This window comes from Setaria italica, chromosome VI (genome assembly GCF_000263155.2).
Source record: "Setaria italica strain Yugu1 chromosome VI, Setaria_italica_v2.0, whole genome shotgun sequence".
NCBI lineage: Eukaryota > Viridiplantae > Streptophyta > Magnoliopsida > Poales > Poaceae > Setaria > Setaria italica.
The window spans coordinates 33950291-34020086 of NC_028455.1; the positions used below are offsets into that span (position 1 = coordinate 33950291).

The window sequence follows — 69796 nt, forward strand, 5'->3', positions numbered from 1 at the left end:
TTTTTTCGTCAATTTGTCCTTGATATGTCTATTTGGCTGTCTGACCATTCTATGTAATCACTTTTAGCAACAAGTGGATTACGCTGATAGAATTGCAGTTTGTTCATCTCAATCATTTGGTTGGCAGGGATTTCGTATGGTCAATTTTGGGACCCGTGCTCAAGTGACCGTGCATGATCACTTAAAAAAATTATACTATTCCTAATAGACTCGTTATGTAACTTAGATGCTACAAATGCATGGTAACACATAATCTAAAAAAAATACATCATTGCATAGAAGCAAGCGCGTCTGATCTATCCTCAAACCATAATCAGGGTAATGACAAACGAATCGAATGAACATCAAAGGCATGTTGCCAGGAAAAAAAAAGAACAAACATAGCCGATAAGAGAAGTCCGAGCTAACTCTTTCGCTATTATTAGGAACAAAACATACCTAAAAAAAATACTCTACGCCTTACTACCACTTTAAAGTTTTTGACATTCATTTGGAGAAGAGTCAACAAACCCAAACGTACCTACATGTTTTCCTCTAGCCCAATCCTTAAGAAAATGAACATTACAATTGTGCTAAGGACTTGGTGTCCTCCATGACTACCTAGTTTGAGGGAGTGGCAACCCAATGATCCGGTTTTCCAGTGAGCCGGGCCAAAGGGAATAAGCAACCAATGATTGGCCCTTCTTCTTTTCCACCAATCGGGAGCACAATAAAAACTCGCTTTGCACAAAGCAGAATCAAAAATAAAAAAAGGATCGGATGTGGGCCCCACCTGCACTAGTGTGCCACTAGCGGTTTGTTTAGCGTCGCTGTCCGGCATTGCTGTGCACCTCCGGCCGGCGTACAGACATTTCGCATCACGCTAGCTAGCGAGCGAGTGCAAGAAAACTGCTAAAACGTCTTGGCATTTTATATTTGATTCTTCTGTACCCTTTTGTAGGGCAGGGGTGGTGTTGAGGTGGATCTGGTGTAAGCATGCCATCACCATTTTTTCTCTTCTTATTATTATCTGCCTCTCACTCTAGCTTGATTTTTTTATTTATTCTAAGGGGAGGCAAAAAAATTTAGCCTGTGCTAGTATTTTTTTTTTCAATTTTAAGCTCTATGTTTGGAATATATGAACATAAACCTGTTCATTTAATTTCCAGGTAGATATGGAATAGCAATTTTCCTCTAATGAATCTTAGATTGTTCGAGCTGGGTATTTATTATTTTCTAGATTATTTTATTGGGCCGTTGTCCCCCTCTATCCGGGCAACTTTGAAAGGTACATCTTAGATACACTTCTCCAACACTTGAGATAACTTCCTTTTCGTGAATTCTCTAAAAACTATTATTGTCGCTTCATATGTTTATATTTTATCTAAAATGAAAAGACAATTGTGCTTATTTATAGTGACGCTTGTCAACAGGGGATAATTCGTTGACAGTGGGCGAAGATTTTGTGGTTGTTCCACGAAAGGTTGGTTAAAGTAAGCCGTGAAAACCATACAACAGGAAAAAGAACTCCCTATATTAAAGAAGTCGCATGGAACAAGTTACCCCATGCGGAGAAAAAACCCATCTTGACCGCACCAATTGAAGATGTGTCCCTTTTACGGTGAAAATACACTTCGCGTAAGAAAGGAGCCATCTGTCACAAAATCCTTGCCAACTATTTCTATCAATCACTACCAGAGGACACCAGTTGGACTTGCATATTTATTACGGTGGATCCCACTTGTCAGTCTAATGTTACAACGATTACTATTTGTGCGGTGCCTAGGTGCGTGTGGGATTTGATTGTACGCGTAGCATTTCAGTTTATGCTTTGATATGGGTAACTAACATGTTAAAGCAATTGATGTCATGCATTGCCGTTCTAATCCAGAACGGCTACAAGTCTGAGCCGGCTTTGTTGGTGTTACTCCAAGATTAGCATTAACCTGTCACGTTAACGGCGACATTTGGACCAACGCGGCCATCTTGCTTGTTTGCATGCTTCCTTTTGCGTATGCATGCTGCGGCGTGACATATGGTTGACGTCAATGTTCATGTGTGCAGCCATTAGGCTTTTTATAGTTACACGATCGAGGTTGTCATCAAGAGCCTGTGATATGTAGCCACGAGTCTTTTGCACGTTTACTTTGTTTTGCTAATATGGGATGACGTGAGAAACAACATGAGCAAATTATGTTACTATTTCTATTGACCTTTTATTTTTGAAAAATAACATAGAGCTCTTTTGCGGTGCACAATATTAGCTAGGCTATACCAGTGTTTGAAAAAGACTATATAAAAAATATCCAATAATCAAGATTAATTGTATACTGCTGAAAACTTCACCTGTAGTATGGATAGTATACATGAGTAGTACATGTAGTATAAGGGTATCATGGTAAAAATAGCATCGCTATAACATTTTGATCATTTCATCTGAAATATCACTTTTTACAATGCAATAATTACTAAATTATTCATAATAATGAACGGTTAAATCTTCTATATACTATATACCATTAAGTAATGCTATTGTGCACGGTAAAATAGCTTATAACATATTAACATTGCAGCGGCCGGGCACAGCACATGGCAACACACGATTGAACCTCACTCTATCATCTAACTTTTTCTATGAGATGCCTGACACCTACATGGCACATAAATTAGAGGATAGATTATTGTGAACAGGTAATCAGTGACAAAACTTAGAGTTTGCTAGCCAAGGTGGCAAGGTTTCTTGACCGTCCCCTTCCCTATGTTCTGACATGCGCATGTTTGACGAAACCAGCAACTAAACACCACACTAAAATAGTAAAATGGCTATTCTACATGTAACCCCTTGAGAACAGCAACCAACCTGTGGGCCCTCGATAGCTATTTGCAGGCTATTTTACAACCCCAGCCAAACCGAAGCAGGCACACCATGCACTGTAGTAGTACCACGGCAGCAGGGCCCACACGCACACACACACACACGCCTGCTGATGTGGGCCCCACCCTCCCCCGGCCCCTAAAAGATTTCTGGTTGCAAAGGCAAGTGCTCAAAAGAGGGGAGGAAGAGGGGAGGGGGGGAAGGGAGGGGGCGTGCATGCAGCTCGATCCTCCTAAGCAAAGGCGCAAAAGGAGGAGCTGAATCATGAGCAAAGGGAGCAAGAAAAGAGACAGAGAGAGGGAGGAAGAAAAGCGAAGGGCAACCAAACCAACCGATCGATCGAGATGCCCTGCAAGCAAGTGTAACCCGACGATACGCACGCGCATCACTGACACTGGCTTGCACGGCTTCGATCGATTAGAGAAAATATAATGGAGGGGATCGATTGGTTGCATCATATTGATTGGTAAATTATTCAGAGATGCTATGCTGATGCTGCTGCTGCTTTACTTGCATTGCATGAACGCATGTGTCCATTGGTAGCATGCTGCAGGTGTTAAGAAATCCCCAAGGCATTGGCTAGTGGGGTGGTGATGGAGGGCAGTTGGTTCGTGGCTGAGGACAGCAGCAAGTACACTAAGCGGCTCGGCTACCGCCAAATCTGCCGGACAGATTGACGAAAACCATGCGTGCTAAGCAAGGTCGGATTCGGGGTAGAGTAGTGGTACGGTATCCGATTCGCTGCGCTTCGATTTGGTAACGTTCTTGGCATAGTTTTCTCAAGCAAGAACAAATGCGGCCAAGTCATCCGGTGGCTTAAATTCAGAGCTTGTTTGAGGGCCAGAAATGGTCTTTTTATCTAAAAAATTCAGAGCTTGTTTGGAGCTGGCTCTGCTTGGAACGCGGGGATTTTTTGTCTATGCCTACAAGAAATGAACTGTCTTGTCTGAAAATCCTGCGAATTAAAATGCATGCCAAATAGTGTGCAATTTCCTTCTCTTTGCAGGGTTAGGTTTGATCAGAAGCCACTCCTCTCTGCCTTAAATTCAAACGGACTCTGCTACGTGCCAGGCTTCAGTTGGGTCAGAACCCATGTAGTTTATTTCACGAAAACGATCGCTGCCATCGAATATATATTACTCCAGAGTCAAAACTGGGGATAAATGATTTATCACCCGCTGCAGAGAAATCGGAATTGGAAGGGGGAAAAGAAATTAAGAAACCAACGGGGCAGCTAGCTAGCGGCAATTTCACATCGCTGTAGCGGGAGCGAGCAAGTAACTTCGAGGAGAGATTCTGGAAGGAGTTCACGGCACCGGCTGAGGAGGGGGCGAGGCGACGATGCCGTCCGGCCGGGGCTTGTCAGGCCAGAGAAGGCATCGATGGCGTCAAGCTAGCTGAGCTGAGCCACAGGCTGAGACGCCGAGGCCGCAGGGCAGAGGTGGAGTAAGCTTGACGCAACAGGACACACCCTATAAAGCCCGGCGCCCCCTTTTCCCCTCTCCTCCCCCCCAAAGCCTCAGGCACCCACACACCCTCCCCTAGCTAGTAGCTCGATCTCCTTCTCTCTCTCTCTCCATGGACGCTCCGGCTCCGAGCAGCTGCACGCCTCCTGCTCATCACTCTGCTCGCGCCAAGTGATCAGAGAAGCTGCGAGCTCTTCAGCTGCAGCCTAGCTCTACCAGTTGACCCTGAACCACGGGAGAGCAGCAGCTGCTAGCGAGCAGTGCACGCGCAGGTGTGCTAGCTAGCTCGCTAGCTGCCCGTAGCTTGATTGATTGGCTAGAGGTGGTAGCGTTAGGTAGCTTTTAGTTCTGGGCATGGAGAGCGCTCCGGTGCTGGTGAGGCACGCCGGCGGCGTGGCGGCGCTGCGTCAGCTGCCGCCGGGGTTCCGGTTCCGCCCCACGGACGAGGAGCTGGTGGTGCAGTACCTCCGCCGCAAGGCCTTCGGCGTGCCGCTCCCCGCCGCCGTCATCCCCGTCGTCCCCGACCTCTACAGCCTCGACCCCTGGGACATCCCTGCCGGTACGAGCGGCACACACACGCCATAGCCACTTGGAGCTAGCGTCGTGTTTCCAACACCCATCAACAAACTAGTATGCTCTGATCAAGCATCAGCGCATCGTGTCACTGACAATTAAAGTTGCGATTTTTGTTTGCCTTTGTTGGCACCACCAGATGCAAGCGAGGGGGAGAAGTACTTCTTCGCGGTCAGGACGGCGGGCGCCGGCAGCGGATGCAGCAAGAGCGGCGGCGCTAGGGCGGCAACCGCGAGCGGGCGGTGGAAGCCGGCGGGGAAGGAGAAGCCGGTGGTCCTTCCCCGGCCGTGCGGCGGCGGGAGCCTCCTCGTCGGCGTCAAGAGGACGCTGACGTTCGTAACCCGGCGGAAGAAGAAGGCGTCGGCGCCGTCGGCCTCCCTCGGCAACGGCTGGGTCATGCACGAGTACCGCCTCGCCGCGCCGCTGCACAAGAACGTGAGCAACTCTTTCGCCTCCAGCTTGTTCATACTTTTTGCACACCTATCGATCCGCATGATGCTTTAATTTTCTTCCTCATGTTCTACAGTTCTAACTAGTAACCTGACTGCTGTATTCGCGTAACTGGCAAATAAATTGAGTGCATGAAAAATTGGCCACTAAAAGTTAGGTCATTAGTAACTGTGGACATGTATTAACACCGGAGCCTGGGAGATTAGGAGATGAACTCAGGAATCCAACACGTACACCTAGCATGTTTTAGCTAGATAGCGAGAGGCATGAACTAGGTAAGTTAGATATAGAGAGCAAGTAGATAGATGGTGGAGCGTGCACCCAGTGCAAAGTGGTTCCGGCGCATCCATCTTGGAGTTTTCCCCTACCTAATCAAACCGGCAGTGTCCGGCATGCATGATTATCTTATGCATAACCTAATCAGTAATCACAGCATGTCCATGTTCTCCATTAGCCCTAATCTAACTCTGACCAATAAACTAGCAAGCCTGTTAAGTTATGCTCTCCATATATGTAGTAGCATATGTCATTTACAAAATTCATGTTTGGAGGCAAATAAAATTGAAATTTTAAGCTTTGTTTTGGGTAGTGATGAGTAATCCTGAAACCCTACATGTGATGTGCTTTACAATTTCATACTACTACACCACCAGTGATCATCGACCAGTTGATGAGCTAGTAGGCCGGACAGGCGGCGGCAGATCCGCGTGATAATCAAGGACAGAGCAACTAGCATCGATCTGCATCTCTCGCGGAACTGTCGCCGCTTAATTGCCTGTCGTGATCAGCCATAACCCCGCTGCCGCCGCTGGTTTTAAGTTAATCCGATGGATCGCCTGCGGCGATATCGATCCGGTGGTTGCAGATTTATGCCGACACCGAGTGGTAGCTGTACTTACTCTGTACCAGATGCTCTCTCCTCTCTCATGCATCAAGACCTCAGATCGATCGGAGTTCCATTTTCTTCTCCGTAATCACCCTGTCCCCCCGGCCTCCATGACCATACTACCCGACCTACCAACCAACCAGCAGCGCCTGAACTACTGGCACTTAATTTTTTTTTCTCTCCTGACGCCTTGATTGGCCTGCAAATACTGAACAGCAGTCGATGAGCGTATTCAATCCGCCTGTATCTACCTGCCGATCAATTCTGACTTTCTGGATCTAGAAGGATAGAAGCCTAGAACAAGTGTTGCATGCGAGAGATTTGCTCCTGTACGGTACGGGTCATCCATCAGTGGCCAGATCTGCAGTCATGGACGTACAACGCAACTGCACGATCGATCGATCGATCAGTACTCGGCGGCAGTCATCGATCTTGCGTCTTGATGATGATAGAATGAAGAAGGATCCTGTCGACTGTTTTCGAGCAAATTGATTGATTGCCACAGTAGTACAGTAGGGCACTTGAATCTGTCTGATTGGCGAAGTGTGCTCGAACAGGAACAGTAGATAGTGTCACCACTCCAGCTGCTACAGCCTTCAGCTATGAGCAATTGCTCGATCAATAGGCAATAGTAGCAAGATGCTCGTGCTGAATTCCTGTTACTGTGATACTGTCGATGCTGACAGTTTTGCTTGGTGATGACGATGCAGGGCTGCAGACTGGGTCAGGCAGAAGGAGAGTGGGTCGTGTGCCGGGTCTTCCAGAGGAGCAACAGGCCGAGGCGGCGACCGGCGCCGGCCGGTGCCGGCCACGACGCCGCCGCGTCGCCGACGTCGTCATCGGCCAGCTGCGTCACGGACGGCTCGGACCAGGAGGAGGAGGTCAGCAGCTAGCTACCTCGCCGCCGGCTGGCCGGCCACAAGAACCGCAAGGTTTGCAGCTGCTGCTAGCTGCATGCTTCTCAATGAGAGGCTGGATTGATCGGAGCTGAGTTAGCCTATAGCCTTTAGGCGACCAGGAAACGAAAACGACCTGCCGTTACTTAATCTTCTACTTGCTTTCTCCAACGACATTTCTTGTCACTACTTTACTTAGTTCCTTTCCTTTTCTTTTTCCCTCCCTCGATCTGTGTAATGTAATGCAGTGTAATTTAGTGAGAGGAAGAAAGCAGTACCACCGGATCATTAACAAGCAAGATAATCAGGTTCAGGAAGCTTCTAGCTGAGGTTTCAGAACCCAAACGTGTATCGTATGCAACTATGCATGGAGCATATATACATGTTCGTAGTCGTAGCAGCTGCAGAAATGGCCTCTGCATGTGGTCAAATTGTAACTTGAAATTTGTCCTTAAGGTCTTTGTAATATTTCTTCAGGGAAGAGGAATCTGAAGCCGTAACAGCAATTGCTACGTTCGGCCGTTCTATTTAAGTCATATTTATTTGCATTTCTCAGGCACAACCCATTAACCGCATTGTGGCTTCAACACATGGTTGTACGACAGTTGTACGTGAAATGTGTGTCCCCTTTTTCATTGATGCAGCGTGTACTCTGGATTTGAAGGCATATTAATCAGATTCATGTATATAACCAACTTCGAAGATTAGCTAGGTTACTTGAAATAAATAGGTAAGTGCATGTCAACAGCAGATGAACAAAAGGACAGAGCTCATATGCTTGTAATTTGTATTGGCCGCGGTTAATGAACAGTAGACGTTCTCATTCTATTTGTCTCCTCATTGCCTTCGTCCCCAACCGACGGTCCTCCTCACCGGCCGCCTCCTCACCTACCTATCTACCGAGGGCCTCCTATAAGACCCTTGAGACCATCTCTCCCTAACAATGGCGACAGAGGCGGAGCGTCGCTAGGATTTTAAGCACCAGACTCAAGGAACCGTGGTAAACAAGCAAAAGAAGTAGAAAATTAACTAGATAATAGTGTGTTTGTCGTATGTTCACTTACTCAATTATCCCTAGAAGAACGGGGAAACTTTCTCAATTTTAGGCATTAGAACTCTGATGTGAGCGTAACCATTAGTAGGTATACAAGAAAAGTAACAAATAGGGAGCTTGCTCTATGTTCACTTACTCATAATGGATTTATCCTTGCGTTACAATATGAGATTTTAAATTTCATCATTTATAGTCATAGTTTAAAATAGCCGGCTATAGCCTCCGCTATCTCCTGCTATAGCGGATCGAGGAGGGGCAGCTATTTGTTTCTATATGCATGCTATTTGCGGCTATAGCTTTGTGTGCTGGCTATTAGCTAGCTGTTTAAGGACACCGAACACTAAATGTCTTAGTCCGGAGATTTAAAACATTTTCCATCAAGGAATGGAATACTTGCATATGAAGATATACAAGAATGATTGCTGATGTGTATACGATGAACTAGGGCTATTAAAACAGCTCATGCATGATGTTGATTCAAACTATAAATTAATTAAAGACCGATTAATTTTGTAATCTTCTAAAAAACACGATGAAAAAAAACGCAAAAAGACCAATCCCGCGTGTCAAATGTGGTTACTAGTGCACTAGCGTAGATCGCGCACCCAGCCAGCCAAAGCTGCTCATTTGCCCTGCAATAATCTGGCATAATCTAATGAATCCCATCGATTTCAGTAGTATTATCCAGACATCTTGATAGCATTTTCGCAAATTATAGCTGCTCAGACATCATCTCATCTTTTTTCTTTGAGAGCAGACAAAACTACTTGGTTGGTTACTGTGCTAACATGTTCAGATCCTAAAGGGACAGACCAGGCGATGGAATAAGCTAGCGCAGCTAGCAGAGAAGAAAGAGAGGAAGCGGATAAGGGAGGCGAGCGAGTGGTTGGAGGAGGGAGATTAGATTAGACGGAGGCTCTCCAATGTGCCAAAAATGCGGGTGCCTTGAGGTGGGGCCCGCGACGGCCACGGCCTTTAAATTTTACCCCCGGGCGTATCTGTGCTAGATCTCGCTTTGAATTCCAAACGCCGTCCGTCACATCGCCGGCAGCGACGTTCGGCGTACTGCTGGCCCGGCCGGGAGATCGAGCAAAGCAAATTAGGAACAGCGTGCCCGGCTTCCGCCATTAACCCTAACTGTGAGAGTGACCAGCAGTCCAGCACGCACTAGCTAATCAAGTAATCATTCCGTAATCTGATTCTTTATGCTGATGGTAGTTTAATCTGTCAAAGGTTTCTGCAAGTGTTCGTCATCGCGTTGCTCGTGTCTGATCGAGATGGTGCCATGATGGTGGCACGGCGTGATGGCCGTCGTTTTCTGAACCCTGATCTGACTGACTGTTCTTTTGATGCGTTCCCCAGGCCCCAGCGAACAGACACCGCTCGAGTCTCTGCACTGCACGCAAGGTTGCCACTGGCCAGCCAGCCGCTTGCTCCCAAGTTCCCCGGATCCTAAAAATTGCATCTTTTTTATTTGGCCGGTCGCCGCCGCGCCGGCCGGCTCGTGGCTACCCGTTCCGCTCTCAGGCAGGCAGGCGAGCGCGACAGCTCCATCGCGCACGGCGGGCGGCGCGGCGCGGGGGCGCTTGCTTGGGCTCCCTGAACTCGTCGTACAGGGACAGTTCCTCCCAGAGCGCTAGCTACTGACATAATTGACGATGACACACCGATCGACCTCGGTCGACGAACGCGCACGCAACAGATAATAACCCTAGCGCTGCGTGGTTTTCCGGCAGACGTCTCGGTCGGACGGCGACCGGCGATCTTGCCTCGCGATCCGCTGCACGAAAACCAGCTCGGCGACGACCACCGAGTGGTCACCCGTTCCGCCGCGCGCTCCAGGGCTGCCCGGCCTTTGCGCCCGCGGTGGGGTCGATGCTTGGACGGAGGCCGGCCGGATGCGCCGAGGAAGCAGGCTGTTCGGAGTCGAATTCCGCCGACGGCGACACGGGTGGATGATGGCAACCAGTCCAAGGGGAGGGAGAGGGAAAGCTAAGACGAAGAAGAGGGACGGAGCTGGAAGCAAGCCGCCCGGGGGAGCAGCTAGGCTCGAGCACTGTGGGCAATGGATGGATGGATCGGCGCTGTCACTGACCTGACCAGGCGCGCGTGACGGCGACGCCGGCGATGGATCCATCATCCACCTGCAGCTGGTACAGTACTTGTGGGCACTCCAGAATTGCAGATCCATCCATCGCTATAGCCATAGCCTGCCCTGGAGGCTGGACGTACGCCGTCTTCTCTAGCGCTTGAATACATCCGGTCCAGGGTGTCCATCCACCAAGGGCGCGTTTGGCAGACCGCGTGGAGGTTGGCCCATGCTCAGCTGGTACAACTAGCTGTGTTTGCTAGTCTGGTTGGCCTCCCGGACTAGGTCCGTGCAAAAACGACCCGCCAGCTTGCATCGCGTGGAACGCAAAAGCCGGACGTTTCACGCGGTGCAAACCCACACAAGCGCGTTTTCATGCACGCAGAGGGAAGCGCGGGAGATGAACGCGGCCTGACGCCATTATTTGGGCTGGCTAGGGTTACCATCGCCGGTATATAGCGGTGGTCTCCCGGGCACGTCGCCCTCCTCCCCGCAGACGCGCCGCCTCCACCGACTCCTCCACTCCTCTCTCCTGTCTCCCTTTCGCACTCGACTCCTTCACTCCTCTCCTCTCCTCTCATTCTGGTGACTTTAGGGCGGAGGCGACATCGCGACTGGTGGCGGGACGCCTGATCCGGAGGTGTCCGTGGTCGCCTGCACCGGCGGCCACGGGTACTTCTTCACCGGCGAGCGCGGGTACTTCTTCACCGGCGAGCGACGGGTCTCTGTTAGCAATGAACATTGGATCCATGCTTCGTCTTCATCACTGAATAGATCTGCTACCTCTTCGTCCCCGGCAACTTGAGCAACATTTTCGTCCCTGGCGTGACCTGCTTCTTCCTCTCCACCGAGCAGATCTGCGTCGTCTACTTATTGTTCCAAGCGTCCCTCAGCTCATCCACCGGCACGCGCTACTTCCTCATCTTCCCCACGATGGTCGTTTTCATCTTCGCGGAGGTATGTCCCGGATCCACTATCCTCTTGCAGTTAGGATGGAGGTTCATCTTGTTGTTCGATCTTTTATGATTTGTTGGGTGGAATCCCTCGGGTTAGGGTTCCCGCAGAGTGGATCTGATATTACGGTTTCTTTATGCGGTTAGTGGGGTATCCTCGTCGGATCTGCATGTCTATTTGATGCACTGTCCTAGCTTCTATGTCTTAGCTTGTTGTTTATAGTCGATTCATGAGGTTACTTATCGTTCATGTGTAGTTACTGCGTGGATGTGGACATGTTGCCATGAACCTATCTCTAATTTCGGTCTGTGTTGCTGACGAGGAGCCTGCCTGGGGCTAATATGGTTGATCTGTGATGTAGTAGCTACTACTGCCTTCTAGCTCAGGGAAAATAGTTGAGCATGTCTCCATCCCTAACCAGTCCTTTCTTTTGCACAGATCTTTATATACGTTGGTCTGACCTATTAGGGTGTAGCCTAACTTGCACTTGCCCTTTTGTGTTAATTTTTGGATTCACATGGGGTGGCTAATTACTAATTAAGTTCTATGGCAGCATGGCAAGGCTAAGAACATTGGAACTAACTATTTGTAAGGAATTGAATGGTAAGTAAGTATTGTAATATGATGATCTAGTACTGCTATATAACTGTGATGCTTGTGATGTGATGCTATGTATGCATGTTTACGTCAGATGCCTATTAGCTTTACTTTAGCAATTTGCCATCTTGACATTTTCCCGATCCGCTTTACTTTGCCATGATCTTAGTCTGTTCTTTACCATGTTAACATGTTACTACTGTTGTTTAACTTGATATTTACCTTGGTGAGAGTTCCTGCTGTTACTTACCTACTTGGTTGCCATGTTAAGTTGTGATCATGTTCCTTCTGTTATTGAATTATGTGTTGAACTTGATACCATTTTCCCGTTATTCTTCACCTATTTCACTTGTTACCTTGTTGCTGCTGTTGTTTCCCTCTTTCTTTGGCCTATGATGATTACTACTGGGTTGGGCAACGATGAAGTGGCATTTCTATTATGGTTCTTGTACGTGTTGTTTTTTGTTTGGTGTCTTTCAACTTTATTGCTTTTGTTCTACTCTTTCTTTCTACTCTTATGCTGCCACTTTGGAGTCCACCTGTCTATATGGCAGTTTGTGGATTTGACTTATGATCTAAGACCCGTCATATTTATTTCTATGCCTGTGATGCACTTGTACTGAGGCAATCTCATGTTGGCTGATGTTCTGTTATGTTTGTTTATCTGGAGATGATAACCTTAGTTATTTGTGCTTTGACCCAACACATTCTTGATCTGACTTTGTGGTTTTTGGTGTTATGGGTGTGAGGCCTTAATAACCTCAGTTGACCTAATTTCGTGTCAAAATTCTAGTTTTGTGGTTCTAATTTCGCTACTTCAAGTCATTTGTGCAAGTGTATATTATTCCTTGTTGGTTCACATGCAATTGTCATGCAACATACCTCTTAATGATGTTGCCGTACTTGTTAATTACTTTCTCAAACTGATGTTATTAGCTTTCTATGTAAATTTTTGTTATATTTGAACTGATAAACTTCCTAATTAGGTCTTTCCAATAAGAGTTTATGCATTCATCCTTTGTTCTCTACATTTCTGGGCGCCTGTGTCTGGGTGGTAAACGGTGAGGGCACTTGTCCGCTGTGCACGCCACCAAACGCTATCTTTAGATGGCAGTTTGGGGTAGTTATGAAGGGCGCACAGCCAGCCCATCATAACAAACACAATCCCAACCCAGTCAGCACCATAGGGTGCAGATTTACCAATCAACATTTCTGCACCCTATAAGCCTGGCCCGTCTGCCTCGGGCCTAGCTCACGGGTCCGACTGAGCCTAACGCGCCCAATGGTCCACCGTCCATGGCCGACGATCACTGATTGATCGATCGTCGTCCCAGCAGCGCGTACGACTCAGATGTCATATCCCTCTTGTTCTCCCGTCGGTCGAGCCGGAACAGTGATCCTTCCTTCGATTGGGCATGCTCAAGCATGTGTGATTGATATAATGCTGTACTTAGCAGCTGGCTGCTACAGTGCTAATGTGCTATAGTGCGAGCAATAAGCGTGTGTAATGTGTTCGTGCACGTGGACGCTTTACTGGTGCTCGATTAGCTCTGCTCCCAGAGCGCGATGAATAGGCGATGCATGACTGTCAGCAATCAGCATGCGCAACTGTTGCTTTCATTCAGAGATGCCTGCCTGCCTGACTGACTGACTTACGATGTTGTGTCGGCTGCAGCCTCGGACTTTCTGCCTCGCTCCCTGCCATGCGCCAATGGTCGATCGATCGCATCTGAATCCGTTACTGACGGTGCTACACTGGAGTACTTTCTTCCTTGAAACAAAAAAAAAAGTCCTAAAGAAAAATACGGTGCTAGCTAGCTAGATTATTGCTGATGGAGATGGATCGATGCTGCTGCTCAATTGCTATTCGCATGCAGGAGACGGCGTCCGATCGATCCGCCCGGATAGAGCTTGCGTAGAAAACGAACACGCACAAGCAAGAACAGTGACACAGTCCGGATCGAACCTATCCATCCAACTCGTAGCAGGAATTGAAGGTATTTCAGTCTCCCACTCCAGCGATATATCCACGCTCTGCTGATCTCCGTCCTTGCATAGTTGCATGGGTTGCTTTCTGATCGATAGCAAGATCGAAGAGGCGATTGACGCCGCTAGCTAGGTGCTGGACTGCTGGTTGGTCAGTCGACGTCGACCTGCAGTTACCCGGCCAGCTGCTGGGTTGCCGGGAGTTCCGGTAACTCGTTGGGCCACACCGGGGCAGGGCGGCGGACAGGCTTGCGAATGCCAAACTCTTATCGCGTACTTGACCTGCCTGCCTTCCTGATTATACTCAGACGTCCATCGATCGGTACGTTACTTCAGTCCACGCCACGATTACTTATACATATACATATATATATATATATATATATATACTGTATGCAATTAATTAATTAGCATGGGCTGGCTGGATCTGGCCATCTGGGCGATGATATACATGATGGTGACACTGATGAGCAGCACAGGATATACTATGTACGTCGTGCGTCCGACAGCGCCGGTGAGACGTCGTCTTTTCGGCACAGCTTGCGTTGTTGTATGGATAATACGTACATACTACGCCTCATATATCATCGCCAGGCCCGGCCCGGCCCTGGGGGGGGGGGGGGGGGGGGCGGCTTTCCCGGGCCCCCGACACCTCAGGGCCCCCGATCAAGTACACCTCCTGCATGTATACTCATGCGGTCATGCCAATGATGATCACGATATTAAGTGTTTGTTACAGAAATCCATTACCAATCGTGGTTAGAGACGGATAATATTGTGATTTGCTAGTTCTTTGATGATAGGTAAGATTAATTGCTAGTTATTTTTTTTAAAATTTTCAGACCATCGTGCCATCTAGAAAGCATGTATCCGGTAGCGAGAAAAGGAACAGGACCGGCCCTGCTCCTAAATGAATTTTCTACGAAGGTCCCTTAGTTTTTAGTTGGTCCTGGGCCCAAAAACCCTCAGGACCGGCCCATCGGATTGGGTTTTATGTGATTCACCATGAAATGTATTTCCATATTGTATTTATTATTTAGTACTGTGCGCATATATTGTACGTATATGTGTGTGTATATATACAGAGTATAGTCGAAGTCAAACAAATTTAAATCAGAATAAATGAAAAAATAAACATTACTTTAAACGGCGCTACTAACGGCCGGACGTCTGATGGGGAATTACCCATCGGACGCTCTGTTACAACATCCAACATAAATACCCACAACATCGAAAACATAAGATTGCAATATTGAAAAATTATGTGAAAAATATAGTGCAATGTAAACATCATATTCTAAAGGAAAGAAATTCCAGCCACAACATTGAACGTCTGTTTCATGCAACATTTCTCAACCATATGATAGGTTAAGCTTGAGCACGGTGAAACACTAAAACACAAAAGTTGCAACATGAAACATCAACAGATGGAACATCAAAACCTAACTGTTGGAACATTTATACCACACACATCTATAGCGTTTTGCAACATCCAAAAATTCTACTGGAACATCATGGGGTACCTAATGCAACATGGAGTCGAGAGCGCAAAGTTCGCCTCGTGCACCGCCGACCTCGCACGCCGCCGCTCGTGCGGGGTCCGCTGCCCTGGATTTCCCGCCGCCGACCTCACGCGCCGCCGCCCTGATCTCCCGCTGTTAGCTTCGCCCTCTGGCAGCCTCGCGTGCCACCACCCCGGATCTCCCGCCATCCGCCGAAGGCGATGGGGCGGTCAGCCGGCCATGGATAGGCTGCGGAGTCGCCGGACCTTAACTTGGCACATCAAGGAAGGAGAGGGGAAGGGAGCCAGGGAGGTGGACTGCTATGACCTCCGTACCTCCATGGTGATACTTGCGAAGAGGATGGGAATAAACCTGCTGAATGGATAAAAACGCCTGGAGTTGGGTAGTCTTGTGGATGGGAGAGAAGCCACGTCGCTTGAAAATAATTAGCCACAGGTGTGGACATGTGGGTAGGCAGGGCAGCTGGGCCTTCATGGTAGAACCGGCCGACAACTCGGACTTGCGCCGGACGCACGATCCGAAGCATTACCGTACTTTAAAATATATAGGGAGTATCGTTGTTTAGACCTAGCAATCTACCGTGGGGGTGCTTGAGGTAGTGTTCTGGTTAGTGGGGCTCGTCGAGATCAGGAACTCGAAGGTAAACGTAGACACACGATTTAGACCGGTTCGGGTCGCTAGATCACATAATACCCTACATCCTGTGTGTTGGTTGGATTGAATTGCTTTGGAGGGGGTCCCTGCCTCGCCTTATATTGCTGGGAGCAGGGTTACAGGTCAGTTGGTTACAAGAATACTGGTCAGATACAACTAGAGGAGTTCTACTCTTATTATAATGAGTACTTTCTTAGTCCTCAACTAGTTTTTGTCTTTCCATATAGACTACACCGTCCTACACCATTTATGTCAGATGCGTTTCGGTATCCAGTTCCATATTTAGAATTGTGTAAACCTTCCAGTGGACCCATAGATTATGCATGCACGATAGGGAGTACGGCAGGGCTCACGTGGGCGAAGGAGGGTGATGAGAAATGGGAGCTCGATGATTGGCAGGGCTCACGTGGGCGGAGGAGGGTGATGAGAAATGGGAGCTGGATGATTAGTACCGTCACTTCATTAGGAATTGACAGTTGTAATGATGATCCGCAGCTAGCTGTCGGCTGTACTGAACATACAGTGTCTGAATGTGGGTTCGTCGCACGTGAACGTGATCATGTTTCAATTGATTTCGGTGCAAATTGTATTGCGCACGTACTAGCCAGTGCTCGACACACAGTCCACCTCGTATATATATAAAATGTATTTAGCCGTTTTAGCTAGGCGCGTATATATATATATACACGTATATATACTATATATCATTAGTAAGCCATACGTATACGGTCCTCGAGAAAAATCCTCATGCGTGGCCATCGATCAGGTAGTGGTACTGGTTGTTGAACGCCTCCAGCGATCTGCATGCGTGCGTGCACGGCGCGACGCGTACGTACGGCACCCTGCAGAGGCGCGCAGCAGCGAACATAATGCATGCCGACATGCACAGCACGGAGCAAAACAAACTAACATCTTGCGGCCCGGCCCATCCATATAGTAGCCTGCTGCCCCCTGTGTGTTGTTGTTGGATATGGATGATGGATGGTGTGGCTGTGAGAAGTTGGGCCCAATTCAGGCGGCATTCATGGCGGCCTTAACAACGCGCGGTATTGCTGGCAACGAGTTGGGTCGCGACGGTTTCAGGCCTAGTAGTGCTCCTGCACTTCCTCCCGATCGGAAATACATGACCATCTCTAAGACAAACTTAGTCTCGCGAAAAAAAAACGACTGTCTAAGACAAACTTTTATACATTTAACTATGTTATATGTAAAATCAATTTAATACAGATTGAAGCATGTATATACTTTGTATTACTGGGTCCATTCATTAATTATGTCTAATAGTTTCTAACATATGACTATTTCTACAAGATAGTATTCTTTTAATAGATGACGCCGGCCTAAGATTCACTTTGTAGGCCGCCTCGATGTCATAGTAGTTGGCTTTTATTCTCCGATCGAATGAAGCACCTTGTTCCAAATTACGACATAATGCAAGGCGTATGGCGTTTGACCTTTATTTTCTTGTAAAAAAGAGGGAAGCACGAATCTTAGAAGTTAGAATAGTCTAACAAGTTGCAAACAGGTGCTTATATTTCTCTTGTTGGCATCATTGGCAGGCCTACTTTTCCATGGCTGGAGGAGAAAAAGGAGAGGGAGATGGAGGGAATAAAGAGCAATGATCGCCGATTTGACTAATGCAAGAAGAAATGAAAGAATACTAGTGCGGATAGACAGATGGGCAGATGGCTTGGTGTTATAGCTGAGTTGATCATATCCCTGTAGCGATAAACAAAGGCTCCCACTTTTCAATTAAAACAAGGCAAAAGCAGAGTCAGATTCTTCGTGCCCAAAGTCCAAACACCATTGTTATGTTAAAGCCAACCCGTAGCAGCGTCATCTTGTCGTAACCAAATTGGCCAGCACATTATTAGTCCATAATTAAACAAACAGCGATGAATGGTCGGCCGTCGGGTAGGCCAAAAAACCCAAAAGCTGCAAGCTCCCCCGAACCGAGCGGAGGCACCTGGCGAGAAGCTGAGAAACATCACGAAAGTAGTGGTAGCATACACGCGCGAAGCTAGCTGATCGTCGTGGCCACCGCCCACCGGAGGTCCCTGCCCCTGCTCCCAGAGTCCCAAGTGCCATCTCGGCAGCCGGCACGGCCCAGTCGCCGCCACTCCTCGCACGCACACGCGCCGGTGGCCTCTGGCTACATCACGGACCACACGGAGCGTGGGAGGAAGAATACGACGTGGCTTTGGCTCCTGAACGCCCCAACGGCCGTGCGGGGAGCGAGAGCGACGGGGTTCCGCTGGCTCTCGGCGCCGTCGCTGGCCAGATGCCGGGCCGGGCCCCCATGGCCCCCACCAACTGGAGCAAGCGACGACGACCCTGCTGTCTCCGTCTCCCTCCTTTCTGCCCCAGCGCCGGGGACGTTACCCGGTCGGTGTCGGCGATACGATTGGTTAGCATCTGCGACCTGGGTTTTCCGTAGCAAGCGACGATACGCTTGTGTCCCCACGTCCCGCGGATTTTGCACGGACGCGAATTCTTCTTGCCTCAAATGCTCCCGTGCATCTGCAGACACGTGGCCCCGTAAAGTATTTACGTCATTTCTTAGGGTTTTCCGAAATATAATTTTAGTTTAGGAAAAATAGTGCTGATATTTTTTTTTTCACTCTAGGCCGCAGACCGCAGACTGGTCGCGCCCCTGCCCCGGCGCGCGCACGCACAAACCGCCCCGCACGGCCACGCAGCGATCGCGGCGTGTCCTGGCAGAAAGGCACCCACACCCGCCACCCACCCCGCCGCCGCCGCCGCCCCGACTCGACTCCCCCCGTGCCCGGATACAGATACACCCACCGGGCCACGCCAAATCGAACGACACCTAATCCATCTCCCCCTCCCTCGTCTACCAGCCCTCCTCCGGTCCACCCTCCCTCCTTCCCCCGTCGCCAACCTCCAGCCTCGTCCCACACCGATCGCGCCGGAGATGCTGGGCGTCGCGCGGAGGCGGCTCGGATCCAGATGCGTGAGTGCTCCCTGCTCCCCCGTCACCGCGCTCTCCTCGCCTGGGTCGGTCTCGCCGTCCCGGTTTCCTCTCGGTCTCAACGTGATCCGTTTTCCCTCGGCTCCGTGCAGGTGCTCGGCCAGCTGGCGCAGGCCCTCCGCCCGGCGGCCGCCGCCGCGGCTCCAGCGAGGACCTACTCCGCCGCCGCCAAGGAGGTGAGCGCTTCGCAACCAATGACCCTGCGATCCCGCGCGTCGCGTCGGTGCGCATGCGCTGTCGAATCTATTCCCGTTTCGGAACTACTGTATTTTTTTTTGCTTCCCCCACGATGGGGGAATGGGAATCGTCTCGTCGTTGCCAGCTCCCGCATGCTGCGGTGCTGCCAATGTTTTGCGGGCCGCTGGATTGCTCGCCGTGAAATTCTCTCCTTAGATGGTAGAATAAAACCCTTTTTTTATTTGCTTTCAATTTAGATGCAAATGGCAGGAGCTTCGTGATGGTGATTGGTGTTTGTTGTTGAGCTTGAGCTTGATGGATTTCGGATGCTTGTAGCTGTAAAGGGAAACGGGTTAGGTGGCAGGTATCTAATAAGTGGTTGGGTGATGGCTTGCAGCTGTGTGCATAATAGAGATAATTGGTTTGCTCGCGGTTCAAACCGGTGCAGTTTTGGACTATGGACATTTCAGCACAGTTACTGTTTAGATGAGACCATGGGAATCTGAATGGTAGCTATCCCGGTTGGCTTAACTGTGTGCTGAGTAGATGGTGCTGGATGTTTAGTGTGTGCACTATATAGGACTTGATGATTTAGTTGCAATGGAAGAACCTGATCACCTTATCCTTTTGTTCCAATACCTGCCCCTGAGGAGGTGCACCACCACCATCATCAGGTACCATGACATTTGACCTCTAAATTGAATATTACAATGAAACGGGTAGGTGGTAGGCATCTAAGTGGTTGGTTGATGGAGCAGTTGTGTATAATACATATAATTAGTTTGCTCGCAATTGAAACCGATGCAGTTGTAGAGTATGGACATTTCATTACAGGTTCTGTTTAGATATGTGGAGAACGTCTGACACCATGTGAATCTGAATGGTAGATAGATGTTTAGTGTGTGCACTATAGGACTTGATGATTTAATTATGATGGCAGAACCTGATAATCTTATCATATGCTGTTACTTGTTCCAATACCTGCTCCTGAGGAGGTGGCATCAGCATCACGTACTGTGACATGTCACCTCTAAAGTGAAGATTAGAAACGCTGAAGGAGGGTGAAAAAAATTGACCAAGTTGGAATAACTGAACCAAACCATGGCATAATAAGTCGACTTTGGGGATTGGATAGTTTCTGCAGATAGTATTATTAAGTTCCCATTCCCTGTGTGGTCTCTGCTTATCTGAGTCATGCCTCAAGATCTCAGGGACTTGGTACCTTTATACATCATGCTATCTTGTTAGTTCAAGAAAATGACATGCTTGTCTACAGTAGTACTTCTATGTTATGAACTTGAGATTTGGCAAGAAAGTTTACTCAAGTACTCTTTTTTCTTATTAGATAACTGTGCGGGAAGCATTGAATTCTGCGCTAGATGAAGAAATGTCTGCAGATCCTTCTGTTTTCTTGATGGGAGAAGAGGTGCCGCCAGTAACTGAACTTGTTTCTTTTGTTCTCCCCTCTGCTTCTTTTGGTTTAATAATTGTCACTTCTGTGGTAGGTTGGGGAGTACCAAGGTGCATACAAGGTCAGTAGTATTTCTAAGAAGATTTATGCTGCATTTTATCTCCCTGTGGCAACTGAAAAGTAATATGAATGCTGTTAGTGTTGAGCTTCTCTTCATTGGTGTTCGTTGCAGATATCCAAGGGTTTGCTTGACAAATATGGCCCTGATAGGGTTCTCGATACACCAATCACTGAGGTAATAAACCTGAAAAAAACCAATCACCATTGTCCATTCATAAGCTTCAGGTTGATTTGGTCACACACTAATACTGATCTGCTTTGGTCCTGTTCAGGCTGGCTTTACTGGTATTGGTGTTGGTGCTGCCTACCATGGTCTTCGACCTATAGTAGAGTTCATGACATTTAACTTTTCAATGCAGGTTAGTTTTTTCAATCATGTCTGCAAATCATTGTGCGCATTCAATTAGTTCTTTTGTTTACTTGACTTGGAATGTGATTTATTCCTTCCCTTTTTTTTTCATATTCCCATTTGCTCCACATGTTCCTGAATTTTAGAAAATTCATGTTTTATGCAGTACCTTATTTCAGACATGTTTCTCTTTTCCCATCTCTAAGCTGCATAAATTCTAATAGCTACCGATGACATCTTTTAAGTAGCACCTCATGCAAGAAAGTATATCTTTGTGTAATTTTGATGTTAAATTGTTCGGAGACATTCTTCTCTTAGCAAAACTTACATGATTCCCATGCATCAGTTTACAATCATATAATAAAACCACTGGAATAGACGAATAGTTATGATTCATATTGATCCGGTCACTGAATCAGACGCTCGGTATAATCTGATATGAAGTCCTTGCATGGTGATTTCCTTTGTGTTAACATTCCTTTTCCTGCAAGAATATTGTTCACGATTTCGATACTGTTCTCCATCTGGTGGCACCTTGTTGTATTTATTTGTTTTTTGCTTACCTTTGTGCAATAATGCCCACGTTCTTGACTTCTTCCCATATTGTGGATCTTTGAGAATGAGTACATGCTACAAATTTCACATGCTTAAAACCAAAATCCCTTGACTGTACCCTTTTGCATATTCAGGCAATTGATCACATCATTAATTCAGCTGCCAAGTCGAACTACATGTCAGCTGGTCAGATATCTGTTCCTATTGTCTTCAGAGGGCCAAATGGCGCTGCTGCTGGAGTTGGTGCTCAACACTCGCAGGTTGTTTGCAGAAACTTGCCTCTATTTGGTTGTTTCACCGTTGTTGATTCCTTAGAATGCAGAAAATCATGGAATACCTGGTTCTGTAACAAATAGAATGAATTGTAGAACCAAATTGTTCATTACATGAGCTGTTTGTCTCCTATACTCGAATATTTTGTTTAATGTTTCTCCTCAAAATAAAAATAAAAGTGTTCAACTGAGTAATAGGTGTAAGCTTGGTGTACTTTAATTTCTTGCAGTGCATAATGTCTTGTGGGTATCTGTTTTATGCAGTGCTATGCAGCTTGGTATGCTCATGTTCCTGGATTGAAAGTTCTAGCACCATATTCTGCAGAAGATGCTCGAGGTTTGCTGAAAGCAGCAATCAGGGATCCAGATCCTGTTGTTTTCCTGGAAAATGAACTTCTGTATGCAATACTTGCCCCATTCGTCTTTTTTCTCTATGCTTGTGTTCACATCTCATCATATAATGTATTTTCCTGCAGATATGGTGAATCATTTCCTGTTTCTGATGAGGTACTCGATTCTAGCTTCTGCCTTCCAATCGGCAAGGCTAAGGTATGTCTTTGTATTTATTTAGCGGTAGTGAATTGTTCGATTTGATCAGACTTCTCTTGATGGATTGTCTGGAAGAATCTTATTTTTTGTTTTCTTTTTTCTTTTTTGGGTGTAGATAGAGAGACAAGGAAAAGATGTTACAATCACTGCATTCTCTAAGATGGTCGGATATGCTCTTCAGGTGTGTGAATTCCAGATTTCTTAAGCAGATTGTGTTGAATTCCATTATTTGTCTATCATGTCTTATATTTTTGGGGGGAATTGAACATGCTACTGATAAAGAATGTGATTCTAATTTCCTTCTGTTTTTGAAATATTTTCATGTGAAAATTGCCAACTAGATTGATATGTAACACATGTTTTGGATCATTTACCTAGCCTTGCTTATGAATGGTAGGAGGTATGATACATGTTTGGTTTCTTTCCTTACCTTGCTTTTGGGAATGATAAGCAATGATTTCCGTTTCCTTGCTTCTGAGGTTGACTGTCCCCCACTAGTAAAGTTTTCCTCATGAATCTCTGTTATATGAGCCATTCCATTTTTAAAATTATAGCTATATTCTATTTCAGTTTTGAACAAAACAATTTGTTTTGGGGTGAGATCTACTTAGTTGACCAGATCTATCAATGCAATAGCTATGTAAAATATATCCAGTTGATGTTCTGGTGGCATTCTCACGTACTGTCATTTTTCAGGCTGCAGATATACTGGCCAAGGAGGGTATCAGTGCTGAGGTAATTTCCTTTTGTCATTCTTAGTACAGTTTTACGCTACCAGATACCTCTCTTTTCGGATGGAGTCCATCATCATTTCCTTATGCTTTAGTAATTTTGTGTTCAGGTAATCAATCTTCGTTCAATTAGACCGCTGGATAGAGCCACTATTAATGCATCTGTGAGGAAAACCAATAGATTGGTAACAGTAGAAGAAGGCTTCCCACAACACGGGATTGGCGCTGAAATATGGTGGGTCTCTCGTTTCTCCCACCCTTCCTATGCATGGTCTTTGTCTCTAATAATGGGTTGAAATGTGTCTTGTTTGCAGCATGTCTGTTGTGGAGGACAGCTTTGAGTATCTTGATGCGCCAGTTGAGAGGATTGCTGGAGCTGATGTGCCCATGCCCTACGCTGCCAACCTAGAGAGGATGGCTGTTCCACAGGTCCATACTGACTATTCTTTTGCTATCATTCCAAGTTTGCATAGGAGTTTGTGGTTCTACAAAAGTAATGGCATGGCGGTTTCAATAGCAGAGTAACACGACTACTATGCCACGGTTTCAGTTTTCTTGCTTATACCATTTATTTTAGCCTGCACCCTGTACAATTGATTATTGGCGTGCAGCCTTTTGACAAAACAATATTTTTTTAATGGTATAGCTGTATTGCGAAACATGGTCCTAGTTGTGTGACATAAGTTGGTAGGTTCTGAGGTGCATGAGAAAATTGTAGCAAACAGTTGGCAGATCCTGAAGAAAGAGGTACTAGTATCCCATAATCTCTGGTAGGCACGTGAGAATAGCTGGAAGATCTTGAGAGGTCAATATTCAGAAATATCTGTAGGGGATAGAGTTATGGAAATTGACTCTGAAAAGATAGTATGGCTGTGGAATTAGTCTATGTCATTGAATGTAGTAGGATCTCGTGCTTGACCATTTCTCCGTTCTCATTGTGCCTATTGTTATTACCACACTTGCAGGTCGATGACATTGTCCGAGCAGCGAAGAGGGCTTGCTACAGGGTGGTACCAATGGCGGCAACAGCCTGATTCACCCCGTTCCTCAACCTTCCATTCCGTTGTCTATGTCCAGAAAGATGTGTGGCATAATGGTACGAGTAGAGTACTCCCTACCGCTCCAATTCAAGTAGCGTGAGCTGATTTTGTAGAGCAACCATGAGGTGTCCAGTTCCGTTAACTCCGCCCGCGGCAGCCGGATGGCTGGCCTGACTCTGCGTCATTCTATTACGGTTCAACTCGGGGGTTCGCGAATCATGCAGGATTTACATGAGGGGGTGATGGTGTCATCAATAACATGTATTTGAAAGGAGCTCTAAGAGGTCCTCGGATATAGAATTTCTGGTTGCGCACTTCTTCTGTTTTTTAATCTATGTTTCCATGCTAGAAGCTCTATATTGTCCTGCCTTGCCACACGCTATGAAATGTTATCCGAGAGTGGAAGGCGAAAGCATGATTCAGGCAAACATCGAAGGATTTGGTGTCAGAAAGCGACGCGTTTTGGCACGTCCACTCTCGCCTGTGGACGCGTCCAAAGTACCGTGGCATTCCGGCAACCAGTCAACCAGAGCAGGGGCAGGGTCCTGCGGAAGATTCTATCTACGATGTAATACAGGTGCGGTGGACGGTGGTATATCCAGGGAGAGCGACAGATGCTGACGGCGGCAACTTGCAGGTTTGTGGGGTCTGGAGCTGGATGAGCCGTCTCCTCGCTTTCGAAAGATCCACACGCGTATGGGAAAGGGATGTTGGCTTGCCATTCCCAGCCCATGACACCACCGGATGGCGTTGTGGATCAGGCAGCCTCTGGGGCACTTGTTTATCTCTGGCTCTGCACTGCATACCTCTTCCAGGTCCTGATCGATGTGTGGTGGATGGATAGCTGATATTAGCTGCCTTTGATGCCACCATCCATCCTCGCCTTTTGGGCGATATTTGCAATAGTGGACGGCCCCGTGCCTCCCATCACATCGCCGAGGGGGAGAGACTATTCAAGCATTCCCAGCCCAGCAAGCGACGCTGGTGGTGCAGAAAAAGAGACGATTTGGCGAATCGGATGCCATTTTTTTTATTTCGAAAGTACCTTGAGCCAATGCGTTTTGTAGTCCAACAACTGAACACTGCAACTCGCAGTTCGAGGAAAGAAACCAAAGAAAATTGCAAGTCATGGCAAGGAAGCGCGAGGCAGGAGCAGGCAGGCAGGCAGCGGATGCAAGAAAAATGGAGCAAAGCTGAAGCGAACGCAGGTTCCAATTATTATCGTCCTTTAGATTGATGCAAAAGTGGGAAAGTATGGATCTGAGCCGTGCCGGCAGTGACCCAATTTCTTTTTTCTGGTCACTTTAACGAATACCCCGGTCCCACAAAGATCGGTCGGTTAGCTTTCAAAACTTATCCACAAAGAGTGCCCGTATAAGATAATCCAACAAAAATTCTCATAATACCTTCTAGCCCAATTAATAAATTGATCATTTACTCTCACCATCGATGATGCCCGAGCCATACTCGTTAAATAAGGAAGGCTAATCGGTTCAACAATTACTATAAGCGTACATACATAATTAATTCTACTTGGTAATCCATCCAATTAAGAAGAGTTATTAGGGTACTTTGAACTTTTAGCATTGCTACTATCTTATCTAGAATTTTCAAAACGAACCCTCTTTGTGAGACGGAGGGAGTAAGTCCTCTTTCAGATGAATGGTTTTATAATTACCACTCTCACAGCCCAGGCCATCATTTTCAGGGTCTAGAGGGGGCCCAACCGTAGTGATGAAAGGTCGATTTGTTGATATTTGTATGATGCTATTTTTCCCGAAAGAAGAGAGCTATTCTGTATGATGCTATTTTACTTTCTTTAAAGTATGATGTTGTCCATTTATGAAAGAAAAAATTAAGACTTTACGGAGGTTTACAACTAATGTAATATCTCCTGAGTGACATGAAAACTTGAAACATTCTCCATAAAATAAACCTTCCCTAAAATAAAATTTTGGACATAAAGAGTTAAAACCGTCCTCTAACAATTCCCAAAATACATGTTTAATATTTTAGTTAGCCGAAACCCACTGACAGATTAATGCGATATGCGGAAGGTTTACACATGTCGATCGCCGTTTCCGCATTAAAATCAATCTTGTGCATCTCCATCAATTTAAAAAAAAAACTTGCCCAACGTGTCCTAAACTATTAATAGATGATGTTACACATATTTAATTTTCTATCTGATTTTTAGGAATTGTTGGTAGGGATTTTTAGTTTTGAAAAGACCTAAAACTTGAAATTTTCTCTTTCAGAAACGGGTGGAGATGCTCAGCCCAGAATTACTTCATGAGCACTCGAAAAAAACATCATGAGCGGTTGGTACTCATCTCGACGGCCCCGGTGCAGCCAGGTATGTGCGGTTTGTTGGATCCGGTTCCTCTGAAGTTTTTGAAACTACCTCAGAGAGAGGTAGGTTGCTGCTGGCCAATCGTTGGACATCTAACGGACACGACGGGAAGTAAGGAACTTGGTTCAGACATATGGCCCGTAAATAAAATAGCTCAGGCTTGCCACGCAAGGTAAAAGAAGTCTCTTCGTTAGAAAAAGCAGCTGCTCGTTAGGCTTAAGTTTAATTCGGCTTTGTAGTCAAATTTGGTATTGTTATGCTCAGAACACGATGATTCTACTTGTACTATTTAATTTGGCCAAATGATATTCATGGGCCAGTTTATTGAATGCGAACTTATCAGGAAATAAAGACACCAGGAGTATAGTTCATTTTCCTTTTGAGGTTGCTATAAGTCTTTCGATAAGCAACGCATTTTTAAAGCTCATATTAAACCTATCAACTTGGTGCTGGTGCTGATGGTCATATTTTTCTAGATTTATTTTGAAAATTAATAACGCTACTCTTTTTAGTGGTCGGTGGCGTGCTTGACTGTTTGTCAACAGTGAGGTGCTTTTTGGTGAATTTATTAATTTCTATATCTATCGGTCCACTATCTAGAACACGCTCATACATGAGAGTTGCACGTATATATTTATAGAAATAAGTTGGTGCACTCGACGGGTTCTTTTTCAGTCGATTTTTCTTCTTGCCTACACATTCATTTTCCGACTGATTTTAGCACCAGTAACAACTGGTCCTACCACTACTACGTGGAATGTTCTGTGTAGGTACAAAAATTAATTGAAGCATCCAGAAAAACATCCGAATGTTGTGTTTGTTTTTTTAGCGAACAGACGTCCTTCGCCTCCTGCGGCAGGCTATTTGTTTATGGACCTTACGTACAGACCAAGTCCATTGTTTCTCGTCGTGGGCATTGGATGCCGAACGATTGTTCTGAGGTAGGTAGTTTCAGGGTGCGTTTGGTTTGGGAATTGAATTAGGTTGGAAGGAGTTCGATCCTTATTGACCTGCGTTTAGTTGAAAATGCATCTAGGTTGGGTCGAATTCAGAAGGGAATATACCGTGGAGATGCAAGTTCATTGTGTCTGCTCAAAACGACAGGACGCACTCGATCCATTTCCATCCCGTTCATCTTCATCTCAAGTCCGCCCGTGGGACGTACGAAAGCTGCTGATGCAGGGAGGCCTGCCGACGCGGGGGAGGAGCGACGGCGGAGGGAGGGAGGAGCGGTGGCACGGGGGAGAGGGAGGGTGGCTAGAGGAAGAAGATAAGGTGAGTGAGGATGACATGTGAGTCCTGTAGCTGACAGGTGGGATCTGTTGCTAACGGTGTTAAAATAGCATCCATCCTATCCTCACAACACCTTCAACCAAATAAAAGAGTGGAACGAACCCGTCCCTCTCATCAAACATAAGATAGATTCATTCCAGAACCGGTTCCAATTGATAAAAAAAAACACTGTTAAATACATCAGAGGAACCGGATCCGGTTTGTTCGGTGAAGATCGTAAACCTTACAGAAACCGAATTGGGCGCTTTCTCAGGGACTAAAATGAAAGAAGAATCCTCGGGAAACATTTATCCATGGGCGTGGAATGGAACAACCGAACAGGAGCACAAAGCCAAACCAAAACAGCCTTCCGCGGATTGGAAGCTACCAGATGCTACCAGCGCAGCTAATCCAGCGTTTCCCACCCTAGTAATTCCTGATTAGCGCGACCCGTGGCAGCTCGCAGAGTTATATAGCCACCATTGGAGAAGATAGGAGGGGGAGAGCAACCAAGAACGCAAGAAGGGAGGGGGGCGAACCGGAGAAAGTTAGGAAGGGGAGGGAGATATCTCGAGGGAAAGGGTATAACCCAGGAGGAATCGGCCGGAATAGACCCCGACTTCTGTGGCGAATTCCTAGCGATCGGATCGAAGCAGTTGAATCGCAGGCAGAAGACCCGATTCCGTTCTTCGGCCATGCGGTTGATCTCTCTGTTTGGTTTCTCTGGTAGGCTGGTTTCTTGATTTATCCGTGTTCTTGCTTTGGATTCCCGCAATTTCTCCTATCATGTTGTGCTATGTTCAGTTATTTTTTGGTATTTTGCTCCCGATCGATAATACAGCGAGTGTTGGAGTTCGCCCCAAATTTGTGCTTCTCGCTTTCTTACGCTTTGCTGATGCTAAGTACCTTCTTTAATTAGATTGGGGTTCGCTAGTCCGAATGTTATTGTTGGTTCATTTACAATTTGTTGTTTCCAGAGTACTGATATATTTGTGTGATGAACCTCTCTCTACTTTTGTGATTTATGTGTACTCTGAAATGGTGTAATATTCTCTGTATTTCATGGTCTCATGCTTAGTCATGCAATCATTGAGTTGCCTTTCACTTGCTATTTCTGATACACAAGTAGAAGAAGCTTTACAAGCTGACACTTTCCTTCTATCATAAACTGAATAAAGTATACTAGCTTATAGCATTAACTGAGTTCAGCACTATGGTGCAGTATGTAATGCCCTTCGATTTGCTTTGCTTCTGCAGGATTGTGATGGGCATGGTTCATCCCAGGTTTCTGGTTGCTTGCTCAGGCTTCAAGTTATGCTTCATCTCCGGTTGCTGTAGTAGCAGTGAAAAGATGATGATATCCTTGCTTCAGATGCGTTTGAGTAGGATATCGGAGTGTAGTTCTACCCTTCCAGTATTGATTGATTTCAGTAGATGATTCTTGGAGCATCAGTTTGGTGGTCTGGCGACTGAAATACAGATTCTGAAGGACATCAAAAGAAGTTGAATAAGTTCATTTTAGGTGCAAATCCAAATTAGGAAACTAAATCTTTCTGCGAGGATAAGAAAGATTGGTTCTGATGGGTTTACCCCAACTTTCTTCAGTCAATGATGATGCGCCAACAGCACCACACACTCCCTTCTCATGCCCTCCACATTGTGGAGGTGTTGGTGCCTGTGATTTGGATGGTCTTGCGGGAAGCTCAAGTAGCAGGGTGTTTTCATACCCATTGATTGGTGATTTTGATAGAAAAACTGCATTAGATGCACCGAATGAATCAAATGGGTATTCTGAAGGCGATAACGTGTTTCACGAACCTGCAGACCTCCATGGACTGAAAATTGATTCGAGCGATGCAAATTCTAGATCTTACACTAAACTGTTGCCTTCTGTCCATATGCCAGTAAGGAGGGTTGTGGGCTTTGAATCTAGTTGTATTAGGGCTACTGATGGAACAGAAACAGATATTGTCAATTCATCTTTGGTCAACAGCAATTGTCATTTGCCATTTGATCAGCATGAGCTTCAGGCAAGGAAAAGACTGCTCTCCCCATTGAAAAATGTGCTCACTAAACAGTTCCATGGTGATATGCTCAATATTTCTTCTGGCGATTCTAGATTTAGGCATTCTGATTCAGCTGGTAAACTATACAGTTCTGGCTTTCAGGATAATAAAAAGGCCAACACTGGATGCCTCAATTCTTTTGAAACACAGGAAAGTCCAACCTATAGGTGCTCCAATTGGAGCCCAGAATGGGATATTTCTAGGAGCAATTCTAATTCATTCACTGATGGTCCTTTACTTGGGAGCAAGGATTCTATATCCTATTATGACCATCTAGCAGCTAGTGCAAAATTAGCACACTCTCCACTTTCTCTGTCTCCTCTCAGCCCTAAATATATGAACAAAATTAAGGTTGCAGGATCCCAAAGATATATAATGAGAGATCTTGAAAATGACTTCCTTGATTTAAAGGAAACTGGAGGTTCTGATGGAACTAGGATGCAGGAGATATCAGAAGAAACTAACTTCTTACATGATGAACTTGATGTTACGACACCTAAATGGGTTTCACTGAGAAGATATCGAAATTGGGGCTCTCAAGCTTCCCCTACATCTCCCCGAATTGGTTATGGTCGGAGTTCGAGTTTGCTCGTGAGGAGGTCACTAGTTGGCTCCTTTGAGGAGTCCCTTTTATCTGGTCGATACTCGTATGGAAAAGACAATCAGGTCTCTAATTTCTTGTTTACTTACTAAGAGATACAAGCATACAGGTTCACTGATTGTTGAATTTGATTCCATTTTCTTCTCAATGCAGACGATTGATGGTTTCTTAGCTGTTCTGAATATCACTGGTGGTAGTTTCTTCCCCCCAACTCAGAAACTTCCATTCTCAGTAACAAGCATCGATGAGGATAGCTCCTTATTGTACTATTCTTCTATTGATCTTGCGGGGAGGTTGCCCGCAAATAACAGCAAAAGCCCGAAGCTCCAAAGAAGCTATAGTAATAATGATTCACGATCAGCAAAGAGTCGCCTACGCATCCCTGTGAAGGGTCGCATACAACTGGTAATAAATTGTTTTGTATCCTTAAGATTAATATCGTTCCGACCTTTCCCCAGTTTATTCTTGGTGAAACCATTGTTCTATATCGTACGCTAGTCTATGTTTTTTCTCTATCTGAACTCATCCATAATCAGACATGGAGCTGTCTGCATCTGCTTTGATAGAATTGGTTACAGCTGAGATAAAACATGATTAATTTTCCTTGCTACATGAAATTTATACTGTCAAATGCTGTTGGGTTCATGCAAAATACTCAGCATTTATGAATAAATATCCTCCCTTTGGTACTAAGTCTATTGGTAATTTCTTATAGGCATCACTGAAGTTTGTGTATATACTTTTGTTTTTATAGATTTTTTGTACCTTACTGCGTTGCACTCTACAGGCTTGATGTTTCGCTGATGGCATTTTATTTTCAATCCTTCCATTGTTTGCACAGGTCGTGAGCAACCCGGAGAAGACTCCACTTCATACTTTCTTCTGCAACTATGACTTGAGTGACATGCCTTCTGGAACCAAGGTACATGAATGATCAATGGACAATTATTACTATCTACTACCATGGACTAATATTTTTCATTGCATACTGAAGGGAACTGAATGTTCATCATATGGTTGCATGTTGACCTGTCCGAAATATGTAGGGACATTGTTTTCCTTATTGACTAATGTTAATCATGTGCATAAGAGATCAGCATATATTACTGTGCATTAATCCTCTATATTAGATCTGCCAAGTGGTTTGCCATCAACTAAGTACTGGATAGATAAACTAATTTGGAAATAGGGTTGAGCAGGTAATCTATTGTTTGCATGCCTGAAGGTATTGAGACCTGCAATGAAAATGCTTTTATCTTTTCTCAGAGGGATTGAACGCCAAGTGTTTTTTAGGGCTGTTTATCAATCGTAGTGACATGTTTTTGTTTTTTTCTATCTGTCATTCTCATCTTGTTTCTCCTGTTGTGTAACGAGACAGACTTTCATGCGGCAAAAGGTCACACTGTCCCCCTCTGTCTTACCCTCTAATCCAGCGGAAGAAGGGAACAGGCCGTGTGATGTTAATGTTGGGCCCAAATCTTCTCAGTCAGTCTCATGTGGAAGTGAACCTAGAGAACGGGGAACTCTATGCTCTGAATGTAATGGAGCTGATAGCCTGAAAATACCAAATAATGGCTGAATCCAAACTGGTAGATTTTGAGGCAATGCTAATTTTTCTGTTTTTCTTTGCAGGCTGCAGCGGTGGACAGAACTGCAAGTCAAATGACGAATCAGAAAAGGGAGATCCGAATGCGGAGAGTGATTGTAAAAAATCAAATAAATCTAGTTCTCCTGGGAATAAGAAAGACAATTCTGATTCTGATGATTGCTGCTGTCAAGCGGATAAGGTTGGCTTAGGTGGAAAGAAACCATGCTGCTCATCTTCTAAGATCAATGATAGTTCAGGTGGAGGTGTACTTCGTTATGCTCTGCACCTACGTTTTCTGTGCCCCTCCAAGAAATCCTCGAAATCAATGCTACGGTGCAAATCTGATCCATCATCAGTGCCATACAACAGTAATACAGTGGCCGAGGAAGAGCGTAGGTTCTATCTCTACAATGATCTTAGAGTTGTATTTCCTCAAAGGCACTCAGATTCAGATGAAGGCAAGGTAGGCAAACTGATGATGTTGAAATTCTCTCTCTTGGCATTTACAGTATAGTTTCTTTCTATCATCATCAGTCTGAAACTGGGTTGATTTACAGCATACTTGGCTGCACAACACAATACTTAAAAATGATATTCTGTTATTCCCTAGAGATGATGGTAAACCATCTTTAGTCTTTCTTGGAATCATTTCAAAACACTTATAGAAGTTTGCCCTAACATCCTATCACCGACAATCAAACTGCTCCTTGCTTGTTTCTTGTTCTGTTAAATCCATGTATTTTAGTGTGACAGTTTTTCATCTTTGTTGCAGCTGCGTGTGGAGCATGACTTCCCCGCCGATCCCAAGTACTTCCCCATAAGCAACTGATGCTTCTTGCGCTCTGATCTCATGTATAGCTTGCGCTGCTGCGCATAAAAAGAATCTGTAAATATTTTACAATGACTAACTCAGTCACCAGCCGTTTCATCTTTGGCCGGCAAACTGTACAGGTTTAATCTTCCAATAAAATGCATCTCCTCGATCATTGTTCTATCTATATGCGCTTCTGCTCGTGATTTTGTAACCGTTTGAAAGGCTGTGCTGTCTTCTGTCTGAACACCAACTCAGAATTCAGACTTGTGATCACGTGGTTTCATGATCATTTGGAAAATGAAATGGTTACATGCCCGACGGAAATGTGGCCCATGCCCAGGCAGTATGGAGTTTTATTCGTGTGTGGGCCGGCAGGGCGCTGTTCCCGGAAGCCCATGTTATGGCCCGCTTAATGACTGCTTGCGGGTTTGTGGGTCGGGGCGTGAATTGGGCTGGGCTATGACACACGTAAAAGCAGCAATACCACGTGCGGCGTGTTATTTTCCTGAAGAATTCTCTTCATGCACGCCCCCAAGCAAATGAGACATCATCTTTCAGAAAGGACTCGTAAAAATCCCCGAAATTAAAAGGCAATATTTTTCGAAGAGAGTCCAACGTTCTGAGAAAAAAATTGGTCTGTTCAATCTGACACTGTCGTGGCCTCCTGGGTATGTGTATATCCGTGTGAATGGAGATGGGTGCACATACGAGAGAGAGTCCGGCAACGTTCTCCGTTGTTCAAACCCTTTCGTCCTGCAGATAGAGCACGCCTATTTATTTGTCGTGTAATAATGTACCCGAGAGGCTCCGACAATTAGCTGTCTCGGCTCCGACAATTAGCTGCCTGCCGCTGTTCGCGATCGTCGCACGCCGCACTCGTGTCAGGGTTAGATAGCAGAAGAAAGGATGACGGTCGAGCTGGAGTCGCAGGAGGAGGCGGCGGCGGCGGAGACGACGATGACGATGGTGGCCGCCTCCGCCGCGCACGTCAGGACCAGCGCGGCGCTCCGGGTGCTGGCGTTCGCGGCGTCGCTCGCCGCCGCGGTGGTCGTGGCCACCAACAGGCAGGACCGCTGGGGCATCATCGTCAGCTTCAGGATGTTCGCCGTCTGGGAGTACGTATCGCTATGCATCAGCAGCAGCAACGCGCATCATCATCAGATCTACGTAGCTAGCTTTGCTGGCGATCAACTAACTGACTGATCATCGCGATGCAAACTTTTAACTTTTGCAGGGCTTTCGTGGCGATCAACTTCGCCTGCGCCGCCTACTCGTTGCTGACGGCGATCTTCGTGAGGCGGCTCGTCAGCAAGCACTGGCTGCACCACGGCGACCTGCTGACGGTGAACCTGCAGGCGGCGTCGACCGCCGGCGCCGGGGCGGTGGGGTCGGTGGCCATGTGGGGGAACCAGCCCAGCGGGTGGTTCGCCGTGTGCAGCCTCTACCGGCTCTACTGCGACAGGGGCGCCGTCTCCCTCGCGCTCGCCTTCGTCTCCTTCGCCGCCCTCGGCGTCGCCACCACGCTCTCCCGCTTCCCCAGGGCACCCCCACCACCACCGGCCGCCTCCAGATGATGCATTAGCCACATGTTCTTTCTTTTTTTCTTTTCTTTTTGTTGCAAGATGCAGCTCACTCTCTTTTTATGCGTTTGCTAGCCTAATCTGTTTGTCAGAACTAGAATTGTACATCTATTCTCCTCCAAACAGCATGGACATGTGTCCTACTAAAATATGGTCAACACACAATGAAGGATTCATCAAGATGGTAAAAAAATAAACGGATATAAAACACTCCACTGCGCTCGCAGTGAAACCACATGGTAAACAAGTACCGTAAGCTACCTATTTCTGTTCTGATGGCAACAGCAAAAAGGGGTTGTCGTTCCTTACAACTTACGAGCACACCGTGCGATGCAACCTCTGGCGTTGACTGACCAATGACAACGATTGCTTCAACGCAAAAATTTGGCCCAACACTGCGCAGCGATTCAACGATAGCATCGTGCATAGGTGTAGCGCGCCGTACCACCTTCGGATAGCACTACCTTACCACACGCAACGCAGCGAGCTCGATCTTCACAGGCCCATGGATCATCCGCCATTGCCGGCGTTCAGTGCCTCGGTCGACTTGACGAACCGCCCTTTCACCCGCTTCCGCGTGTCCGCCCTCAGCTTCCTCGACTCGTACCGGATGTGCTTCTCATACCTACAGAAGAATAACCGGAAGATGGGGTAAGAAAAACTGTAACTGTCTCCTAATAATGCAGAAGCTGTTGCTGTCCGCAGCAGGCAGGTAAGGGTCAAGGTCAGCTCATGGATCCGTGCCTGCGATTCTTCCTCTTCTCCCTGTACCGCTGCATCGCGCTGTCCCTGTTTTGAGCAAGCGTCTCGCTGTCGATCCTCATGGCAGCAGGCCTCTCAGCTCCTGCGGGAGAGACGGTTTGATCCCCAAAGGAGATTTCCCTTGTGAGAGCTGGTCCTGAAGTGGGCACATGGTTCCCAGAGGTTGTCGGTCCATCCATCGTCGAGGTGCTGGGGCTCACCTTCCTTTTGTTGCTCCCAGTACTCACCTGAGAAGAGGAAAATTCAGATACATATCAGCAGCTTGGAAATGCTGAAAATTTTACTGCATAGCTAGTTAGCTACAAATACAGACTTCTACTTCTCTACAATTATGCAAAACCAAAAGCACGTGGTAGGGATTTTTTGGAGGTGACAAAATCAGACTTTAATGTTTGATAAAGAAACAAGATGCCTCCCATAACTTGTGGACCAGAGGAGGACGCAACAAGCATATGTATGGTGGCCCATAACTATCCTGGTGACTGAAAACAGCTCGACATGTTCATACCATATGGGACCATTGAGCCCACTTTTTCATGAATAGCCCGTTACAAGATAAGATCTTATCTAATGATGAGCATGACTGCCTGAACACATTCAACAGTAAGTAGTGCATCAACATCAGCAAAAGCTCGGTTATGCAGTCAATTCGAGCGGCAAGTAGTGCATCAAGCTATCAAACATGTGCGATTTGTTGTCTCCTGTAAACATAAACTTGTTTTTAGAAGTTCACTGAAATCTTCAAACAGCTGATTTTCAGTAATTTGTTGATCTTGAAGCTTTGCTTGACAAACAAAAATATCCTTAACTCAACCCATAGGATTTTATCATGGAAGCTAGCTAAGAGTTTCTTGAGAGGGCAAAGTCATGGTACAAATTAAAGGATGACTGCTCATCTATAAGAATGGCATATTTAATCAGAAAAGTATTTGTTTCCTTTGACTTTGCTCCTCCGCATTTAGGGCTATAGCGATATGAAGGGGAAAAAATGCATCAAGTATGAGATAAGTGATGCCTTCACATCATGACTAATAATACTTATTTTTATCACATGGCCGACATGAGAAGAATACATAGTTGACACTGTAACTACAGTGAACTTGCCACATGTGCTGGATAGGCACAGCTGCACACCAGGCATCCTTTTAAGTACGGAAAAAGGGGAAGAAGACTTACATTTTTCGATGACACCTGACAGATATTAGAGGACATGATATCTTCAGCAGTTGAGCAGTATCTTGAGTCATAAATATCTTCCAGATCCTTCGTTGTCCCCGAAGAAATTTCCTTAAGCATGTCACTATAACTCTTAATCATAAAGCCTCCATGGTTCGAACCAAATCCAACTTCAATAGAAGACTTCTCATCGTGATCCCTTGACCTTCCTAAATTGAAGTCCCATATCTAGCATGCAAATAACAAGCAATGAACTGTTTTGCATAACTTGGCAATAAACACACTCAAACATGTAGTTGGAACAAAATTTGAGGACTCTGGAGCATCCGTAGTGTGAAGGATGTGACTCATTGACAATAAAACATGCAATCAGAAGTTCAAATAATTATTATTGCCATTGGGGCATGATTGTTGAGCAGATTTACATGAAACATATGCTCCATTCCATATCCGAAAAGTCAAATATAGTCTGAAATTCTGAATAATAGTCAGTAGCGTGCAAAATCACATATAGCGCACTTTTCCACATCATGATAGCAACGCCTCTTGAGAAAGGTATGTCTAATTTGCATCCTTTGCTAGAGGAAGTGCATCTTTCTTCACCGGCTCAATTTGTGCATTCAATGTCACTAAAACAACTTGTCCGTGAACCTTTATCCCAACTAAAAGCTCACTGTTAAAAAACCGAATCATAAATGGTGAGAGGCTGAGAGCATCCCAAAAGATCAAACTTATCTCTAGTTCTCTACTGAAAGCTATTGTGATCATTCTGTTTTCCTGGCTGACAAAACCTAGGAAACTAGAGGAAGAGCCATGACAAGTTCAGAACCACAGATTAATACCTGGTCATGATGCGCAAAAGGCGCAGACCTGTAAAATTTGATGGCTTTCGGGGGACCGACACCTATAAATCCAGATGAAACTACAAATATAAAAGATTCATGTAAACTAAATGTTTGCATCTACCCACTCACCTACCAGATATCTTGACTGCATTTCTCAATCTTGCTTGTATGCATAACGAACTGTTAACCACAGCCAATTTGATTTCTATTGCTCGCTTTGAAGATTAAGATCCTATGACCTTAATGGGTGTGAGACAACTGAATTTACAGCTCAACTTCACAAGACTAACATACTACTGATAAGGAGAAAGTGTTAGCAGTACAACAAATTAACAGCAATCGAATTTATGAAGTCATAAAAATCTCTCCTTTTTCTTTTTCACCTGGGTTTTCTAGTAGAATTCTAGTTTACCTGTGTGGGCGGCACTGAGGGCGGTGCGCAATCCCATAGCAGTTGCTCGTCGTCATCAGCCATCCGGTCGTGTCCGCCAATGAGCTCGGTGCAGTTCGCCGATGCCATCATGAGCAATGACGTGTACGGCAACGGCACCTCCTGAACCGCCGCAGGCGGATGATGAGGCGGCGGCGCGGGGGGTGCCATCTTGCCTGGCAGGCGTCCGCTTGAGGCCGCGGAGTTCCGGCGCGGCGTGCGGGGGCTCAGATCCGAGTGCGGCTGGTGCGGGTGCGAGGTGTCGGCCTCGCGGCGCGCCATCTCCGCGAGCTGGTCGCACAGCGCCTCCCCCTTAAGCCGCCTGGCGCCACCCGCGTGGGCGGCCCCCTCCGGCGGGTCGCACGGCACGTAGAGGTCGCGCAGCTCCGGGTCAGCCCCCAGCATGGAGTAGTCGAGCACCGAGAAGAAGGCGTCGTCCTCCGCCTCTTCCTCGCCATCGCCGCCGCATCCGCCGCCGCGGAGGTCGAGCCCCCACGACGCGGCGAGCTCGGCCGCCGAGGGGCAGCCGGAGAACCCCTCGACGGCCACGCGCGCCGCCGCGCCGCCGTCGCAGTCGGCGCCCTCGCAGCAGTCCGCGCAGAGGAACGCCGCCTCGCCCCAGGCTGCCGCGGTGGCTGGGGCGGCGACGCGCGCGGCGGCCGGGCGCCCCGCGCAGCCCGCGCAGAGCGGCGCCCGCACGTGCTTCCGCGACAGCGCGTTGGCGGCGTGCACGTGGCGGTCGCACGCCACGCAGAGCCGCGCGGCGTCCGCGCGGCAGTGCAGCGCCGCCGCCGCCTCCCCGCAGTAGTCGCACGGCCACTGCTGCCTGCCCCCTCCTCCTCCTCCTCCTCCACCGCCTCCGCCGCCGCCGCTCTTCATCTCCCGCGCTGCCACCAAACCAAACCAACCCGAGCACAACGCACCCCAAGCCCGCGCGCACGTGAACCACGAGGCCGCCTTGTCTCGCGCTACGGGACCAGCCGAGCCGCCGAATAAAACGGCGAGGAAGGAAGGCAAGGGAGGGTTCGCTTGCTTGCGGCTTTGCGCCCGCGCCGATGCCCCCGCGCGACGCAATAAGCAGAAGGCAGCGGGCGCGGGAGCCAGCGGAGGAGCCGCGGGGGAGGAGACCGGGCGGATCCGCCACGCGGCGCGGAACAGCGGACAGCTCGGGCTCCCCCACGTGTCACGCGGCGGGGCCCGCGCCGCAGCGGCGGCGGCGGGGGTGCCGGAAAATATCTACTGCCTCGCGGGCCTCCTCGCTGGCGGAGTGGCGGAGCACACGATCCGCGTCGCTGACGGGGTGGGCCCACGCTCGGCTCGTACAAGCAAGGCTTCGTGGTGAGGGCCCACCGGGTGATGGATCGAGAATTCGTCTCGTAGGGGTGGCGTCAAGATGGGGCTCCAAGTGAAGTGATTTGGGCACATGACACATGAGATTAGACGACGGCAATGCAAAAGAGGATGGGATGGGATGGGATGGGATGGGTCTCCAAAGGTTGATCGACCATGGAAAAGGAGACACGATGAAGCACATGCTCTTGCCTAAAAGCCAGTGATGGCGAGGACGCTAACTTTTTCCGGTGGTAATTGTGATGTTGACGGATTACTGTGAGCTTTAATTTGGTTTGTTTCCATAGGTGCCTCAGCTTTCATCTGTTGATCACCTTCACTGGCCAGGCGCGCGCGCGCGTGTTTTGCTGGCTTGATTAAGTTCCAACAAAGTCTGTTATACGATGGAAAATCCAATGAAACCATGTTACAGGTCTTATGTGCATGGCCATGTAATAATCTCCGCATATCATATGTGTTTATGTGTTTAGTTGCCTGGCTAACTCCTACATGCTCACCAGAACCAACTAGCTCACGTTTGGTTGCTTGTTTAAACCGCTTGGTCAGGTTCTACTTATGCAAGAAGGGGGTCTTAGCTAGGCTCAGCTAGTACAAGAAAAATAACAGTCCCCAACAAGCCAAGCTTGCGCTAGCAGCCCGCAGAGCTATATCTCCTTTGTCTCCACCTTCAGCATCACCTCATGGAGCAAGGAGGTGACCTTATTCAAGTTTCGAAAAAAAAAAGGAGGTGACCTTATTCAAGCCAAGTCACACAATCAAACAAAAAGTATCCAAGCCATGCTAACTTTATACAGGCAACTAAACATTAAGCAATGCATTACTTGCCAGGCTTCAACTAGCCAGGCTAAGATTTCTAACCAGACTTATACTAGCCAGGCAACCAAACACACCCATAGATCACTTGATATCCAGCCTATTATTGAGTTAGGTTTTCATCTATCTTTTATTAATTCTACAAGGACCTCAAAACCAAATGAAAACCGTGAATTTCTTATCATCGAGGTAATTGCAGTACCATAGCATTACCCATTAAATTAAATGACTTCTTCTTCCCATCATCTAAAATTCCAAGTGACAATGCATGAGACTGCAAGGCAACAATAGATGTTTTTACTATGCTTAGCTTCATCATCATGCAATGCCAGCAAGAAACTTGTATGGCGTGATGGTGCCTCATACAGGCCACTATCAACACCATCGGTGTCATCCATCCAATGGGATCCTCCTAGTACTATTCGTGATTTTCGTGACAAAGGTAAGGTAGAGGCCCTTTTTTATTATTTAATTTCTTTTCACCGATAGAGGATGGTTCCGAATTTTCTAAAACTAAATCATAAAGGCTCTTCCTGTATAAAGGTATGAAAAGGTATAACTAAAAATGACATGAAGATAGTACAGCTGATTTAATTAAGGTGAATGTTTTTCCCTTTGTTGTCTTTGTCTAATAGGAAAAAGAAAAATTCTAGGGAGAGAATCCTACCTGAATTTCATTTAAAGGGCCTTGGTAGGCTAAAAACCTAAGAGTACAATCATACACAACAAAGAAACAAGAGAAACCTTTGAACTTGGATTAGTTTATCTAGGGTTTATTTTTAGTTTGTCTATTGGCGCAAAAACCTTTGAACTTGGATTAGTTCTTGGATTAGTTCTAATGTCAGTGGCCAAATAAACTTATATCTAGAATAGCACAACTTCGTTCGTACGATAGCGTACCTTTCTGATCATGTGCTAGATCTTTAATTAATAACTTGGATATCAGACTCCGATTTGAGCCAATCGTGCTTGTCAAATTCAGGAGGTTGGCGATTGGATGCTTTCCTCGTCACAAACAAGACATTTGCACCGTCCAATTAATTCCACAAGGACACACCAAAGAGCATTGGACCATAACATAGCATGGCCCGTTTTCTCTGTTCTTTTTGGGAAAAAAGAACTATATCATGGTCCTTTGGTCACACACCACCCTCCTCTGTCCTATCATACTTCTTCTTCAGTGGAAATTACCATGTCCTAAACTAATTAAGTCTATTAGAACTTTAGATAGTAAAAAAAAAGTATTTTAATTTTGACCATGTATATAGGCGTGTTTGGATGCACGCCACAGTTTGCCAAGTTGCACGTAGGGTGCAGCCACAAAACTTGGCTATTGATCAACACAAAACTTGGCTATTGATCAACTCTTGCCAATTTTTGACTCGCCACACGGAAACTCAGTTCATTTTGAGTGCGTGGCTCGCCAAACTCTAGCGCCATTTACCTGCGCCACAACTGCAGCGGCCACGACGCCCGTGGCTGGGCGGGCTGTGTCTGAACAAGTTTAAGGGGTGTTTGATACTAAACTTTAGCACCAGTCACATCAGATGTTTGAATACTAATTAGGAGTATTAAATATAGTCTAATTATAAAACTAATTGCACAAAAGCAGTCTAATTCGCGAGACGAACCTATTAAGCCTAATTAGTCCATGATTTGACAATGTGGTGCTATAGTAACTATTTGCTAATGATGGATTAATTAGCCTTAATAGATTCGTCTCGCGAATTAGACTCCATCTATGCAATTAGTTTTGTAATTAGCTAATGTTTAGTCCTCCTAATTAGTATTCGACCATCCGATATGACCCTGCTAAAATTTAACACCTCGTATCAAAAATACCACCAAAAGCACGTCTATTCAACATTCCACAACTCTTAAAATTCAAGAAACCAAATACTAGCTCATCATGAGCACTGCACACACACAGTGCATGTATGAGTACGACCAAAGACTTTCATTGAATCTGTAAAGGTTACTGCACTCTACTACGTGCTGACCTGGCACACGTGCAGTGCCCTCTCGAAGCATCTGGACTCGCGTCCGTACACCATCTATTCTAACCATTTTTTAAAAGAAAAACACACTGGGACAGCGACAACAATAGAATAGTACATCCATATCTCTTAAAGATTGACACAATCATGCTATTAATATAAACTAATCCACCCTCAACAGCTTAAGAAACACTTGGATTCATCCTTTCTATTTCCACCGCTGATATAGTTCCAATTTCATAATTTGCACGGCACCTCTGATTTTACATCGGCCGTCGCATGTGGGCCCACAAATTGTGGTCCCCATTTTCGAGGGCACAGGAGTAGTGACATGAGTTCCCTATAAACAAAGAGAAATAGGCCATTAAATTTCTCCACTTGCAAACAAACTTGCAGCATTTTACACTGTACTTAAGTTCATAATCAAACACTGTATTCACCTTTATGAAAAATTTGCAAGCAAGTAGAAGCGATGCATATGCCCTTCATGGGAGCTGATCAGCTGGGCCCACCGAGACACCACACTATACGTACAAAAACTCTTTTTTTTTTGTACATGTAGAAAGAAATGGTATGATACTCCTCCCAATTGAGGTCACGCGTGACGTAAAACCGCGGATGCACTGAGACGAATAAACAAATCCTGATAATTGCTCGGACGTTCGAACCGGGCGCTGACACGTAGCGCCCGTTTTAGCTGGATTTAGCAAGTTGGCGGTTAGATCAGGCTTAAACTAAGCTGAGCCTGTCCTGGCTAGGCGAGTGGGGGACCATGATTAGATTGGGGGTGCTATATTATTATTAGCATTAGCTGCCTCTTTTAGCAGGTTTGGGTTAGTTAATTGGTTTAAAAGATGCCGTGACAGTTGCGGCGGAGTCCAGAAGCGTCTGTTGGGTCTACGGATCCGAGTATTCTAGTGCATCAATCTTACCAGAAATAAAGTCCCCCTGTCGGCTGTCGACTACGCTTTTAGTACTCCAACTGACACAGATTAGTGGAGGTTTAGAGAGAGAGAGAGAGAGAGAGAGAGAGAGAGAGAGATAGAGATGGAGTGACAGCGAGAGGAGTGAGACTGAAGAAGCATCAAGCAAGCATCCATGCATGCAGAATGCATGTGCCATCCGGTGTGTGTGTGAGAGAGAGAGAGACTGGTCGACTCGTAAATGGGCCTATATTGGGCTTCGGCCTGCTCCGGGTATGGGCTACGATTTTAGACGAGAAGATGATGACGGCCCGTGTACGGAGGCCCATCGTCGATGGCGAGGAGGCCCAGTATGGACTCAGTGTGAACGTTTCTCAGGACTGCGTGCTAGCTTTTGGCAGTTTGGTGTAAACGTTGGAGGAAAAGAAAAACTGAGAATGGGAATGGCAATCAATCTGATATTCTGATGCAACATGTTGGGGGGTTGACATTATCTGGAATATGTTCTCTGCAAAATAAAAAGGCGATAATGATGAAAGATTCTATATGGTTACATTACATGCATGAATTCGAATTCGTATTTTGCAAGCTACTGTCTGCATGCCTATAAATAGCTCTGGGAGCAAGCACTGCCAGTGCACCAAACAAGGCAACCTAGCTTGTGTCAAGCCATTAGCCATGCATGCGCTAGCGGCGGCGGCGAAGAAGAAGAAGAGGAGGAGCTGAGGAGGAAGAGAGAGCAAGGCTTACATGGCGATGAGGGTTTTAGTAGCTCTGGTAGCCAAGGATGACTTGCCTGTGTCGACCTGATCTTTCCCTGAAAGGATCGTCGTCGTCATCAGCAGATGGTCGTCGATGAGCCTTGGGGTGGTCTCACCGGCAGTCTCCTTGGCTAGCCTGGCTCACTCTCCTCGCTCATGCTAGCATTGCATCTCTCTGCTACCATTTTCACACAGCAAACACATATGCTTCATTGGTCGTATCGTAATACATCCTTCCTCTATCTTCGTCAGATTATCGATCGGCTGAATCCTTAACTGTTCATGTTCTATATATTATGCGCATCGTAGAACTTGTTTTCAGACCGAACGAACGCATGGATTAGTCAATACAACAATGATGGATCTTCCGGAAGAACAAGGGGGAGGATGAAGGCGAGCGAGGTTTGCTGCATGAAGCTGGCCGGCGAAGATACGATGATGATGATCCACTGAAAATTAAACATCTCTTTTGCTGATCTTCCTGTACACTATATCCAGAGATCGGGCTGCACCTTATGCTTCCCAATTTCTACTTCTACCTTTTGCCTTCAATTTATCCAGATGGTGGGTTTTTCTGAACTTAATTTGCAAGTCTCTGCTTGCATTGTGCCTTAGAATGACAAAGACATCATACTCTGACCCTTGTACGTTGAAGTGGCAATGTTATGCAATGATCTCTAATTCTCTGTCGCCCAGCAATTGCAACGTCCTATACACTGTTTATACGTACTACCATGCATGGTTTCTACTGATGCTCGTGGTGTTTTCAAAGAATATAATCAATTCATTCTCGAACAGATATTAAAAAGAACGGAAACAAAAGAAAGTGCTCGATCGAACAGAGATATTAAAAAGTAGCAGGGGACAATATATATTTTTTTTCCAGAAAAGATAAGTATTCCATTGACTGAAAAGCTCGAGAACGAAGATGCATGCACGGACAAGCTCTCGAACGCAGCCGCAAAGTAGTTGATGAAGATAATGTGTGTGTATTTCTTCCCGAGACAAAAGCTGGCTAGATGCACATATTCCCTTTTTTTATTCTGCGTGTATTGTAGGCGCCGCTGCATGCTGTTGTGTCCAACGGATACTCACACATAACATAATGAGAATGCAGATAACGCTGGAAAATGAAGAAAATGGCAGCTAGTTACTTAGTTAGCTTAGCATTTTATTCAGGCATTCATGTTAGGTGCCCAGAACTTTCAAGCTTTCACTTCCAGCACATGGATACGTTTACATTGGACAATATACGGTGGAAACTACATATTAGGTGGAAACATAGAAACCAATTTGAAAACTGTATTTCGATCGCTTCAAAAAAATTGAAACGATGTGCATCCATGTATGAATTTTGTGGCAAAAATTGGGATGCAAATTCATTTTTAGAAAAATTCATACGAAAAATGACAAATTTCATGTGCATGTGCACTATAAGACAAAAAACAGGATTTTTTTGTCTTCCAGATGCATGAGAAATTTACCATTCTCGTATGGATTTTTTCTAGATTGAGCTTACAATCCAACTTTTGTGACAATATACATATATGGATGCCCTATGGATGTGCATCATTTCAAATGTTTTCGAACAATTAAAATACCTTTTTAATGGTTTTCATTTTTCCACCTAAGATATGTGATTTTCACTACATATTTTCTGTTCATGTACTTGTGTGGAAATAAAGGTAGTATTCAGGCTTGCTGCTGGCATCTTCTTTGCAGGCTCACAGCTGTTCCAAGCACACTGATTCAGTGCATGCTCGACCAACGGCAGGCTGTGGATGTACAAGACCTAAAAGATGCGGCCAATTAAAAGGTCTTCGAATAAAAAAGACTTCTGTACTACACTACTACGTATCACAAGCGTGTTAGCTAGAACTCAATTCTATCACCACTGGAGGAGCAAAGCATATAGCAGATATATATGTGTTGGCAAAAGGGGGGAATTTAACACTTGAATTTTCAGAGGAAGGTCGTAGCGACAATGTCGCTGCGACATATGCTCAAATTGTCTTAAATTCCTCTGAAAATTGGTGAATTTTCAGAGGTCGCTGCGACATATGCTCAAATTGTGTGCATCGTGGATCAATAATTACCAAATACTTCGTCCCTCCAAAGCTAGATTTTCACTGTAGTTCGTAACAATGAAGTTATAATAATAAGAAACTACTTTCGTATGAATCTAACAGCTAGCCAATCTTGTATCAGAAAATTACATAGATAAGTAGCTGGTGGTAAAAAAAAAATCAAGAAGTTCATATCTTGTAAATTGTAATGTGTGGCCTTAATAAAAGAAATGAAGATCGAGGCGAGGTATATATAAGCCGACATGGGCCAAACTTTTGTGCATCTAATTAGCTTAGTCTCTCAATAAAGAATACTAACAAGATGTCTACTGTTGTTTTCTTTAAGTCATGGATGTACTGCGAGAATAGAATATTATCTACATTAAGGCACATGCAAAGATTTTGTTCGAGCATATATACTCCATAACTTTCATTTAACAAATAATTCTGTACAGCAAAACTTTTAAAGAGAAATATATATCTTTATTCTCAACATTATTAAGATTTTTCACATAAAGAAACCATACTGTCATATTGGTCATAAAAACATTTTGAGTAATCACGTTTTTTTTCCCAATAGTAGTTGCTAAAATATACATATACTTAGAACTGTACTCAAACTCATGTCTTAGTTTGAGAATGTGTGGTGCTCAAAACGGGAAGTGGGAAGAAAGAAAGGAGTATGTGGAGAGGCAGAGAGCTTTAGCTCAAATGCCACTGGCATGATATTCGGTCCAATTGGGTTAATTATAAAAGCTGACAACAAATTAAATAAAAAACATTATTGATGAGATGCACAGTTAGCCATCCATATAGAGCAGATATTCCGGCACAAAATCTCCCTTTTCAAGGTCAACTCACGTCTCCATTTTCCAATATGGAAGGTGGCCGTCCGTCCGCTACCACTGCTTTATGCAAAATTATTCTACGTTTTTCCCAAATGCATGCATGCCATGGATGCATGGTCTCGTGCATGATATATCCAAGTATTGTTTACTGTTTATCTTTTCAATAATGGAGACATTTTGCTGCATGCTGGTTACCTGCAACAAATATGCTGCACATGGTTGTTCAAATTTCATTTGCGAGGGAATAGATTCTTCGTGGGTAGAAATCATAACGAAAGGTATTCTTGATGGGCATACGGATCGACGACTGACCACAGAGAATATTTTGCTCCTTGCTATTGCTTGCTATAAATAAGAAAGATAGAAGGAAGCACTGGAACACATAGAGAACGGGAAGAAGAAGAGATGGTGAGATAGCAAGCCTTACATGGCGATAAGAGTTTGGCTCTGGTAGCCAAGGATGACTTGCCTGTGTCCTCTCTGGAGGATCAACAAATATTGAGGCTTTGAATGGTCTCATGGGCAGTCTCCTTGGCTAGCCTGAGTGGCTCTTATTGCTCATGCTAGACTTGCATCTTTTTGTATACATGCATGTATATGACTTCTGGAGAACACTACTTAGCTTAGCTGCTTTACAGGGGGTATACATGTGAAGGGAGTAACTTCTGGGATTGTTCATTTGCAGATTGTATTGAGATGCATGTGTTGCAGATACACGAGGTATATGTTAGCAGTAGCACAGAGTAGCTCTTCCTTTTTTATTCAGTTAGCTGTAAATATATGTTGCGTCAACATGATGCCTTCATCATGACCATGCATAACTCTAAATTTCTTTCAAATTAACCGATATGAATATTTTTTTGAATTAATTAACTCTGGTGGAACCTGCCCACCCAAGCGGTCATATTTTCCTTAGATAAAATCCTAGGAAGAAATAGTACGTACATGCATGAATTGGTGTGTTCAGTGGCCAAAACATACACATCCACCTCTAATTTTGTTCAGAGATGTGCAAGGACATCCACATGGATGGTTTCATATGTGAGCACGAGTATGGTGTGAGTGCATGAATGTGTCTTACTTGTACTTAAATAGTAACTCTGAACTTCCAGCCCCCTTTGCCGCCCTACAACAGTTTCTCTGAGGCGCACTAACTACGCAGATCTTAGTTTGAAGAGAAATATGAGTTGGTCTATCACTGTATAAATGCTTAAAAAACAAAGAATGTGGTCATAGCACAGAAATCATGGGATGGTTTTATGAGATTGGTTTAACCTTTGCTTGCTACTTGTCTGTTCGGCACAACTTCAGCTTCGAGATCCACATAGAATTTAAAATTTATATGATAAATAGAATGGTGTAAACATATGTATTTAACCAAATACCCCACCCACAGCTCCAGCCCAAGAATTCCTGGAGCTAGAGATGAGCGGCTTACTAACATATATGAATGCTTAGTTACATGCATGCATTTAATATTTATTGATTTGTTACTGATACATAAAGTTTCTATATGCAATAGAAAGTTCCTCATTTTCTTTAAATCCTTACAGTTTCCCCTTTGAAGTAACTTAATTAAGTTTATATTTTAGTGGTGCTTTCATTGTTTTTATCTGTAAGTGTGTCACATCCTTTTAATCGGAAAATAAGTTTGCATTTTGCACGCTACAACAAGTTCGCTCGTTGATTTTTCAGCCTAAAAGTTATTATACTTATTTGATGGTCCACCGAATGATGATATCACCCAGTTCCGCCCGAGACTGCAAGTATTCCAGTCGTACTGTATATTATCCAACACTCAGCGAGTAGGTGTGAAGTGGTTTGTCGGACTATAAACCATAAAGTTGCTGAAAATTAAAAATCGCTCAAATTAAACTAAATAACTGAGTTAAAGTGTGCAACCGTGCAAGTGCTACATTTCAACATTCACCTCCTCTCAAATCAGTTCTCCACACATTCAGCTCTTAATTGCTAGCTCAGCTCCCAGCTTGAGGAATTAACAGCCACCTCAGCTCCCACTGGTATATGTTTATCATGTTGCCGGCTTGCAGAAATTCTGTGAAAGAAAATATACATCTTGACACTGGCCTTTCCCTGGTTAGTCGGCACACCATGCACAATTGCCTACCACCAACCATTGTACATGTGAGAGGCAACACCAGAAGATGTGAGGAAGGCAGAAGATGCATGTAAAGAGATTCAGTTTTGCTGTAGTACAACCAGGTGCCTTTTGGAGGCAAACCACACGAGTTTTATGCCTCACAATGTGCATGGAGATGTATTCTCCGGCCAGGCTCTGGGTCCAGAAGGATGTCAGGACCTAGGCGGACGGCACTGGGAGCTGAGGCGGCTACGGTGCCACCAGATCCGAAGATCAACACGAGGGCATGCTGCAGGTGGCCCTAGCCACAAGAGCGTCCAGAAAGAGAGATCTATCATGTTAGAGCTTAGAAATTCTAGTATTCATTACTTCTCAGGCCATATAGGCATTCATCAGTCAACTGGACGGCAGGACACCAGTACAGCACCGAGCAGGGAGAAGCTTTGCAACTAAAAATGCAATTCTTCTACAGATTTGCACCAGTTCGACGAGATTAACTATTGAATGACCAAACGAAAAAGACCTGTATGTCGGAAAAAAGTGTTTTACCTAATGTTCAGATATGAAGTTAAAAGTTAAAACCCCAACCACTGTGCATCACCGTCAAGCATTCAGCTCCTGATTAGGTAGTACCTGCATCCACAGGATGATAGCACCCAGAGATGTTCACAGTATGTAAGTACTAACTAGCTAGCTGGTTAAGCAATCCTGTCGACAGAATAGCATCCTAGATTTTTTCAAGGAAAACTAGACTAAAAAAAGAACTTTCAAGAAAATTTATAGAAAAGGGTTCTTTACCATTCATGAATACATTCACGATCCATCTTCCCTTGCGCTTGAAGGTCAACGTTGCTGCCTTTTTGACGTGGAGATAAGCAGGAACTATTCCCATTGCCAAATCTGTTACAGGCACATATAGCACAAAGCATATATTTGGTCGGTGAGCAAATTCAGATCTGATATCATTTGTGGATCAATATCAGATTCTCTGCGTTTGGCCGATATCAGGCCAATTCACTTACTATGGAAAAGAACAATTTTCTTGACGCAACTTCTTCTCAATCGATCAATACCTAGCTACATGACGGAGATGTCTTTATCTCTGTTATGTGGCCAAGGTCAACGTACCTGTCTTTGTACATATGCCATAATCGTTGCTGCCAATTGCCATGCATGATAATTAAGCAGGAAATATTCCCAGGTAACTTTGGAACCACAAACCGCGCCGAAAAGGGACATCCAATCATTTGCAGGAACATATTCTCTTTTCATGCAAATGCATGCATGTTTCTGATCAAGCATGTCCTTTGAAGAAGGTATGGGACTATATAAATAGGCATGCAATGCAGCTCCATGTATGCATGGCAGTTCACAAGCCAAGCCTAGTGCCTTACAGTTTAGCTAGATGATGAGAATGTTAATGACTAAGGTTGAGAGATAGATGGAGGAGAGGGGAGACCTTGCATGGTGATAAGGGCTGATCATCCTGGTAGCCAAGGATGACTTGCCTGTGGCCTCCCTCGCTCGCTTGCATTTTGGTGGAGCAGGCAGGCAACTGATCTCATAGGCAGTCTCCTTGGCTAGCCTGGACGGTTCTTATCCTTCATGCTAGGCCTTCACCACTTCGATACCTTTTCCTTTTCAAAATTATCAAGAAGAACTGCGTGTCTAATATATATGGTTTTGTTTTTAACTCCCTCAGTCCCCATGATGTGGGTGCTCACTACATTCATGAAGACCTTGGATCACATCTAGCTTCTCAGTCTGAGAGGAAAAATGCGAAAAATGGAAGAGTTTGAGGCCTTTGAGGGTGTTTTTACTCTGTTTGCCAATTGATGAACTGACACTATAGTTTGTTTTTTTTTTTAAAGAAACAGCGAGGGAAACCCCCACTGTGGAACTGACACTATAGTACTGCCATTGCATGATATTTTATTGGTGTGCACAGCTAAGCTCGCTACATATATATCCATCCTGCACTGATTGAAGGAGAAAGCAGTCATCGTCCATTATCTGGTGATCATACATCAGGAGAGGCCATATGATCAGTTGATAGTTGTTTGCTCTAGTACTCTATATGCAAGCCATTGCCACCCTTGTGATTTCTACAGTATTTCAGAAGTGCTAGCCTTGCATATATCCTGCACTTATCTGACCTCTAAACGAGTTCTATATATTAGCATGTATGTATATGTATCATCAGTCAGGCTGTGCACAACAAGCTTACATGCATGTATACGATGTATGATTTCTGAAGTTCCAGTGACAACTCAATGGAAGTTAGTTCCTTTCTGAAGTTTCTCATGTTCTCATGTGATGCTAGCTTTTATGTTCTCTCCTTGTTAACATTGTGTGACACAAAATACAGAAACACACTTGCATCAGCCAGCAGAGTGGCACAAGAAAATTAACAAGCTGGTTTCAGCTTATAACTACCCAATTAAAAGTTAGTTGTCAATCCTTTTGGAACTATTCTACACCATACAACATCTCTAAGAGTTTTTCACCAGGAATATAAATAAATAAAAATGACTAAAAATAACATGTCACCACCATCGGGTACAATGTTCCTGTACCAACTAGAAAAACAGTACTTCTCACCCAAAACAAGGGAAAGAAAACTAGAGAAGCAGTAATAGATCGACTGGTTACCGCTGGAATTTTCAATCCAGTATCAGAATTAAATGTGTGTGGCTCACCTTTATGGCTCACCTTTCTTGCAGATGGGTATAATTGATAATTTGAATGTGTTATGGCTCAACTTTACTTCAGAAGATATCTACACAAAATTCACATATATCAGACCCAAAATTAGTACTGAAGTTCCCAACAATCACTACTGGAAAATTGAGCACTCGTCCAACACGTTAGTACCGGTCGTCACTTACAATACCACCGGAGCCTCTATAGTACCGGTTTGAAGCCTCAGCCAATACTAAATGGAGGCATGGGGACCGGGTGGCCAATGGCTAGATTCCCCTGAAAGCCATTCTGGTAGTTTCAACCGATACTAAATGGTGTTCACGCACGTATGTACCGACTTTTAGCTTCAGCCGGTACTAAATATCACAATTTAGTACCGGCTAGAGCCATCAACCGGTACTATCGTACAAACTATAAAATAAGCTCCTTCCTCCTCCCCAAGCTCGAGCTCAACCATTTGACCGAGAGCTCAGACAGATCAAGTCCTACAACAATTAAAGGACCTTCCTATCAAAGCCACCGGTCCTTACGGTGTCAAACCCTAATCATCTATTTGTTTCTCCAAATATCTTCAAGAATCAAGACTACAGCCAGCTGTGCAAAGCTTTTCCTACATGCATAATTCGTTTTCACCAAAGAAAAATACCAAGTAGTGGAAGATCGGAACCAAACTTGTCAAACAGCTGCTAGCATCCATCAAGATATCAATTAAGTTTGTCAACCATGCATGAAAACTACTAGCCGCAGCCAGTGATCCAAAAGCATTTGAACTTTCCGTCGTTTTGCAGACAGATGGCAATCACACTAGCTTTAGGCATCTTCCTTTCGGAGGGTCAACATGTCCTTATTTCACAAAAATCCAAGGAAACCTTCTATACATGTAAAGTAATAAAGTTGTATGCATGGCTATCGATTCAGGATGTGCTCAATGATTGCTATTCTTTGACATCCACTCTTGTTTCCAGCGAGGTCATTAAAGTTTCCCGTATATCGACAAAGTTAGAACATATTCTGCCATCCAAGTAGGGGGAGATATATGAAATATTCTGTTACAGCAAGAACTTGATCCGGTTCTCTCTACAAGGTATGTATAAATAGATGTTGGATGGAAGAAGGACCTCGAGCCAATTACAGAAGCATCCAGTTAGGTGGTACAGAGGAGGAGCCTTACATGGCCATAAGGGCCTGCCTCTGATAGCCAAGGATGACTTGCCTAGGTCCTTTATACTGAAGGATCAGCAGTCAGCAGTGTGTGAGCCTTTGAGATGGCTCATAGGCAGTCTCCTAGGCTAGTCTGAGCGGCTCCTGTTGCTCATGCTAGGCATGATCGAGCCTCTTTCAATTAGCCTCCATTTTTCAATCAGACCAGCACATGATCTTCTTGTATCTAGCAGTGTTTCAGTGTGCATGCTCCATTGTTGATAATATGGATTGGCATTTTCTTTTGAAACAATCAGCACAAAATACTCTGACCTTATTCCTCAATACATGCGCACGGTGTGGATCAATCAGTTATCTTTCAGTAGCAGTTCAGTAAAACAATATAGGAAAGAACTTTAACACAGCACAGAATTAAATGATGCACATTTGCTCCTCCACTGCCAGTACTGCGAATTCTTGCAAGAAGAAAAAAAAAATCAGTAAATTGCATTTGGATTACCTGCATAATGTCTGGGTTCCTTTTAGAGAATATAGATGATGACGTTCTCAATGTGTCAACAATCCGACAAGATGGAGAAAAAAAAAAGAGAGAGAATCCAATGTGCAATAGAGAAAGCAAAAGGGCCTATGCATGGTAGAGAAAACTAACACATAGGGGGTGCGAAACGGCGCAATCTAGAAAACTAGTCAATTAATTGAATTAAAAAAAGGTAGGTGGTCACCTTATTTTTTCGACAAACTTTTTTTTTCCTGATTGCGCTCCTAATAGTATGTGTGTCTCACCAATTTTCAGAAAGAAGCTTCAGGCAGATAATTTCACTGCTGGTTGCATCTAGAGATCGTGGAGTTCCTATTCTGCTCGATTCAAAACCCGAAATTCTTTCGACTAATCTCCTTTTCTATTTTGTACTCACTTTTCTGTCTTCCTCAGTAATGTTCATGTGTACAGTTTTTCTGCATGATTAATAAAATTAGGTAAGGGCCTCCCATCCCGAGTTCCTACAAAATAATTTCTACACAGAGAAGAAAATTTGCCTCTCATGGTCATGGGATGAGATCCACAGATAAATGTCCGGCAGATTAGGGAGGGGGTTGTCAATAACTGGTCACCTGATTCAAAAGGAGGTTGCCATTTTCTCCTCAAATCACACGCACGCTGCTTTTTGGCCGGAGGAGATGCCGCCGCAGCTGTCAAATGACTCCGCTACCCGGCGCCCCTGGGAATCGACGGGAGGAAGGACCAGCGACGAGAGGGAGGTGAGGGCTCGGAGCAGCACGACGCCGGCGTCTGGCGTCCGGAGGAACGGGAATGGGCTGGACGCGAAAATGGTTAATTAAAGGCCGGGGCTCGGCGGACCCCGCCAGCCCGTTTCAGGCGCTATTTGGGCCGCGAGGAGGAGAGCAACCAAAAAAATAATAATAAAAAAGCGCTAGAAGGAGGGCTCGAACCTCCGACCTTATGGTTAACAGCCATACGCTCTAACCAACTGAGCTATTCCAGCTGATGATGCCATTGTTTGTATGAAATTTTATATAAATATAATAATACATACTTGGCTTCCTGATCTTTTTGCTGACATGATGAGTTGGCGGTTTTAATGATGTTGGTGACTCGAGTACCACAAGTTCCCAAGTGTTCCAAGAAACGGAGCCATCTCCACAGTGTCAGAACTCAGAAGTTAGCAGGCAAAAGAGGAAGAGCGGAAGAGATCTAGATGAGCTACCAGAAAGCCCCCCACGAGGAATCCTACCCTCCACCAGGCATGTAATTTCTTCTGCTCCTCATCCTCTTAGCATTGTCCGTAACTTAGTGTATCCGATTTACTAGATTGGCCCCTCTGCAGTTTTAAGTAAGAAACAAATCTGAACTGTGGTGGCCAACTCTTTCTTATTTGTGAATCCTACAACTATCTTCTCGTCAAGCCTCCTGGGATGTTCATCCCTGTTAATCTTGCTTTCATAGTTGCTCTGTGCTCACTCTCTCAAGAGGTTTCTATTCTTGCGAGCTGCGATAGATGCGACGCAATATGATAAAGATTTAATTTGATCTGATTCTCCAAGTTCTCAGGTCATGGATTCTGTTAAATCGCCGCATGACGCTGGTTCCCCTCTCTGCAATTTCAGGGTATAATCCGTCTCAGCAATATCCGTACCCTCCTCCCTCTCAGGGCTATGGCCACCCGCCCCCTGGTGCGTACCCTCCACCTCAGGGTCAGGGACCGTACCCTCCACCGGGGTACCAAGGCTACTTCAACGACCAGCAGCACCCTTACTACCCGCCGCCGCAGCAGCAGCCGCCGCCTTATGGGGGATATCAACACCAGGAACAGGAGGATAGCTCCTGTGGGTTCCTCAAAGGATGGTAATACATTCTGCAACTGCTTGATGTTAATTAATTTTATTGTCATAACATCTCATTTTTGTGTGTCAGTGTGCACTGTGCTATACTGAGCAAAAATTCACATTTTTAGTTAGAATTAAGATAGGACTTATTAATTTTTGCTTTGGTCTATTTGAGTCTTCTTTTTTTCTTAAATAAAAAAGGAACAAGCAGGAGTTCTGCTGTTCATATATTAATAAAGAAGAGGAGCAAAGTTCAGACCAAGGTCTATTTGAGTCTTGAATAGTTGAATGCATATTACTAGTATGTTGAATTTAAGAGGAGGTCCATGTTTACTCGAAATAGTAGATATTACTGCTGATTCTGGCTTATATTGCAATTCACCCTGTGAGTTGGATGAGAACTTGGTCTATGCAGCTGATGGAGAGCTCATCAGGGTGATGCTTATTGCTTATTCTGGTTTTAAGTTAGCTGTTTCTAGTGTCTTGCAGAGGGGAGAGCAAGATGCTTGTAACATTATTTATCTTTTGGTCCCTGTACCATTGTTTGCGTGTCTGTTTAAGAGCTAATATAGAGATTGCTGTTAGGCATGTTGCCAGTTTACATTTTCTATCAAGGACATGTCTTTTTATCAAATGCTGTTGCTATATCTGTTGAATTCAAAAAAATGTGGAACTCAAGAGTGAATGAGAAAGTTTGAAAGATGCTGCACATATACAAATGTAATCTTTTGCATGATGCAATAAGATTATTCGCTTTGCTAACCATTAAAAATTATGTCATAAGAAATTTAGAGTTATAAGAAATAGGCAGTATATTCTGTAATAGTTGGCGTTCATTCAGTTATAACATGAGTTTCAGCATATCTATGTACATCACTTGCGGCATCATTTGCTTTGCCTGATGTCATGTGTCCTGCTTAATTACTTGGTCTCATTTTGATCTGTGTTCCTCTCCAGTTTGGCCGCGCTCTGCTGCTGCTGCGTGCTGGAGGAATGTTGTGGCCTCTTCTGAGATTTTAGCTCTTAGCTACTCCTAGTCTTGGTACTTGGCATTCAGTCCCAAGCAAAATTGATGCTAGCACTATGGAGCATCGTCTGAGTATCGAGATGTCTTGAATTGTGATTGTAACTTGATGCAATAATCGGAGAAGGGTGTTCAAGAGCTTTCAGCTATTGTATTGTATCAGTGTCAGAACCAGGCAGTATTGTGTCTTTGTCTATGCTTTGTAATAAAGGCTTTTATGCATCCTTTGGATTGGACGTCAGGTTTTTGGAAGAACATCCTAGCTTGCTGTGGAGTGTAGCACCAGCACCCGATCAGAGATCGCCGGCCATACCGCCATACTCCTTAATATGCCTGGTCACAGATTCACTGTTTTTTTTTTGTTTTCTTTAAATGATCCGGCACTAGATGTGCCATTTTCTATTGACAGAGAAGAAGTCAGAGTACAAGGCAGACATTAGCAGAAGCCAAGGGCCAAAAATTCACTGCGCAGCCTTAATCTCCTGAGAAAAAGGGTCGCTAGGTGCCTGGCCCATGCGCGATTCTGCGAGACTCGTCGTCGCGGCGGACGGAGCTCCTTTTGGTTTTGTTCATTCCAAGTCTCTCTCCCAATTGAGGTCTCTGGGCCGGGCGTCGGTGTTGGCCCAAGACTCTGGTCCATGGGACTGTGACCGGGAGACCCATCCATCATCCTGCAACTCTGGGGATCGATGACCTCACTGTTTAAAAGTCTTATATAAAAACTTAGACCATCAAGCATCAGAGGTTTCGTGGTGTAGTTGGTTATCACGTCAGTCTAACACACTGAAGGTCTCCGGTTCGAACCCGGGCGAAGCCATTATATTTTTTTTGTTTCTCTCTCCATATATATATATTCTTTCTTTTGCTTACCATTTACCTGCATTAATTACTCTATTATTTTTTTATATGCGTTGTAGTATACTCTATTATTAGCACTGCGAACCAAAGCAGCCAATCCGGTCTGTTCCTTGATGCAGCACGTGAACATGGATCACCTCGATGCAACGCGCCACGTACATGTGCAATTGTTCTTTGCCAAAGCCACCCACAACGCGTTGACATCCCGCAACAATCGGGCCGGGCCTTTGCCGCTTCATCTGCGTGGTCAATGATGCTCTACCTCCAGATCGGCTACACGTTTCAATTTTTTTCTCCCAGCCGCCACGTTACAATATTCCCTCGACTTTGATGTAAGATAAGAGTGGTTGGCACGTACCGTTATAATAAGCTAGCGTGCAGCTGTTGACAGAATTTGATTAATTTGCTCAAGTAGGGATAGCAAACCATTTACTAGCACAAATTATGATAAAATCCACTACTAATTAGTAACATCAACCTTTGCATTAAAAGATATATCCAGTTATCTATAATTCCATATGATGATGGTCACAGATGAATCCTAAAACAACTTATTGTAACAACGATTGGGAATTAAAAAACATAGATAAATATTGACACTGACAGACAAGTTGGCCACTTCATTACATTATTCAAATAGCATCGATCTCTCTCTCTCTCTCTCTCACTGAACATGGGGCCACTGACATGCAAATGCATCATCACCCCGTAGTTCGTGCTAAATCGAGGTCTTAGTTTTCTTCAACGCGTACTATTTTAAACGCTAGTCTCTCTTCTCATCGCGGATTAAAAGCCGCAGCTGTCATAGCAAGTTCCCAAAGTCAGCAAACAGCTCCTCTCCCCACAGCAAGCAAGCAAAGCAAGGGGAAGGCAAAGGGCAACAATGAGCTACCAGCACGATCCCTACTACCCTCCACCAGGCAATTTCTTCATCTCTCTTATTCGTGCTAATCATCAAAACTTTATTTTTTTTTGTGCAAATTTGTGTTGGAATTACAAGATTGTGGTTTTCGCTGTCATCTTTAATTTGTGTTGCATTGGCTTATGATCCTACAACTGCTGCTAGCCAAGCGTACCGAGATTGTCTTGTTTTGCTAGCTAGTTCTTGTGTGCCCATAGCCTTAAGAAGTTTGCTATGAGGGTTCTTTTAGTTACTTGTAAATGTTTCAAGAGATACCAAATTATAATCTGTTTTTAGTACCAGACGTACCAAATTTGGATGGTAGCTTCATTAGGTACCGATGTTCAAGTACATATCTCATGTTATAGTTGGTGGTGCCTCTATCTTCATACCTTTCCAAAGATTGTAAAAAAAAAAGCTTAAAGAATTATCTTAACTTGGATGCTGCCAAGCCATTGGATTCTGTCAAGTTGATGCCTATTTGGCTGTTTCTTTGTGGAATTTCAGGGCATCGACCAGGGTACCAGGGCTACGGTGATGAGGATGAGGACGACAGCCCCCACTACCCGCCACAGCATCGGCCCTATGAAGAGGAGGACGATGGCTGCTGTGGCTGCCACTGCTCCGGGTTCTTCAAAGGATGGTAAGATATGCTAGATGCACATCAACATGTTTGATGCTAATGATATTCAAAGCATGATTGCCTAATTCTTGTTAGAATTAAGGTAGGATGCTTTTTGGGCATTAATTCGCAGGACTATATTTTGGTCTATTAATTTGAGAATCGGGAATGTTTTAAATTGATAACTAGCTCAGTCTTCACTTGAAATACTGCTACCGGACTGCAGATTGCTGATTCTCTTGTTGATATATAACACGATTAGCATGAGTCGAATGACATCTTGGGCTGATAGAGAGCCCATCAGCTGATCGATGATGCTTATTAGTGGGATGTGAAGTAAAATTCAGTTTTATGAATCATGTGATGCATTGTTTGGTCTAAATCCAACATCATGTAGTAAAGATTCAGTTCTTAGTGATCCTTGTAAGAATTAAGCAGTGGTATTGACATTTCGATTAAAAAAAATTATGTCATTCAGTTATTGTAAGGAGATTCAGTATATGGTAATGTGCATCAGTTTGAGAGAGTAAATATTTACTGGTAAAAAAACAGAGAAATCAGACTGGTCACATGTGTCTATTAGAGTAGTACCACCGTAACAAAAAAAAAGGGATTAATTCGAACATACCTGATGGCCGATTTGAATCGAATGCTCGAAGCTTGTAATAATGGCTTTAGTTTGCGCTAGGAAAGTAATAAAGTACCAAGAACTTTTTACAAATCAACCTTGTCATTAAGTTTTTCAATCAGCATTTGCTTGCCTAATCTCATGCATGTATATATCCTGCCTGACTATAGCTGGTCCCATTTTGCTGTTTCCCTCCTGCAGTTTGGCCGCTCTCTGCTGCTGCTGCGTGCTGGAGCAATGCTGCTTCTGAGATGTTTGATCAAACTGGCATCCAGTTCCAAGCTATCGTTTCTACCTTCTAGCATTGTGGAGCATATACCATGCTTTTTAAATCGATGTGATAATAAGAGGACAGTGTTGATGATAAGCATTCAGACGACAGTGTTTATTTGTCTCTGTCACAATAAAATAAAGGTGTATGCGCATACGATTTGGACGCCTCGTCGTTCTTTTTTTCCTGATTGATCTTTGATGTTCTATGATTATTGAAGTTTCCTTATTTGTGCAGTGCAAACCGCAAGCCTGCAACTGTTTTGTAAAATATAATTATGATAGTATAATTTTTATAATTGCTCAAACCAGCAGAGGTTTCGTGGTGTAGTTGGTTATCACGTCAGTCTAACACACTGAAGGTCTCCGGTTCGAACCCGGGCGAAGCCACTTTTTTTATACTCTCATTTCCCCCCTTTTTTTATGCCCTTTGTACTGATGTTAAATAAGTTCCTTCCTTGTCAGTACTGTACATTGTTATCTCTGAAAACCTTTTACTCTGCTGCGCAGCCGGTTCGCATCAGCTTCATTGTGGACCGAAAACTGTGGCTGAAATGAAGGACCAGCCTAGCACTGCATCCTTTCCTTCTTTTTGCACGCGTTCGCAATTGACGACATGGTCCCTGATGGAGGTGACGGCGCGCGGAGGGCTTTGCTAGTCATGTTGGAAGAAAGCTCCCGGAAATGCAATGGAATGAGCTAGTATGATTGTCATGCACAAGACATCATCGAAGGAAATTCAAACTGATGCTGCCTGAATCTGAGTGACGATGACGGGAAGCTCTCTCGTTCTGCCTATGCGTCGCCGCCTTGGCATGAAGTAGTGGTGGTAAAGCCTGACAGATGAGTGGAACGAAGCAGACCTGGAGATATGGATGCGGCAAACGCGTGGTGTCCGGTGTCCTGCAGTTGCTGAACATCATCACTCATGGGATCGGCCGGATCATGCATGCTAATGCGATGCGTCGTTGAGCAGGAGCTAATAGGATTTGGTACCGGAAGGCCCATGAATTGCACACAGACTAATAAGGCCCATCCGGTCCAATACGCCTCCGGCACTGTGTTAGTGTCACTGTACGCCTCTACCACCATCGCAGGATCGGAGATGTAGCTGCTAGCTTCTAGGTTGATCGTTGATATCGTTATTTTTTTTTAAAAAAAAGTGCATGCACCACGAGTTGAAAGAGACAGATCAAATAATATAGTCCTCACAGTACAGTGGTGACCGTATCTAGGGTCTAGATGTGGCCATGCTTGCATGCACAGTTGAGAGAGAGCATGGCAGGTTCATGCATGCATATCTCGGATCATCAATTCATGATCAGGCAAGCGCGGCGATGCTGCAATGGCTTGGTACTCACTCGCACGCACGACACGACAAAATCAAAAGGCTTCAATTCGCTGTTTGGTCTTGGTCCCCCACCAGTCAGTCACAGTGCGCGCCTGCTCGGTGGGGCCGGAGATGATATGCAGGCGATCGACGATCGAGCTAGTAACGGTCGATCGGGATACATACGGTACGGCGTCGTCTGACCAGGCTGCAGGCTCTGACGACAAGGCTGCAGGCAGCGCGCGGCGGCGGCCGGACCACGCATCCGTGGCGGCCGGCGTGCGTCCTCGGTGCACATGCTAGCTGCAGCTAGCCGCCCGGGGCCCGGCCGGCCTTGAGCTTGTGACGGTCGTGCCTCAGGGAGCCCACGCATGCGTTCCTTGTGTATTGCGTTGAGCGCCCTGTGTACGTGTTGCCGCGACCCATCGCGCGGACTTGTTCGAGTGTGAAACTGTGAACACAACTGGCCGGTTTCCCCGTAACGAACTGACGATCATATATGTCTCCGGCCGTTCTGGTCGGGAGGATCGGACATGAGTCGTCGTCTGTCGGCAGTCGGCACATAGAAATGGTCGTCGCTCGAATTGCCAGGATTTTCCTTCCTTTATTTTGGTAGCTATCTAGGTGAAATTTCCTTTTCTATCAATCCATCCAGGTAGCTCTGTAGTGTTCTGGAACCAGCGGCGGCACACATCGCAGCGAAGACGCTACAAGCACACTGTTGTAATTATCATCAGAAAATGCACCTGTTTCTGCGGCTGCTACGTTCACATACGAGAGTTTTTTCTTACCACAAACTAAGTTACAGTACTAGTTTGCTAATATCGTCTTCTTTACTCCATCCGTTTCAAAATGTATGGTACGGTCTTAGACTCGGTGATGTCTACTATAAAAGTACACTTTGACCGCCCTTTCCTTTTATATATATTTCATTGCCCATGGCAATAACATCATGATTATAACCATTTTTTTCCTTACACACATTTAACAAAACAATAAGCTAGTTGTTGGTCAAAACCATCAAGTTTGAATCTTGGAATGCATGTGCATTCGATTATCATAAACCGCTGGATCATTGGTGTGAATACTAGTGCACACCACGGTGCTATATATTGCACCCCGAATGATACTATTCTAAATGCAAAAGTTTTTTTTTAAAGAAGCGCACCAAAGATAAGCAACTACCCTATCTCTCTTTTTTCTCACTTCGCACCGTACCCAATCTAGCTTTGATGTGCATCTGCATTATAGCATTCCCACCTTTTGAATGAAAAATAGAAAAAAAATACCATATCCAACATGGGCCTAAAGAAGTCACGCCTTCAATTCCGCACACAATGGCAGCTACAGATGGGTCCCCGACCGGCCGGCAAGTCACCGGCATGCCTAGCCCCACCGGATTACAAGCCCTCCCCCCCTCCTGCGAGATCTCGACCTCCCATTCCTCCCTGCTTCACGCATGGCAGCTAGCTCCCAAACCCTATCTTTTGTGCCAAATGCAGTGTACGTGCACACATGCATGGGCACACAGATCCGTCGACACCCACAAAGCGCAGGCTCAGATGTCTGCGCGAGATTTGGATGCGTTTCTACTAGCTTTTTTCTTGCAACCATCGAGCTGTTCTGAATTGAAAGCCTACAGCACCAAGCAGCTGGGGATTGTTTGCCTTGCTTGTTCCCATATACCAGTGTCTTGGCCCTGCACATTGCTTGGAAAGGTAGTTGTGGGTCCTGCTGCTGATAAATCGGCATGGCATTAGCAATCAAGCACTGGCTTATTAGCTTGATGATGTCATTAGCCATCTGATTACTTTAATTAGATCAGGTTTTCAATGCTCCTGTCTGCTATTCGGAGATGGTCACATCAGCTGGTCACAGTCAAATGATTTGCCAATTGCGAACATCGTCGTCAGCTGCAGAGGGCACAGGCACAGCCATGGACTAGTGTGGTACTGCTAGCTAGGAGTAGCATCTTCTCTCTTTCTCTCTCACACAGACACACATGACACATTGAGGGTCTGTTTTCTTCCACTTGCTAAACTTTAGCACCCGTCACATCGAATGTTTAGATACTAATTAGAAGTATTAAACGTAGACTATTTACAAAACCCATTACATAAGACGAATCTAAACGGCGAGACGAATCTATTAAGCCTAATTAGTCCATGATTTGACAATGTGTTGCTACAGTAAATATTTGCTAATGATGGATTAATTAGGCTTAATTAGGCTTAATAGATTCGTCTCGCCGTTTAGATTCCACTTATGTAATTGGTTTTGTAAATAGTCTACGTTTACTACTCCTAATTAGTATCTAAACATTCGATGTGACACGTGCTAAAAATAAGACACGGGAAGAAAACGCCCCCTGAATTGCCACATCTGACTCGACCTCCCTCTCTCTCTCTAGACTCTAGTCTCTGACCTCAAGGTGAGATGGATCATGGATGGTGAGGTTCTGTCGATGGGTGATGACTGCCTCTCAGCTTTTGCATAAATGCTGCTGGATCCATTCAGTTTACTGTGCCGGTGCAGGCCCAAGGTCATGCAAACTTCAGTAGCGCTGAAAAGGCACAGGCCGTGCCATGCCAATCCTTTGGTTCTTGTTGACGCGTCGCTCACTCACTGCGTGAGCTACTGTCATGGGAGTAGATTTTTGAGCTGAACAGCATTTTTTTTTGCTGTTGGTGGTGACATTGGGAGGAACGCGGTGCAGGTGCCCAGTGGAGATGGGGGAGCTGATTCTGATCTGCAGGGAAACAAGAGCCGGTGATGTCTATGCGAAAACGATTGATGGAGGTCGAGAGGCCTCGAAAGCGTGCATTTGCCTGCCAGAAAGATGAAACCTGGCCTTATTTAAAGATGCACGCAGAGGTTAGTTGCTGCAGTAGTGTCCAATGCACGCGAAAAGATGAGAGGTATCAGCTAGTAGGATCCAGACCCGGACATGACCTCCTAGCTACCTGCAAGCAGTATAGGCGGCTTCAGATTAGTTGAAAAGCTGTCTGTCATGGATCCCGTCTTCATCTAGCATTCAGAGTTTGAGACAATCCATTCATGAGGGAGAGGCCCAGCAGGTCCAAGGAGGCAGATCGATTAATCACCATATTTCTGATGATGCATTTCATTGATGCGAAATAACTAACCCGTATTCTCATCAATCAGTTCACCAATCCATTCATTCAGTCATCCATTCATCATGAGCAGACAGAGAGAGAGAGAAACCAATAAACCATGCTGCAGCAACAATGCAAGAAACCAACAGCTATACGCGCATGTGAGCAACACATTGAGCAGGCCAGGCTCAGTATCAGAGAGAGAGAGAGAGAGAGAGGCGGCCACTGTTCCATCGAGCTATTATTGGACAGCTAGCGTTAAGCGCATGCAGATCACTGACACCATTCGCTCGATCTCGCTTGCTGATGAGCCTGCAAACCCCACCGTGGTTAAGGCGGCTTTGCCCCCTCCGATGTCCGATCCCTTGTGGGCATGGCCGCTCGTCGGCCCCATGCGAACCTGCCCCGCCGGCCGACCGCCAGCCGGGGCCCGGCTCCGGCGCTCGGTCTGCCGGCCCACCGGCGGCCTGGCCCTACACGGCGCCACCGCCCCCGAATGCCGCCATCCATGTCACTCGCGGCCTTCACGGGCAACCACCACACACATGCATCCATCAATCCATGCATGCATGCCCGATCTCCTCGTCCTAATCAAATGGCAGGGGAGGAGGGCAAGCTTCACTGCCCGAACAGTCGCTGACATATGGGCCCGCACCATCCAGGTGGGCCCGCGTGGCGGTGATCGTTTCGACCGTTTGCGACCCCCAGTGGAGGCGTGCGGCGTGTCGTCGTCTCCGGAAAGACGCCGTGTCTGGCGGCCGGGAGCTCGCTGCCGTCGTCGTCGATCGATCGATCAGCCGCCCAAATTCATTGCAGTTGTGCGGAGGGCTCACACGGTTGCCTTAAAGATTCTTCATTTTTCCTCAAAGCTTCATCAAGTATTATAGATTTATAGGGCCCAGTTTACGGTTGTGCTAGTTTTTTTTTTTGGAGCTGACACGCGTTATTCACATCTCAATCAACTAACCGATCTATCGATGTCGCAGAATAAGATGACAAAAGTTATCCCGGAAAGTGATTGAGCAATGTCAGCATGTGTGCATATTACCTTGCACTGCACAAGTGCGTATATATGTTAGAGCTAAAAACTGTAGTGATGTGAGGTACAAAAATGTATCTTGATCGGAATTATAGAGGCTGAAGATAGTTGTCAGGATAAATTTTTTTAGCGGTTCTTGGAGGTATGACGACAAAAGCTACCACCAAATTGTAACTAGAGAGGTGAGGGAGCTCAGTTGATTAGGTTTCGTATTGTGGAATAGCTACTTGGGTTTTGAGTCCTCGAAGCAACGAGGGCGGAGCACATCCACCTGAACATTCATTCAAAGGTTAGGCTGGAGCCGACAAGGTTTTGTTTACATCCTACAAATTACAGAAGTTCCTATAGGAGGCATTTTTTTTTGGGGGGGGGGGGAGGGGAGGAGGTGGTGAGCACGAAGGGCTATATTACACAAAGGCCCGAGCACCAAGTTTTCTAGGGGGAGAGTGTTGAGGCGACGTGGAGCACGATGCACCCAGAGGGCCAGATGTTCCCTAGCGACTTGGGCAATGGAAGAGGGGGGTTGGTTGATGGAGTCGAAGACCATCCTGTTGTGGCTCTTCCAGATCACCCAGAGGAGCAGGAGGGTGGCGGTGTTGAGGAGCTCCCCAGACAGGAGTGGGAAGTCGAGCGCCCCGGCAAGGCTGGCGACGGGGGCACCCGGGCACACCTCCTGCTAGAAGCAAGCGATGCGGGGGCAGGCAAAGAAGAGGTAGGTGGCATCCTCAACGACAGTGCAGAAGGGGCAGATGGGGCTGCCCAGCGTGCCATGGTGGTGGAGGAAGTCGCGCGTGCGCGTGTTCCTTTGCTGGAAGATCCAAAAGAACACCCGAACCTTGATCGGGGTGAGGTTCCTCCAGTTGGCATTGGAGTGTGGCACCGTGCACCCTGTACTCTTGAGCATGGAGTAAAGGGCGCCGGATCATATGTCGATGGTATCCCCCCAGGCCAGGCGACGAGCCTCAGGGGCAGAGCCCAGACGTAGGGCGCTTAGACGGGCGATGAGAGCTTGAAGTTCTTCATGAGCCGTAGGGGAGACACATTCGCTCATGGGCAAGATGAGGCTGCCCGTGGTGAAGGCGGCGGCGACCGTGGCGTCGGGCACGAGACAATGGGAGAACAGGGCCAGCAGCGCGTGGCTCGACCCAATATTGATGTCCCTTGATACTTGATAGCGAGGTATCTCTACTAGTGACTTGTCAATCTCAAGATAAGTAACAATTTTCTACGTAGTATAATTTATTAATTTTGCGGTGTCTAACTCTCATGGCACCTAAAAAGATCTACAAGGTTTTCTTTAGGATCCATTAGGATAAACTGTTTTCACGGTTCTTTGGAGGTATGACAAAATCCACCACCAAATTGCAACCAGAGAGGCGAGTATAGCTCAGTTGGTTCCTAGGTTTGAGTCATCGGCTCAAACGTTGTTACCCCTTTGGTATTTTTTTACGTAGGTATAATTTATTACTTTTTTTGTGCTTGCCTCTAAAAAAGCAGCAAAACTTTCGTTGGGATCTATCAGAAGTACATTGTCAAGAATGAGGGGACCCCCGTATGTACGTAAGCTCCTTGTACGCTACTACATACAGAATGATCAGGCCTGAAGAAGGAACGATGTTTCCTAGGGCACGGCAGAGCTCAGCAAGGCCACATGCATTGTGGTTAATAAAGGTAGCTTGAAATTGTAGAGGGAGCCCAACATGCACGCATCGTCGTTTCAGTTATCATCGCCAAAGGACCACATGTGGATGCACTAGTCTAGTGTAGTGTGCAGCAAGAACAAAACAGTTATAGCTCCAGGGACCTCAGCTCGCCCCCACGAACTTCAATTCCTGCATGTCCTGTTCTGTTCATGGTTGATCTATCTTTCACAGTACATGATCAGTCATTTAGCTGGCTAGATTGGATTGGATATGGTCTCATGCATATGACATATATTTTTTCGATAAAGGGAAATTTGATTAAATCCAAGGTTTTTACATTTGTACCACGCAACAAAACTCTTGCCATCCTTGGATGATGTACTGAAGGTGCTGGGAAAGTCTCTTGCTGACTGAAAAATGAATTTGATGGAAAGAAAATTTGTATATATTTTAAATTTGAAGACTCGTATTTTAGACAACGGACATCTTGGCATATGGTTCCTCAAGTACAGATTGTCCATTGGCAGGTGACCAACATCATGGTTGGTGGTGTGTGTTAGGAAGTGGAAAAGTGGAATGATGTAATGGAATGGGATGATCTCATTGATGTACTGTTTACATATTTATACAAGCCCAAGGGGCATGAGGGTGACATTTCGGAAGGGGCATGGCCCCTTCACGAAGTGGCCCTTTCACCAAAATGTGTCTCCCTAATTAGTAACTGCTAATGACATCACTAATCCTAGTGATTCACAACACTTCCCCTTGATCAATTTCTTCATGTGATCTTGTAAACAGTGTTTGTATAACTCCTTCAAAAATCCTGTGGGAAAAATATAAGGAGTTGTGTAGATATATTATAGGAAAAACTCCTTTAAAACCCCTTAAGGAAAATATAGGAGAAAATGTTATATGACATATATGATTGCTTTGTAATGCATATTGCCTTATTAAAAACCTATATATGAGAAAGCCTTGATAGGAAAAACTCATTAGGAAAAGAGTGCAATATTCATAATCAGAAGATTATGTATAGGTTATATCAAGGAATGACTCCCCCTGATGCTTGCAAATCTTTGGGTCGTCTCATACCTATTCCAAAAACATATTTCTGGAATCATGATATTGGTAAGGACTTTGTGAATTGTGAATAAATCTACAAGATTATCACATGATTTGGTTTGCAAGATTTCTATCTCTCCTTTTTTTGTAATTCGTGATGATCGAATAATTTAGGAGCAATGTGTTTTGCGATATTGCTCTTTATATAACATGTATTCATTTATCCAATACAAGCAGAATTATCTTCATAGATAATTGTAGGATTCATGATCGAACCTATACCACATGACTATTGTATGATTAATCATTCTGCGAAGCCATACACATTCACGTGAAGCTTCAAATAATGCAATTATTTCAGATTGATTTGTGGATGTGGCTACAAGAGTCTATTTTCATGACTTCCATGATATAGTTGTTCCACCATATAAAAATACAAAACTTGTTTGAGATCTGGCATTATGGGGATCATATAAATAGCCAGCATTTGTATATCCAATTATAGTTTTATTTTGGCCAAATTTATAAAATAAGCCAAGATCTATTGTGCCTCGGAGATATCTGAAGATATTTTTAACTCCCGACCCATGGCGTTTTGTTGGAGCAGCACTATGTCTAGCTAGTAAGTTTACCGCAAATGCAATATCAGGCCTTGTGCAATTTGCGATATACATTAGCGCTCCAACGGCACCGAGATATGGAACTTCTGGTCCCATTAACTCTTCATCTTCATCCTTTGGTCTGAATTGATCTTTATCTATATCAAGAGATTGAATGACCATAGGTGTTTTGGTTGGATATGATTTATCCATATTGAATTTCTACAAAATTTTTTAGATATATGCAGACTGATGTATTAAAATCCATGTTGGGAGATGCTCAAGCTGTAAGCCTAAGCAAAATTTGGTTTGACCCATAATCTTTCATTTCAAATTCGATCTTAAGATGGTTGCGTGCTTCAGTTATATCTTTTGTATTCCCAATGATATTGAGATCATCAACATACACAGATATAATACAAAATCTAGTTAAGGATTTCTTGATGAATACACATGGGCAATCATCATTATTGGAAATACCCTTCTGTAGAAGGAATTCCTTTAGTCAGTTGTACCACATTCTTCCCGACTGTTTTAAACCATATAAAGACTTTTGAAGTTTTACACAATACATGTTTCGAGAATGATTCTTATTCGAAATATCATATCCTTCAGGAACTTTCATATAGATATCCGAATCTAGTGACCCATAAAGATATGCTGTCACTACATTCATGAGATGCATGGATAGACCTTTTTGTACTGCCAATGATATGAGATATCGGAATGTTATACCACTCATAACTGGAGAATATGTTTCATCAAAATCAATGCCGGGTCTCTACGTGAACCCTTGTGCTACAAGCCTTGCTTTGTATCTCACCACCTCATTGTTTTCATTCCTTTTACGGACGAAAACCCATTTTGATCCCACAGGAAAAATATTACGAGGAGTAGGTATCACTGTGGAGAATACCTCTCGTTTTTTGAGCGAGTGCAATCCTACCTCGATTGCTTCCTTCCATTTGATCCAGTCTGAGTGCTTGATGTACTCTGGCATGGACTTAGGTTCTAGATCAGGTTGAAGGTCACTTGCAATCTTGGAGGCGAAATAAATGTCGACATTTTTAGTCTTTCTATTTACCCCCTTTGACTCATCATGATTTCCCATAATGATAGAGTCAGGATCTTCTGATGTCCCAGCACTTATATTATTGTGTTCACTTGTGCTAGGTATGTGATGTATCTGTTGAACAACCATATTATTTGGATTTACAATATCCAAGTGGTGTCGATCAACTTGATGTTGATTTGTATTTACTGCTTTGGAAGTAACCTTCCTTGGTTTCCACGGAGGCTTTTGTGCAGCCTTATCCTTTGTAACAGTACCTCTCCCCCTCTTATTTTGATTTGGAAGATCTTGAGTAGGAATTGCTACTCTTTCTGGTACATTAACAACAGGATTATATGATTTTGTGACACCTTTGTAGTCGATAAATGCCTCTGGCAGATGATTTGAAATGTTTTGCAAATGAATAATCTTTTGAACTTCACGTTCAGATTCTATAGTACGTGGATCAAAGGACTGAATACCGATGGCCTGGGAAATTATCCTTATCGAAGATGCAATCGGCGTGCCGGGCTGTGAATAAGTCCCTTGTAAGAGGCTCGAGGTACTTTAGGATTGACGGTGATTTGCACCCACATATATCCCCAATTTTCTATGGGGCCCATTATATACGTTGCGGTGGTGAAATCAGTACGTATACAACGCAATTGAATTTTCGCAGATGGGAAATACTTGGTTGATTCCCACGCACTAACTACAACGGGAAACCGTATTGTATGCAGTAGGTCTTATTTGAACCAACTCAGCGGCGTGTAAGACCGCATGACCCCAACATGATGTTGGTAAATTGCAATTGTGTAGTAATGGTCTAGCAATTAATTTTACTCTCTTGATAAGAGATTCGGCTAATCCATTTTGTGTATGTACATAAGGCATAGAATGTTCCACATTAATGCCTAGAGCC

The 69796-nt window shown here is 45.1% G+C and overlaps 6 protein-coding genes, 1 long non-coding RNA gene and 3 other non-coding genes across 10 annotated transcripts; 8 read left to right on the top strand and 2 right to left on the bottom strand.

Annotated features, from left to right (window-relative positions):
* The first annotated feature begins 4335 nt into the window (after nucleotides 1–4335).
* LOC101770602 (NAC domain-containing protein 18) lies at nucleotides 4336–7673 on the top strand. The gene is made up of 3 exons (XM_004973965.4): nucleotides 4336–4879; nucleotides 5033–5328; nucleotides 6940–7673. The coding sequence occupies exons 1-3, from the start codon at nucleotides 4675–4677 to the stop codon at nucleotides 7120–7122; spliced, it is 684 nt and encodes a 227-aa protein (XP_004974022.1). The 5' UTR covers nucleotides 4336–4674; the 3' UTR covers nucleotides 7123–7673.
* An 11064-nt stretch (nucleotides 7674–18737) lies between these two features.
* Nucleotides 18738–24529, top strand: LOC101771006 (pyruvate dehydrogenase E1 component subunit beta-1, mitochondrial). Its single transcript, XM_004973966.4, has 14 exons — nucleotides 18738–18956; nucleotides 19067–19150; nucleotides 20497–20577; nucleotides 20657–20683; nucleotides 20795–20857; nucleotides 20955–21041; nucleotides 21721–21846; nucleotides 22123–22256; nucleotides 22335–22407; nucleotides 22523–22588; nucleotides 23104–23142; nucleotides 23249–23373; nucleotides 23453–23567; nucleotides 24104–24529. The coding sequence occupies exons 1-14, from the start codon at nucleotides 18918–18920 to the stop codon at nucleotides 24170–24172; spliced, it is 1128 nt and encodes a 375-aa protein (XP_004974023.1). The 5' UTR covers nucleotides 18738–18917; the 3' UTR covers nucleotides 24173–24529.
* Nucleotides 24530–28124: 3595 nt separating this feature from the next.
* Nucleotides 28125–33052, top strand: LOC101771398. Its single transcript, XM_004973967.3, has 7 exons — nucleotides 28125–28529; nucleotides 29061–30535; nucleotides 30624–30875; nucleotides 31312–31392; nucleotides 31849–32008; nucleotides 32103–32521; nucleotides 32831–33052. Exons 2-7 carry the CDS (start codon nucleotides 29384–29386, stop codon nucleotides 32885–32887), a joined length of 2121 nt encoding a protein of 706 aa, XP_004974024.1. The 5' UTR covers nucleotides 28125–28529; nucleotides 29061–29383; the 3' UTR covers nucleotides 32888–33052.
* A 141-nt stretch (nucleotides 33053–33193) lies between these two features.
* On the top strand, nucleotides 33194–34546 carry LOC101769266 (CASP-like protein UU-1). Its single transcript, XM_004974832.3, has 2 exons — nucleotides 33194–33987; nucleotides 34107–34546. The coding sequence occupies exons 1-2, from the start codon at nucleotides 33779–33781 to the stop codon at nucleotides 34444–34446; spliced, it is 549 nt and encodes a 182-aa protein (XP_004974889.2). The 5' UTR covers nucleotides 33194–33778; the 3' UTR covers nucleotides 34447–34546.
* Nucleotides 34547–34596: 50 nt separating this feature from the next.
* Nucleotides 34597–38741, bottom strand: LOC101771794 (zinc finger protein CONSTANS-LIKE 15). Its single transcript, XM_004973968.3, has 4 exons — nucleotides 37648–38741; nucleotides 36391–36618; nucleotides 35197–35441; nucleotides 34597–35077 (listed from the first exon to the last, which is right to left on the bottom strand). The coding sequence occupies exons 1-4, from the start codon at nucleotides 38542–38544 to the stop codon at nucleotides 34963–34965; spliced, it is 1485 nt and encodes a 494-aa protein (XP_004974025.1). The 5' UTR covers nucleotides 38545–38741; the 3' UTR covers nucleotides 34597–34962.
* A 15075-nt stretch (nucleotides 38742–53816) lies between these two features.
* On the bottom strand, nucleotides 53817–53890 carry TRNAN-GUU. The gene has a single exon. It is a non-coding gene; the product is annotated as a tRNA-Asn (tRNA).
* A 105-nt stretch (nucleotides 53891–53995) lies between these two features.
* On the top strand, nucleotides 53996–55996 carry LOC101772202 (cysteine-rich and transmembrane domain-containing protein WIH1). Its single transcript, XM_004973969.3, has 3 exons — nucleotides 53996–54149; nucleotides 54513–54750; nucleotides 55689–55996. Exons 1-3 carry the CDS (start codon nucleotides 54104–54106, stop codon nucleotides 55741–55743), a joined length of 339 nt encoding a protein of 112 aa, XP_004974026.1. The 5' UTR covers nucleotides 53996–54103; the 3' UTR covers nucleotides 55744–55996.
* Nucleotides 55997–56498: 502 nt separating this feature from the next.
* TRNAV-AAC lies at nucleotides 56499–56572 on the top strand. The gene has a single exon. It is a non-coding gene; the product is annotated as a tRNA-Val (tRNA).
* A 1451-nt stretch (nucleotides 56573–58023) lies between these two features.
* Nucleotides 58024–59263, top strand: LOC111257744. Its single transcript, XR_002678323.1, has 2 exons — nucleotides 58024–58157; nucleotides 58966–59263. It is a non-coding gene; the product is annotated as an uncharacterized LOC111257744 (long non-coding RNA).
* Nucleotides 59264–59350: 87 nt separating this feature from the next.
* TRNAV-AAC lies at nucleotides 59351–59424 on the top strand. The gene has a single exon. It is a non-coding gene; the product is annotated as a tRNA-Val (tRNA).
* The last annotated feature ends 10372 nt before the right edge of the window (nucleotides 59425–69796 follow it).

Coding starts and splice junctions, on each gene's coding strand:
- LOC101770602 (XM_004973965.4), top strand. CDS start 4,675: ATGGAGAGCGCTCCGGTGCTGGTGAGGCACGCCGGCGGCGTGGCGGCG. Junction 4,880..5,032: donor CCCCTGGGACATCCCTGCCG/GTACGAGCGGCA, acceptor TGGCACCACCAG/ATGCAAGCGAGGGGGAGAAG. Junction 5,329..6,939: donor CCGCGCCGCTGCACAAGAAC/GTGAGCAACTCT, acceptor ATGACGATGCAG/GGCTGCAGACTGGGTCAGGC.
- LOC101771006 (XM_004973966.4), top strand. CDS start 18,918: ATGCTGGGCGTCGCGCGGAGGCGGCTCGGATCCAGATGC. Junction 18,957..19,066: donor GGCGGCTCGGATCCAGATGC/GTGAGTGCTCCC, acceptor GGCTCCGTGCAG/GTGCTCGGCCAGCTGGCGCA. Junction 22,408..22,522: donor TTCCAATCGGCAAGGCTAAG/GTATGTCTTTGT, acceptor TTTTGGGTGTAG/ATAGAGAGACAAGGAAAAGA.
- LOC101771398 (XM_004973967.3), top strand. CDS start 29,384: ATGGGTTTACCCCAACTTTCTTCAGTCAATGATGATGCGCCAACAGCA. Junction 31,393..31,848: donor ACATGCCTTCTGGAACCAAG/GTACATGAATGA, acceptor GTAACGAGACAG/ACTTTCATGCGGCAAAAGGT. Junction 32,009..32,102: donor GGGAACTCTATGCTCTGAAT/GTAATGGAGCTG, acceptor TTTTCTTTGCAG/GCTGCAGCGGTGGACAGAAC.
- LOC101769266 (XM_004974832.3), top strand. CDS start 33,779: ATGACGGTCGAGCTGGAGTCGCAGGAGGAGGCGGCGGCGGCGGAGACG. Junction 33,988..34,106: donor AGGATGTTCGCCGTCTGGGA/GTACGTATCGCT, acceptor TAACTTTTGCAG/GGCTTTCGTGGCGATCAACT.
- LOC101771794 (XM_004973968.3), bottom strand. CDS start 38,544: ATGAAGAGCGGCGGCGGCGGAGGCGGTGGAGGAGGAGGAGGAGGAGGG. Junction 35,442..36,390: donor GTCAGGTGTCATCGAAAAAT/GTAAGTCTTCTT, acceptor TCCTCTTCTCAG/GTGAGTACTGGGAGCAACAA. Junction 35,078..35,196: donor GAGAAGAGGAAGAATCGCAG/GCACGGATCCAT, acceptor ATTCTTCTGTAG/GTATGAGAAGCACATCCGGT.
- LOC101772202 (XM_004973969.3), top strand. CDS start 54,104: ATGAGCTACCAGAAAGCCCCCCACGAGGAATCCTACCCTCCACCAG. Junction 54,150..54,512: donor GGAATCCTACCCTCCACCAG/GCATGTAATTTC, acceptor CTGCAATTTCAG/GGTATAATCCGTCTCAGCAA. Junction 54,751..55,688: donor TGTGGGTTCCTCAAAGGATG/GTAATACATTCT, acceptor GTTCCTCTCCAG/TTTGGCCGCGCTCTGCTGCT.